At 41.8% G+C, this 72089-nt stretch overlaps 1 long non-coding RNA gene across 1 annotated transcript; it reads left to right on the top strand.

Moving 5' to 3' along the window:
• The first annotated feature begins 39836 nt into the window (after positions 1 to 39836).
• Positions 39837 to 71080, top strand: LOC144331389 (uncharacterized). The gene is made up of 4 exons (XR_013398492.1): positions 39837 to 39884; positions 46700 to 46791; positions 49349 to 49496; positions 70724 to 71080. It is a non-coding gene; the product is annotated as an uncharacterized LOC144331389 (long non-coding RNA).
• The last annotated feature ends 1009 nt before the right edge of the window (positions 71081 to 72089 follow it).

The raw sequence follows: 72089 nt of genomic DNA, 5'->3' as shown, positions 1-72089 counted from the left end.
GGCTGGTCTCGAACTCCTGGGCTCAATCATTGCTCCTGCCTTGGCCTCCCAAAGTGCTGGGATCACAGGCGTGAGTCACCACTCTCAGCTTGGCTACTTTTCTATTGGGTTTTCATCTCTTTGATTTTAACTTTGAATGTTTAAAAAATATATATTCTGACTATATAAGATATATTTTGTTGTGTATATGTGTTTCTTTCCCAATAGTGTCAAAAATTATCCAAAACACAGGAATCTATCTGACAAAAATGTGCAGTGCTTCTGTGCAGAAAACCATAATGCAGAATTGGTAAGAATTAAAGAAGGCCTAAGTAGGAGAGATACGAAGCATTCATGTGTTGGAAAAGTAATATTGCAAAGACGTAAATTCTTTTGCAAACTATTCCATAGATGCAAGACAATTCCAGCTAAAATATCAATAGTTTTCTTTCTAACAGAATTTGGCAAAGTGATTATAAAATGTATGTGGAGAAGTAGAAGGCAAAAAGCAGCTACGATACTCTTGAAGAGGCAAGAGGAGGACCAGGAGGAAGAGGAGGAAATAGAAGAGAACAGAGGAGTTGCTCTACGGGATATCAAAATTCATAGGAAACTATAGCAATAAGGCATGGTGGTATCAGTGCAGGGATAAACAGATCAGTGGGGCAAAACTGAAAATACAAAACAGACCCACAGGGAGACTCAATGTGACCCAGTAGAGCTATAAAGAAAGAACCATCATCTTAATAAACAGTGTTGGAACAAATCAATATATATATTGGAAAAAACGAGTTCCAAGTGGATTCTTGATCTAAGTGTAAATGCCAAAATGGTAGAGTTTTCAGAAGGTAATATGGGAGGAAATTTTCATGACCATGAGGTATGGAACTATTTTTTGAAAAGGACAGAAGAAGAACTAACTATAAAGAAAAGGATGAACAAATTGGACTACACTAAAATTAGTAATGTATCATAAAAGGATACCTGTAAGAGTGTGAAAAGCAAAGTCACAAAATAGAAAAAAACTTTAACTATTTTAATTGTAAATCTTCCTAGAATCCATGACACATTTTCCTGCTTTTTTAATAAAAAAGTAAAAATACAGGAATATAATATAAAGCAATAAAGTCTATTTTTTTTTAAGTAGCCTTCTATGAAAGGGGAGCTCATTGAGCAATTCATTTACTTTTCAGACACAAAAGAAACCTCTAAACCTCTAAGCATTTTTTGCAAGTGCTTTCCTCCTTGGAAGATTCTAGGAGATGCAAGTCATACCTTAATCCATGTTTCCTTCCTTTCCTAGGTTTACCTTTTTATCCTTTCCAGCAGAGTGAAAGTTGCAGAGGACTTTCAAGTCATTTGGCAGCCTTGAGCCTCCTTAGAGAGCCGCTGACATGCACACAGCCTTTGGCTTTCAGCAAAGAACCTGCCAGATTTTCCTGGCCTTCTCTTCTTATCAAGGTTGCAAGGTCTGGGTTTGGTTAGTCAGGAGAAGGAGAATTTCCTGACTTTTCCTTTGATCATGTGATTTTTATGAAAGCGAGCACACCTGATAGCTCATGAGACATCTAGGTCCCTGTTTTCACAAATTGGTGATTGGGCAAGACGCCTTCACCAGAATTTTGTTTTTAGAAAACCAAACTGCAAAGCCACCATCTTTTCTTTCTGCACATCTGCACATGATAAATTATTTCTATTCTCTTTAATCCATTTTTTATTATTCTTCAAAAGTTTCTCATGCTTTTTCTCCCCAGTGTCGCTGAAAATAAATCCCTGCCAAAACCCAGCTCTGTTGTCGGGAGGCCAGTATCACGTAGGATGGTCATTTCTGTGAGTTAATAAATTAGTATGTTAGCAAAGGTGATTTGAAATTAGATAACAGCCCAAACTTAAAAAATATATGTTTAGTTAATGAAGTCCATTAACTAAAAAAAAATGTATCGCCACCAATATCTTAACTCATTTTGTGCTTCTGGGCTTTAGTGCTGCTGACTGTGAGGGCTTCAGGGGAGGGGCTTGAACGTCTGGTTTTCTGCTTGTGCCAACCGTGAGTGTATCAGCAACAGGCCCATTTAGGTTCCTCAGATAACCTTCCACCTGGAGCTAATAGATTCTTATTTCATTTCCATGCTGGTGGTTATTATAGTAAAGGCTGCAGTAAATTCTCTGCTCTCCTGAAGTCAGTTTTTTACTCTCAAGTACCCTGAGGAATTAAGTGGCTGTGTGTAATTTTTCCCCATTATGGAGAAAGTTCTCAAATTGCATTACAAATAAGTAATATTGAATGCTGATACCAAAGCCTTCTCCAGTCACTCTCCAAGCCTTAATTAATTAGACCACACAACCACTCTGTCACTTTGTGTCTTAGTCCATTTGGGCTGCTATAACAAAATACTTCAACTGGGTGACTTATAAACAACAGATATTCATTTCCTGAAGTTTTGGAGGCTGAGAAGCCCAAGATCAAGGCGCCAGCAGATTTGGTGTTGGGTGAGGGTATGTTCCTTATAGATGATGTCTTCTACCTGTGTCCTCAAGTGGTGGAAGGGACAAACTCCCTTGGGTCTCTTTTATAAGGACTCCAATCACATCCATGAGGGTTCAACCCTCACGATTCAATCACCTCCAGACAGAGCCCACCTTTTAATACTATTAAGACTGGATTATTCCCTTAGCCTTGACCCCTTTCATGGGTGGGAACTGGAGTGGCTCATTTCACTCAGCCCACTGCTGGCCACTCCTTGAGAGAGGGAGTGTGTGAGCAAGCAAGTGCGGGAACTGGAGCGAATGAACATTGGAACCAGCTGGTCACTCCTCTCTGGCTGGAGCAGGCTCTGTGCGGGCCCCACAGCAATGTCAAATCCCCTGTCCTCTCAGCACTCAGGTTTTCTTTTGTATTTTTTTTTAAGTTATTTATTTATTTTTTGCTCTTGTTGTCCAGGCTGGAGTGCAATGGCATGATCTTAGCTCACTGCAGCCTTTGCCTCTTGGGTTCAAGCAATTCTCCTGCCTCAGCCTCCCGAGTAGCTGGGATTACAGGTACACACAACCATGCCAGGCTAATTGTTTGCATTTTTTTGTAGAGACAGGGTTTCACCATGTTGGCCAGGCTGGTCTTGAACTCCTGACCTCAGGTGATCCACCTGCCTCAGCTTCCCAAAGTGCTGGGATTACAGGTGTGAGCCACCAGGCCCAGTCTACAGCACCCAGGTTCTTGTCCTGTGTCCAGGAAGAATCAGGTCACATGAACAAATTGAAGGGTAGTGTACGTGGAGGATTTTATTGGGCGATAGAAGTGGAAATGGCTGTCAGTGGAATGGAGAGTTGGAAAGAGGATGGTGCAGGAAGAAGGTGATTTTTCCCTGATACTGTCCCATCTGAAGTTGACCACATCTTTCTGTAGTCTCCAATGGTCAGTTGCTTCCCTGCTTGCTGCTCAGCTGCTTGTATGCGCAATGCTCAACCGCTTGTATGGCTCTGCCAGCTGAAGTCTTTTTACAGGCATAGGATAGGGGCAGGGAAGGTCAAAAAAGCAATATTTGGGCAGAAAAACGGGGTCAGCTGTTTTCATCTAGGGCAGCAGTTCCAGGCTTAAGGGTGGGGTTTAGCCGGGAGCCCAGCCATTCTGTATCACTGTCACATGGGGTGTTAGGTTTCAACACAGGAAATGGGGCTGGGAGACACAAACATTCAGACCACTGCACCTTGGTCAATGAACCACCCTCATTTTAGTGAGTCGGTCCTGATTATTTAAAAGTTGAGGATGGTTCATTTGGGTGGAATGAGATCAATAATGCAATGTATTTTCAATGTGGTTAGAGAAGTGAAATGTTCAGCTTTTTGATATAAAAGGCTAGATGGTAAAATATTTGGGAGAGCTTAATTCTTCTCCAGGGACCACTGCCGACATGGTATAAGACATCTGATTAAGCAGAGTGATTGGCAGGTTTGTCTGTACTGTAACATGGGAACCCTTGCTTCCAGTAAAATGAGCTACAGCAGTTTCTACAGCAGAGACGCCATTTTCCCCCCCAGAAAATCAGTCTGTCCTTATGTCTAGAGCAACATTCTCTGGATTCCATACAACAATCATCCTCAAACTTTAGTGTGCAAATACATTTTCTGGAAAAGTTTCTATAAATCTAGATTCTGAGACTCCACCCACAGAGATTCTATTGAGGCAGTCCAGGTTTGAGTTCAGGAATTTGCATATTTTTTCAACTAATTTCCAGGTAAATCTAATACAAATTATCCCAGAAATGTTGCTAAAACTAAGCAAATGTGACTGTAGCTTGGAAAGTTTTTGGCAGAGATCTCCAGTCTTCTGTCTTTCTGATGAAGAACTAGAGCATTTATCCTGTGGTACATCTGATTTTGATCAGCACTGCCTACCAGCAGGTCTGTTCAAATGAATTAAACTACAAAATGTTCCCTCAGGTCACCTAAGCAAATTGATCTGCTAGATGGAGTTGTTTAGTACTTTGGAAAATGTCTGCCATAAACAGCAATTTCGGTTTAGCAGAAACGATATTAGGTTATCCTTTGTCCTCAATTCACTAAGCATAAAGATTTAGGCTCAGACCTGACAACACATCAGCTGGCTAGTTGATGATAGCCATGGATAGTTGTAACTCCAGATGCTATGCTTGGAGCTTGCAGTCTGGCTGGTGGCATAGAAGATGCATATTTGAAAAAGACATAAGGGACATTTCAAAAAAAATGTAAATGCAAAAGAGTGCATGTCCCACAAAACATACAGACAGATTTTGGTCTGAAACACTCCTTCTGACTTTCCTTTAGCAGAGACTCACATGGAAAGCCATAATGGAACAAAATGGCAGATCAAATCTGAGTTATTCTTGTTGGCACTGCTGTGGCATGCATACAGTGTCCCCCCTTATCCACAGGAGATACTTCCAAGACTCCCAGTGGAGGCCTGAAACCACGGAGAGTACCAAACCAATAAAGACTGTGCTTTTTTCTAAGCGTACATACCTATGGCAAAGTTTAATTTATAAATTAGGCACAGTAAGAGATTAACAGTAATAACTAGTAATAAAATAAAACAATTATAACAATATACTGTAATAACAGTTAATGAATGTAGCCCCCCTCTCTCCCTCTCTCTAATTATCTTACTGTACTGGACTCACCAATTTTTGGATAGTAGTTGACCATGAGTAACTGCAACTGTAGAAAGCAAAACCTTGAATAAGGGGGGACCACTGTACTTATTGTGCATACCTAGACTAAATGTTTCCAGCAAATTTGAATGTGAAAACATCCAAAGTGATGCTAGCGCGTACTTCTATCATTAAATGTGTGTTTGTGGGATGGGGATAGGGGCCTCGCCTATTCTTTCTGTGTATCACAAACAAGCCTTGCTTAATTCATGTTGAATATATGTTTTTTTCTGTAAACAGAGATTAGATTCTAAAGCTTGCTTGTTTTGTTGGTTTGAGTAGCATTATTAGTTTTAAAAGAGAACCAGTGAGTATAAAAAGTAGCCTGGTCAGTATGCATATACACCAAGTATCTAAGTCTCTTTCATGGAGATATATGAGATTGATATTGTTTTGTTTATTCTTCTGTATACGTTTATTGGAATCCTCTATTTCAGCGTTCAAAAATGTTTTCTACATGACATGTTACACAGCAATCAACCCCAAACTTTTTAAAAAATCAAAGATGACTTGGCAAATTATAATAAATTCTATTTTGCAGAATAAAATTGTTTGGCTGATTAGTTAGGAACTGCAGGTTTCTTATTTTTGCAATTTCTTGAAATGTTCCATTGCATTCAATCAACTGTAGAATCACTTTAAGTATCAATCTTAGAATTATCTCTCAGGTCCTCCTTACTTCTCTGAATCTAGACTGTTTTTTTTTTTTTTTAAAGCCTCCAAGAAAGGTAAGCTTGGATTATGTCATAAGTAAAGAAAGCCCTAGCTGATGTGCCAGAGAGGAGCTTTGAGTGGGCAAGAATTGCCTCCTTCTGCCACATTCATCTTGTGGGTCTTTCTTCCATGATGCACACATCGCCACTGTGGGGAAAGGAATCCTTCACCATGTTAGGTCTTCCTCTCTCACGTTTTTCCAGGCCTTTACCAGCTCCGAACCCATCTCCTTGGCTGAACAGGCACTTACCATTCCCCAAACACTCCTGGGTGCTTCTTCACACTTCTAGCCATGGTTCATGACTCCCTTCACCTAAATATCTTCCTCCTTTTCACCTCACATGCTGACTTGTCATTCAGATATGGTGCAAAAGTCATGAATTTGGTGAAGCTATCATCAAGCCTTCCCATGGTCTTTTTTCCTGGGTCTCACTCTGCTCAGACTGTCCCAGCACCTGTGACAGTTTGTACAGAGCTGCATCTCTTTTCTTGACATCCCGCTAGATCATAAGTCCCTTTAAAGAAAAGACGATTGGGGCCAGGCAGAGTGCCTCATGCCCATAATCCCAGCACTTTGGGAGGCTGAGGCTGGTGGATCCCCTTAGGTCAGGAATTTGAGACCAGCCTTGCCAACGTGGCGAAACCCCGTCTCTACTAAAAATACAAAAATTAGCTGGGCATGGTAGTGGGTGCCTGTAATCCCGCTACTCAGGAGGCTGAGACAGGAGAATCGTTTGAACTCTGGAGCCCAGCTCACTACTGAGATGGCGCCATTGTACTCCAGCCTGGGCGACAAGAGTGAAACTCCATCTAAAAAACAAACAAACAAACAAACAAAAAGAAAAGACAATTGGAGTCACCTTTGTATCTCCAGCACCAAGCATTTTCCGGTGCTCAATAGATGAGGGCTACATATTTGATGAATACATGAATGAATGAATTGGAGGTGAGGTATGTGTATGGAAGGTCATGCACGTCTCCTACAGACCAGAAGGAACAACATAATGTGATTTAATCATCTTGGATTATTTTTTATGAACATCGGTTGTGTACCAGGATAGAAAACTCTACTTTCAGTTACACTGTGTAGTGGCCTAGTGGGATTGCACAGTAGGCTCCTATTAAAGGTAGGCAAATTAAGGTGGGAAGACAGGATCATATCAAACTACTAGACACCTTTGCCACAGACCATAAAGCCAAGTGCCATACAGTACTTCCTATGGTTTTTCTACATTTTGAATTTCTGTACTGTTGTGTTTTGCACATAGTAAATGCTTAGTACATATTGTTGTAGGACAAATGAGTAAATAAATGAATAAGTAAAAAGAATTGATTCCATTTTTAAAACTTGGGCACTCATATTATTTTGATAATGTTTTAATTAAATTAAGATTCCTCATTTATTTGTATCTTTCAAAGGACCCATTCAATGTATAGTCTTCGTGGTTCTTTTTCTTTCTTTTTTTTGTTTTTTTTTTTTGTTTTTTGGGACGGAGTCTCTCTCTGTCACCCAAGCTGGAGTGCAGTGGCACAGTCTCAGCTCATGGCAAACTCCGCTTCTCAGGTTCACGCCATTCTCCTGCCTCAACCTCCCGAGTAGCTGGGACTACAGGCACCCACCACCACACCTGGGGTTTCTTAATTGATGGTGCTGATGTTGATATGAGAGCTTCCTCTATTGGCTCACCCCAAAAGTTTCTTGGCATTTCCCATTTTCATCCCCCTAGGAATACTGGTGGAAGCTATTTTTTTCATTTTACTTTTAATGTTAGGCAGAAAGCAGAGATGTGAGTTTAATAGCACATTATTTATTCCTGCACCTCAGGGGGAGGAGGATAGAAGGGAATGTGTTTATAAATGTAATATACTGTGGATTAAGGTATGAGGAGCTTTTTTATCATGGATAGTCTCATTACAGATGTTGCCAGCACCTGTTGAGGATAAACTGAATTAGAAAAGTGTCTCCTCAACCCACCCCATTTGGGGCTTCTTTTTGCTTTACGATTCTAAGCCCTGTCTCTCAAGGGTTTCTCCTTCACAGTTAAGCTTTGCTCTTTGTTGAAACTTGGCAAACAAAATCTCAGCTTGGGAACAGTCTCTTCTTTTTTGCAGCCACATCTCCCCCACCCTCTGTTTATTAATTTCTTCCCAGAACTGCCCAACTGCATTTAATTGGGTACACATTTTGCAAAACGAAAAATATGGCAATTAAACCTTAATCCTCCTCCTTTATTTTAGGCTGCTTCCAACTGCACAAATGTTTTGATGACTTCCTCCACTAACCCTTTAAAAGAGAAAGAAACTTTCAACTAAGTGGTGATATCCCAGATACTTGGGCATAAATTCTTCTTTGCAAGTTCAGAGTTGAGAGATGGTCAAATCCTATCCCTGGTGTCATGCAAAAGTCTTTTTCTTTCTTTCTTTTTTTAGGGATGAAAATCCAGATTGACATGGTTAAGCAGCTTCCAAGAATGTTCAGACCTTGCTTCCAAGTACAGTTCTGCTGCCCACAGTCCGCACACTCCACATGCAAGCCCAGGCACTGGGCCAGAAGGTCTTCTTGTCTCTCCTGGGCCTCCACTCTTAGGGAGCCGATGGTGCGGCATTGCCTCCTCTGAGGGCATGTTACTGGGGAGCTGCCATAGTGCACAGCCTCTGGCTGAAATTCCACCATCTGGAAGGTATTACAGCAGAGATAGTGCCTCCCCAACACACCTCAGTGCATCTATGCCCCGGGCTGCCTGTCTCCTCTTGTCTGAGTTCCTCTCCTGAGCAATTGGCTCCCTCATTCCCAGCGGTGACCGCTACTCTCAGCCACTGTGAAATTTTGTGGGCTCAGTGAAGGATCTCTAAGTGGTGTGAACCTGATGCCTTCTCTAGACTGCAGTGCCTTGGGAGGATCACACTGGGACCTCCTCCTCCTCCCCACCTTGATCTTCAGTGGTGCCATTCTTCACTCAGTCTTCATCTACAGTGTGAATCAGCTGATGAACCTAGATTAAAATAAACATGATTGAACCTGGGAGGCAGAGGTTGCAGTTTCTAGGAAAGACGTGTTAAATAGGAACTCAGAAACAGAAGTGATGTCTTGGGCAGCCATGAGAAGGTGGATTGCCACATCCAACCTCTAGAAGCAAGCTTTTAGGGTAACAAAGGTGCAGCTGGCCATGTCTCAGGATTTCCTATGAAACTCACGACCACTGGGGAGGTTAGATAAGCATCTTTGAGAGGGGTTATCCATGCTACAGGCATTGTTTCTTGATGAGGGCTTATCTAGGCTGTGGGTGTTGTTTAAAGGCCTTGTTGGAGAACACACTGGTTTGCAGGAGTCAAACATTGGTCATCATGGAGGTGATTTCCCTCCAAGATGGCATCACTGTTGCCATGCCACAGGATATTTTCCTGCACAATGAACTCTTTGCTCTTTCCCTTCTTTCATTCTTTTCTTCCTGCTTCACTGGAAGAGGCATCTTGATCTTGGCTCCTTCAGCTTCCCAAGGATTTCATTCCATTGTCTATATTTCAACGACTTCTTCTTTCGTCTCTGTGTTGATAGATATTTTCTCCATTGCCCTCATTTGCTTTCTCTTTCCTTCCCTGCCTAACCACAGTTCTTGGAAACAGTCTCTGTTCACTGGCTTCACGCTGTCACTGACCATTCAATATTCAGCTCACTGGCCCTCCAGCTTCTCCAGCACCCCACGACTCCACTGAAATATGTTCTCAACAAAGTCATCAGTAATAAAATAATATTTTATTTAATGTTTTTAAGTCATGACTGGATGTCTCCTGTGTGCTCCTTTAAATCTCTTCTCTCTACACCATGCTTTGTGTGCAGCAAAGCTGAACTCCACCAGTTGCATCAGTGGCGTCCTTGTCCTCCGGCTGCCAGTGAATTTGGCCAATGGAAAGTCCTAGAGATGATAGGAAAGAGAAAGAAGCATCAGAGATGGGCAGTTATTTTCCCCCCAGTGGACATACTAAGGGTAGGCTGCCTGCTACTCTTGACAGAAGTCACAGCTCCTGTTAGGGTATCCTTTCTAATCAGTTCTCTCTCTCTCACTCTTTCTCTTTCTCTTCCTCCCTCTCCTTCCCTCCCTCCCTCCCTCATTTTCTTCGGGTTCCAGTATTTCCTTCCTTCCTTCCTTCTTCTCTTTCTCTTTCTTTCTTTCTCTCTCTCTCTCTTTCTCTTTCTTTCTTTCTTTCTTTCTTCTTTTCTTTTCTTTTCTTTTCTTTTCTTTTCTTTTCTTTTCTTTTCTTTTCTTTTCTTTTCCTTTCTTTCTTTCTTTCTTTCTTTCCAGACAGGGCTTACTCTGTCACCCAGGCTGGAGTGCAGTAGCAGGATCTCCCTGAAGCCTCTACCTCCTGGGTTCAAGTGATCCTCCGACATCAGCCTCCTAAGTAGCTGGGATTACAAGCGTGCACCCCCACACTTGGCTATTGTTCTATTTTTAGTAGAGATGGGGTTTCACCATGTTGCCCAGGCTGGTCTTGAACTCCCGACCTCAGGTGATCCTCCCACCTTGGCCTCCCAAAATGCTGGAATTACAGGAATGAACCACTGCTTCCGGCCCTAGCATATACTTTCTCCTCTTAGCCATCCAGGCCAACAGGTGCTAACCTCACTCTCTACCCTCCACTGTTACCTGCCACTGTGTAGCCCATTATTATCTTTAACACTCTGGATTGCAGGAGTCAAGTAGCCTACACCTGACCATACCTTTGTAAAGAGTCCCTTTACTGAACTCTCTTCAAATTTCTCATTTTCGGGGATGCCATCTCTTTCCTGTTGGGACCATTACCTATGTAAGGTAACTTAACACTGCCAGCCTCTCAATCTCTCCCTGGTCTTATGATACAGTCTCTTGTTCTCCTAATTCTCTAGCTCTGCCTGTCAGTGCCCTGGGACAGCGGCAAAGTGAGAGCTTAAAGAAGTGGGTTCCGGAGTCAGGCTGCAGGGATGGCTCTGCCGCTGACCAGCTATGCAACCTTCAGGCATTCACCAAACCTCTCTATACCTCAGTCTCTTCATCTGTAAATAGCGGATACAGTGCTTCCCTATCTCAGAGTGTTGTAATGTAGATGAAATGGGTTAAAGCGAGCCTGTCTAAACCCCGGCTTGTGGGCTATATGTGTCCCAGGATGGCTTTGAATGCAGCCCATCACAAATTCATAAACTTTCTTAAAACATTATGAGATTTTTTAAGTGATATTCCTTTTTGTTTTTAGATAATCGGCTATTGTCAGCGTTAATGTATTTTATGTGAGGCTTAAGATGTGAGGCTTAATTCTTCTTCTTCCAATGCGCCCCAGGGAAGCCAAAAGATTGGACACCTCTGGGTTAAAACATGGGATGCCCTTAGAATAGTGCCTGGCACACAGTATACAAGCCATAAATGCTGGGCAATGTCATTATTGATTGGTTGTGTCCTTATCATTGTTGATTCTCTCCTCTCTTCCACCCATCTCCTAATTGTTGATGCTCCCCAAGTTTCTACCTGTAACCACTCTTCTGCTCACTATTTTAAAGGATCACTGGAATGATCTGAAGCTATTATTATGATAGCTAATATGTATTGCACTTTTTCTAGGTAACAGGCATTATACTATATGCCAAGTTTATGCATAACCCTCATATAGGTGGTGTGTTGGGCATGTATCTCTCTGGGCCTCAGTTTCCTCCTCTATAACATGAGAATAACACTAGTACCTAGCTGATAAAGGCTTTTTTAAATGAATTTGATAACTCGATACAAAAAGCCCTGTACCAGTATGGACAGGCACCGTGGCTCATGCCTGTAATCCCAGCACTTTGGGAGGCCATGCTGGGCGGATCGCTTGAGGTCAGGAGTTCCAGACCAGCCTGGCCAACATGGTGAAACCCCATCTCGACTAAAAATACACAAATTAGCCAGGTGTGGTGGTGCATGCCTGTAATCCCAGCTACTCAGGAGGCTGGGGCAGGAGAATTGCTTAAACCCAGGAGGCAGAGGTTGCAGTGAGTTGAGATCGTGCCACTGTGCTCCAGCCTGGGCAACATGGTGAAACCCCAGAGCGAGACTCTGTCTCAAAAAAACAAACAAAAAAAGAAAGGCAGTAGTATTTTCCCCAAGTTATATAGAAGAAGTGATAATGCACTTGGAGGTAAAGTCACTTCCCAAAGTCACAGAACAAGACAAAGCCATCATTCAAGTCCTTCCTGACTTACTCCAGGCTCACATCAGCACAAAGGAATAACTTAGTAGAGTCTGCTCCCCAAAGGCAGGAAAAACACCAAGGCATAGTAAATATGTGAGCATATAAAGCCAGCGCCACGATTTCTTCAACATGCTAATAAAATCATATTCACAGTCCTAATTGTTGAGTTCCTGAGCATCAACCCCAGACATATCTGCTCTGTTCACACAGGCAGGAAATCAAACTGGGCAGCATTTGACAGACAGCAAGACAGTTTCATCCTTTACAAAACCCAGTGAAATGAGAGAAAAAAAAAAATCAGTGGATACTCCTCAAGCATCCCTCTCCCCTTTGGGCAGGAGGTTCACAGTAACTTCAAAGGGAGTGTCTGCTGAACTGGAGTTAAGGAAAACGGTACCCAGAAGAGTTGGGCTTGAAGAGCATAAAGAATGACAAGGCATGGAGTCTGGGAAATTGGCTTGAATAATCTGCAGTGCTTTTTAGCAATATACAGGATTAAGTTTTCCGTGTAAAGTGTGATTTTCTTTTATCTCACAAGTGTCTCCTTAAACAATGTTTTTAATTAGGACTCTTGTTTTCTTCTACTTCTTTATTAGGGAAGCTTCACACTTAGCCTGACGTTAGAATGTTCTTAGAAATAAACAGTTTCCATAAAAGCAAAATTTCTTCATAAGATCATTACTATTATGTTGTGTGGGAAATGGAGTAGCACCTCTGGGAATTCAATGCCATCAAGAGTCAATTTCAGTAATATGTGACATTCTCCAGCAAGATCCACACTGTCTCTATTCTCTGATGCTTCTCAGGAAACTGGAGGGGAGAATCAACCCCTTGCCACTGATTAAAACCAAAGGCATTTTCTTACATGAATAAATAAATTATCTCTTAAAAACGGAGCCCATTTTTAACATCGGAATCCCCTGGTGCTTGTTGGTGAACCCTGTGGAAAAAATTCACCATCACAGCATAGGGAGCAACTGCTGTAGAGTGAAAACCACTCCTATTCTTTAAAATGTGATTTCAGCTTTTCTTTTTCTTCTTGCCTTCATTTGAGGATTGAGAAGAATGAGGAAAGAATCTGTCAAGATGAGATTCTTTCTCTAGTGCACAGAATTTCAAATCTCTCTGGTACTTGTAGAATTTCTCAGCTCACAGCTTTGCTGAAGACTGACCTTCAAGAAACCCATGACTCGAAGGATGGCCCAGCATGGCTGGAGCCCCTCCTGTTGCTCAGGCAGCCCCCTTCCCCACCTCCCTCAATGACTCATGTGTAATATAACATCTTAGTGTGAATGTAAGCATTTTAATATGAAAAGGATTGATTTTTGCCACTGACATGGGATTCTAATGATTGGAAACAATATATTGATTTCTTTTTTAATTAAAGCCATCTTCCCACTCATAATGGAAGGTCTTGCCCTTTGTGAAATTTATATCCATAGTCCTTGGGTGATGCCTGCAATTACAGCTCCCAGTGGCTAACACTACATTTGGGAAGGAGAAAGGACTAATAGGAGAGAAATTATTCTCTCTGTCTTCTTGGTAACGGGCTTTTAGTGTTGGTCAAAGGTGGCTGATGGAAGCGTGGATTAATGTTGAAGTGCACCCCACAGCACAGGCACAGACGGACAAATTCCCCAGGGCTTCAAGGCTGCTCCTAATTCATGCTCTCAGAATTCCCTTTATCCTTGTCTTGCTCCTTAAAGCATCCAGAAGAGGCCAATAAAGACACCACACTTTGAGAAAATGGTTTAAATTTAGTCCCGTTTGGTCAAACTGTCTCTTCTCATCACTGATGTCATTCAAGAACTATGACTGGGATCTTGTCCCAGGTCCTACAGCTCAGAGGTCAGTTCTACCCAGCTTGGCTTAAAGCAAATCATGAAATAGGTAACTGGTGAAGATTTGTTTGGGTTTCCATGTTATTCCTCCACCCCTCTCATCACCACCTCATATACACATGATTCAGCATCACAGCTCTTTGAGACCTTCCCAGGACATTCGAGATGATCTGAGTCTGGGCCTTTGTCTTGAGAGAGTCCAGTGAAGACACTGAGGTCAGAGATGTTGAGTCACGCATCCAAAGCCAGGCCAGGGCTGGTTCTCTTATCCCCAGTGCCATGTTCTCTTTCCTGTACCATATTCCTTCAAGTCCCAAATACGACAGGTTTTTGCCAAATTCTCTTGGTGACTTACATTTCAGTCTATGGCAGTCTTTCATGTGGATCCTAGCATGGACCTCGACTCCCTCCTTCATCTCTAGTTTATTCCTTCCATCATCCGGTTTCACTTCCCTCTCTCCTCCCCACCCTCCCATCACTGAAGATTCAGCACCCAGGATTCCTCCTTCTGATCCCATCACCTCCTCAGTGTCCCACTGAGACTTCCTCTCTTCCTCACACCCTCTTGCTCCTCTCTGTTTCCTTCTACCTCTATCCACACAAACGTGTAAGTGACATATAAGGAAGGGCATACGGAGTCAGGAGACGGGGTTCTGATCCTGACTTTGACACATACTAGCTGCTATGGACTAAACGGTGTCCCTCTGCAAACTCTGTATGTAGAAGCCTAAACCCCCATTGTGACTTTATTTGGGTATAGGGCATTTTGGGTATAGGGCATTTAGGAAGGTAATTATGGTTAAATTACCTTCCATAAGGGTGAGACCCTAATTTATAGAAATGGTGAATTTATAAAAAGAGGAAGAGACACCGGAGATCTCTCTCTCCCTCTTTCTCTCTCAATGTACACAAATAGAAGAAAGGTCATCACAAGAAGGTGGCTTTCTGCAGCCCAAAGAGAGAGCCCTCATCTAACACTAACCCTGCTGGTGCCTTGATCTGGGACTTCCAGTCTTCAGAACTGAAAGAAAATAAGTTTCTGTTATTTAAGCCACAGAAGCTGCAGCATTTTGTTGAGGCAGCCTGGGCTGCCTTTTGTTTTTTTACTTTTCTGAGTATTAGATTTCTTATCAGCAAAAAGGAATCAAATGTACTTGTCTCATAGGTTGTTGTGGAGATTGGCTAAAATAATGATTGTGAAAATGTATGTAAACTAAGAAAGAAACCCAAACATAAAAATTATTTTGAGTAGTCCCCTTTAGCCTTGCCAACTAATTTGAGCATTCTAGGCCAGCACAAATAGCTTACAGTTGTGGATCAGCATTTATCCCTCCTGAGTGACATATCTGCCTCCTGGCAGTATCTTCTTAAGGTAAATAACCGCCCAGTGGATGACCCTAGTGGAGGCATTGTAGGCACCAATGTGGACTTGAGGAGGAGACTGCTTCCTCCTCAAGTCAAGACATGCGACCTTTCTAACCTCTCTAGAAAGCCCCACCTGCGAGCACTCTCACTCTGCCATGCTTAAGGCAGGCATTTGACTTAAGGGAAACAAAAAGGGGAAAAGTCATAATATGGTTTGGATGTTTGTCTCCTCCAAATCTCATGTTGAAATTTGATCCTGTGTTGGAGGTGGGCCCTGGTGGGAGGTGTTTCGGTCATGGGGGTAGATCCCTCGTGAATGACTTAGTGCCATCCTCACAGTGATGAATGAGCTCTTGCTCTATTAGTTCCTGCAAGAAGTGATTGTTAACAAGACAGGCACCTTCCTCCACTCTCTCTTACTTCCCACCATGTGATCGCTACACACCTGCTCCTCTTCACCTTCTACCATGGGTGGAGCTTCCTAAAGCCTTCGCCAGAAGCAGACGCTGGCACCATGTTTTTTGTGCGGCCTGTAGAACCATGAGCCAAATAAGCCTCTGTTTCTTATACATGACCCAGCCTCAGGTATTCCATTGCAGAAACACAAAAGGACTAAGACAAGGCCTTAACCTGAAATTCACATTCCAGAAAACAGGAGGGCTTCCTTAAAATAGAGGTGTAGCCACTGTAAAGAGCAAAGGCAGGGGCTCAGCCACACAACCCTCCAGATCTGGGGCCAGGTGTCTTCTTCATCTCCAAGCTTAGCAACTGCAGGGGGCTGACAATGGAGTTTCTCAGTCTGATTTGTTGCCTCAAACACAGACTTTGAGCTAGTCAAGAACATGACCGAGCCACCAACAGGCCCTTAGAACATCAGAAATACATCTGAGAATTAATCACTTGTCAGATATTCTTTCCTTGGAATGGCCGGGCTTGTTATGTTGTATCTTTACGTGGTTTGGTATGAGATATGGGTAGAGACAGCACTGGGTCTTTGGCAAAAACCAAGGATACACCAAGCTGCTGATTGCCTTTCACGTAAGGCAGGCTCCAAACCTCTGCATGAAGAGTGGGGAAGGAAAAGCAGTGAGTGAGGTGAGCAAGCTGCCCTCTCTGGCTCTTCAGCAGCTCAGGTCAACTCTGGAAGCTTCCTGGAAATGAGCTCCCCAATCCCTCACTCACAGGACCCCCAGGTGAACAGTTGAGCCAATGAGGGTCTTCAGAGATTAAATTAGTTAAGTTCACAGGTTAATTTGTGATGGTGGCAAACATGCCATTCAGGACCACTCGGCAGGTAGTGGACACTTTCTAGGAGGCAGGCTCTGTCTATCCCTGCTGTCCACTGTTCACACTATCCTCCCATAAATTCATTTTATGTCCAGTGTGCAAATTCCCTAGCAAATCACACCCCAGTTCCACTCCTCGTGGCTACAAAAGCATCAAAACCCTATGGTTTCTTCCTCTTTACTATTCCTGTATCTCCGAGTGTCTTGCTGACTGAGACATGTATTTTTTGCTGACAGAAACATGTTTTACCTAATTTTACTTATTCAATACATTCTATTTCTACTAGCAAAGCACGTGAACCACAACAGGAACTCTAAGGACACAGACAGAATCTCTTTCAAAGCACACTTTCCATTCATATTGTTTTACCAATTGTATTTCCCTACTTTGGAAAATTTTCCTTCAGATCTTCAGATTAACGGTCTCCTCCCCACCTACCACGCTACCTGTGCCTTTGTGCACTTCTTATCTGTTTATGAAAGCGCTCACTTCAGTGTTTTATCTACATTCTTCCCTCTTCTCAACAGTTGCCGTCATTGCAAATGGTGGGTTCACACTCTCACCCAGAGTTACAACGTCTGTGTATTTTCTCACTGTTGTTGGGTGATCTCTTAAAATGCCAAGAAATCATCTCTGGACTTCCAGACACAGAACAATTGAAGATATCTGTTCACAACGGCCAATGGGACATTTTAGTAAGAGGTGAAATGTGTTTCCTCTGTTATCTACAGAAGGCAGTTCATCTTGGCAGCAGATGTGGTCAAGCGGTCGGGGAGACAACCGGCAACCCAGCGGGAACCTAATAATGGGGTAAAACGGTTCTCTGCCTTCCATCTTCCCCAACCACGTGGGAGACCCATGGCGTCAATTGCAAGTGAGTCATGCGACCTGAATATCAGCAAGATTGGTTTAAAATGAAATTTCATGGTAAGATTTGTTTTACATCAGAATGTAGTGAATTTGGATTCATTTTCAAAGGGAAGTCTTAGAATTATTCTGGGTTTTAAACTGATAGGCAAATCCCCTGTGAGAGTTTGAAGTTCCCTTGAAACATTGCCAGATCTCACACAAGATAGAGTGGTAATAGACTCACAGGAAGCAGTGGCTAATGTTTCTTACAAGTGTTAAAAAAACAACCCACGTTATCACTTTCTTTCAATGCACCATGATGCTTTGTGCAGTGCTTGGGTCCCGCCGATCTGTACGTGGCTTGACAGGCACCCACGTTTTTGATATAATAATTATAGGCGAATATGGAGAAACCAGATAATTGTTCCAGAATTGAGAGTAATTTTTTTAAAACTTGGTTACTGTTTTGAAAATTGTATGTAATGAGAAATTTGGATTCTGATCCATCTTCATTCAAAAAAGTGCTCATGCAAAGACACAACGTATAGTTTGCAAAGGGTTACAATTGAAATGTGATTTGTGTACTACAGGAGTCCAGCAAAGGGGTGAAGGTCCGTAATCATGTGATGGAGGCTGTTTTTGTACCTTCTGATCACGGTGACCTCGATGGAAAGTTAGACACTTCTGAAGGCCATCTTTTCGTGTCTACTCTGTCCCTGCTAAAGACAGACAGGGGATAAGTAATCCGTGGATGTCTAATTCAAGCCTCTACCAGTGAGTATTCTCGCATATCTGAAAATGGTGTATGGCAGTGGTTTGAAACAGTCACTTGGGTGGGCGACTTCACCCATGGGTGGTGACATACATATCAGGCCAAACAAGAAAAACTTGGAGTACAGTGCTTTGAAAGGGATATCCCTTTGATTAGGTTTTCAAACTACTGAGGCCATGTCTTGGTTAAATTCATGACTCTCTTCCTAATAGCACCTTGAGTTTATGAATTAGAAATGCTGTTACTAGGGGTCAGTGTTTGATCATCTCTGATTGTGGGAAAAACTCATTTCTCTGTGAATGGACTAAAAGAGGCAAACAAAAAGTGTCAGTTGAAGGAGAAAAATGGTTCTGTGTTTGGGGCATGTTTTCTGAGGCTTTCAGAATGCGTTGAAACATATTTTGTAATCTCTGCCAGGGCCTTGTCCTCCTAGTATAGGGAGGAGATTTCAATGAATAACACACTGATGGTTTGAAGTTCTGGGTTCTAATCCTTGCATTAGATATGAGGTACTCAGTTTCCTAATACAAAAATGTCAAACTTGAATTAGATTGTCACAGTTCAAATAGATGGATGGATAGATGGATAGACAGATAGATAGATAGATAGATAGATAGATAGATAGATAGATAGATAGATGGATAGATTTTTCTATCATTGGTAAGAATGAAGGAGGCATGCTTTGAAATTTGCTCAATCTTTCTGAACTCCCAAATCCACGATGAATCTCTTGCTTAGAAATATTGAAGGGAGTGAGCAGCTGAGTCTTTTATTTTGGCTGAAACAAGCCTTGAAAGAGAAGGATACTTGGGAAAAGGAACAACACCATGGGATCTGGGGCTTTATTTCTGTGTTGAGCGTTTTTGTATTCTAGTCATTCTAAAATTAGCTTTCTCTCAAAAGGTGGTTTCTTAAAGAAGGCATCTTATTTGAATGTGGGATGACACTGGATAACAATTTAGTGATCAAAATTTGGCAGCGGTTCCTCTTCAGCTTCTGGCGGGCTGATATTCAAGTGAGAGCCACCCCCATCTGCTGTGCTGAGTAACAGGAACACAGGCAAGAAACTAGTAAAAACCTCCCCACGTAGGCAAAACCACTATGGGCTCACCTACCCTCTATATATATATATGGAGAATGTAGCTACAGAGTTCCAAAAAGAGGAAGAATGGCAAGTTCCTGGCATGTGTGTCATTTCAACTGGCACTTCTTCTGCAAAAAGATTCCAAGAATCTTAGAAAGCAATGGACTTGGAAACTCCATTTTCTCACTTCTCTTTTCAGTGTGATCAGTAAATTCAAATATGTAAAAGCGACACGTTTGGAAGGATGTCGTACTCATGTAACCAGTGTAGTCTAGGCTAATGTTGTTCACAGCTCAGAAGTAGACACTATTCTTGCCTGGTAGAGTTATGATCTAAGCTGACAAGACAGAATCCCGGAGATATGTAAGAAAATAGTCTTCCATGTGGCTCCAGGGAGCTTCTATTCAAGCCAGGATTAATGCGCTAAATGTAAAATGAATTAGCAACCTTGTTCTTTCTTGCTTGTGAGCTGGTTTCACAGTCCTATTTCAGCCTCACCTCTATTGTTTTTGCAATTCCCTTCTGAGCTCTGCTTTGGGACTTCTGTTTTCTAGATTTTTGACCAGCTATGTTAATGCCCAGTCTTTACTTCCAAGCTAGACTATAGAAGGCTTGAGGAAGATTGCTCTTTACCTTCTATCACACCTTAAATAAAGTAGTGCAGGGCTAATAAGCACGTGGAATACAGGTTTAAATAACAACTAACTTAGTAGTAGTTAACTTAATTACTTAATCAGCAAAGCCTGCCTTACCCTGTTATCTTTCTCTAGGCCGGTTGTTCTAAGATGTCAGTCACCAGAGCAGGACCATTCAAATCAGACTTTCCACTGATCTTCAGTGAAATGAGAAAAATAAGGACAATGAAGATAGCTTTTCATAACAGCAAATTTATTCAAATTAAAGAACTAATGTTTATTCTAAACTCAGGTATTGCTTCAACTTTGGTATTGAAATGGCCTTTTTCTAAATTAAAATACTCGTGGCAGTAGATGGTAATTACCTGTTTGTTATTTAATATTCTTAGTTGACAACGTAAACATTTTAGCAAGCCTATGTTTCACTCTACCTTCCTTATTTCTTCTTAAATATTGTTGGTCCACTGATATGGTTTGGCTGTGTACCCATCCAAATCTCACCTTGAATGATCATAATCCCCACGTGCCAAGGGTGAAGCCAAGTGGAGATAATTGAATCGTGGGGGCAATTTCACCCATACTGTGCTCATGATAGTGAATAAGTCTCACAAGACCTGATGGTTTTATAAATGGGAGTTCCCCTGCACAAATCGTCTTGCCTGCTGCCATGTAAGACATGACTTTGCTCTTCATTCACCTTCTGCCATGATTGTGAGGCCTCCCTAGCCATGTGGAGCTGTGAGTCAATTAAACCTCTTTCTTTTATAAATTACCCACTCTCAGGTATGTCTCACACTATCTCAGCAGCATGAGAACAGACTAATACATCCAAATAACTCAGAAGTCTAGGAAGCATCACTTCAGAGGGCAGGACTCTTGGTTTTTGTTTCTGTTTTTAAAGCCATGTATTATAATAGGTAACTTGGGTTGATTTTTTCAGTAATGGTCCACATTGCTGCTGCCTGAGTTCTTCCTTCTGAGCATTAGCTGAACTTTACAAGTGGAAATGCACAAGCATCTACACTTTTGGGTGAACCCCTCTGGACAGTGAGTCTGGGCTGGGCCATGTGATTTGCTTGAACCAATGGTACAACAACAAATCTGACACAAGCGGATATCTGAAAAGAGCTTGCAGGTTGGGTTTGCCCTCTGTATTAGTCCACTTTCACATTGCTATGAAGATACCACCTGAAACTCAGGTAATTTATAAGGGAAAGAGGTTTAATCGACTCACAGTTCTGCATGGCTGGAGAGGCCTCAGGAAACTTACAATCATGGCAGAAAGGGAAGCAGACACTCTCTTCACAAGGCAGCAGGAGAGAGAAGAGTGAGAAGCAAAGGGACAAAAACCATCAGAGTTCATGAGAATTAACTCACTATCATGAGAATGGCACGGAGAAAACTGTCCCCATGATCCAATCACCTCCCACTGGGCTTCTCCCTCAACATGTGGGGATTATGAGGACTACAATTTGAGATGATATTTGGGTGGGGACACAGAGCCAAACCATAATACCCTCCAAGTATTCCTGGAACACTGCCTCTGTCATGTCAAGGAGCCCTGGCCACCCTGGTGGATGATGAGAAGAGCATGGTCCAGTCACCCACTTGCCCCAGCCAACAGCCAGCCAAGCACCAGCCATGTGAGTGAGGCCACCAGGACCAGCCAGCATCCTGCCAGTTTACCAGATCAGCACAGACACAGGACCAAGACCAGCAGAGACCCTCAGGGCTCATGCAAGAACTGCCCAGGAGAATAATGAGCTAAAAGAGTGGTTGTTGCTTTGAGTGGCCATGTTTTGGGGTGATTTGTTACACAGCTGTAGATGACCAATACAGTGACATAATTTCTGGTCTCCAAAATATTGTGAAGAATGTGTAAGGTTATCTACCATCCATAGCAAATGGTTATGATATAACAAAATCCATTCACTCGAAGTGAATTTGAACTCTCGGGTTCTTTAAGGCTTACCCCCATGCCCTCTTAAAAGTGTTTCCAGAGCAGGAACCTATTACAAGGCCTGGTTTATAGGAGCCTCTCAATCACCATCTTTTGAACCAGTCTAATTAACCTGTGATCAGGGTTGGCCTTGTGGCTGGAATGGCCTGCTGACTGTGACTTGAAGATTGTAGGAAAAGCTTCCTCTCTCCACACATCCCCTTGATTAATACTTAAAATGTTCACATCAGCAATTTGTTTTCTGTGCTGAAGTTGTGTTTCCCGTGGGGCCTTTTAAAAAATGCAAACGTTCCTGGCTTAGTTAGCACACTGTCATCTCTTTCCTGTCGATGGACTTATCAGATGTCCTGGTCACCAAGGGGTCAAAGTTGGGGTAAGAGAAACAGCAAAAAGGAGAAGTAATGCTGAAAGGGGTGAAAAGCGCCCCTGCGACCACACAGGGTGCTGAACATGCTTCCCAGTGTTGCTGAATCGGCTCTGCTTCCCAAGAGCCCAACTAAAGGCTGAATTGCCCACTCCAAGGAGAGAAGAAATGGAATCTGCCTGCTCTGTGGATTCCTGCCCTGGGGGCGTATGTGGGCGGGTGTAGGGGAGGATTCATCACCTCCAAGTATTAGCATTTCTCTCGGAAAGCCTTACGTTCTCCCTTGTACCCCAAACCAGCGTTTTGTAGATAACTTCAGAGGGTGCACATTGAGCCTCTGCTCTTAGCTACATTTTCTATTATCACACCCTGGATGTCTCTGTCCACTTTTTTCTTAAAAACTCTTTGGATGTGAATTGGGTTTGCCAACATACAGAACCACAGTGATGAAAGCCACAGAGGCGACAGGCCGGCGGGATGCATGGCTCACTGCTGCCAGATTCTGTCTTTCTGGGCATTATCCGAGTTTAATGAGTTGAAACTCACAAGTATAATTAGCAGGAGGCTTAAGATACTACTCTCTGTAGGTAATTGAATTTAATTTACAGCTTGAACAATTGCATTTACATTTTCAACCAAATGTTTGTCTTTGTTGGTTCTAAAAGTCTCCATCTACATTTATCTAGGAAGCCTTAGCGAGGCCAAGGGTCACTTGTAAAGAGTGAGGGTGTTTGAGTATATCTGTACTTGGATTGGAAAGCGAGTTTGTGAAATGCAATCCTTGGAAATTGCTTAATAGACTTTAGGCTTTCTGGCATGAGACATGTTATCAGTTTTCTAAATGTATAGTCTTAAGCCTTAAAAGAGTGCTGTTGTGTTGCTTAATTCAGCAACCTGAAGCTTCCTAGGTTGAAAAGTACTTAGCATAATGAAACTACTGACTGTTCTTGAAGAGGGAAGGTGGGTTTTGTTTTCAGATTACAGGTGGCATTTCCAAGCAGCTCTGAGTCGGGGACATCTTGACAGTATAGGCTATCTTGCATTCTGCCATCCTTGAATTGCAGGCAGAGCAAACTAAAAGTGCTTGTAAGAGACAGTGTAATTCCATACACATGTTCTCTAGGGTACCCCCAGACACAGATGAAAGTATCTATTCCCTCCCTCCCCCACCCCCTTCTTTAGTGAGCTAAAGCAGAGGCTGAACAACACAGTGTTTGCAAAGCAGAGCTCTTCCTTCCTGGGCATTTGGAGCAAAGACTCTGAAGACCTATGATCTCATCCTCAAACCTCACAGGCATCCTAGAGGAACTGCAAGGCTTGGCCCAGTGCAATTGCTGTCATCCGACTTCAGCTGAGACTTCTCTGTTGTTTGGCTTCCTTTGTATGAGGGTTTCTCAAAATAGAATAATGTATAGATATAACCTCTTCCCAGGAAATAATCCACAGATTACAGTGTTGAATTACAATGTTACTTAAATTTTACAAACGTAAAAACACTTACAGCTTCAAAAAAACTAAACGCATTCACAAATAACATGGAAACAAGCCTATAAAGCCAGTGACGTTCAAATTAGCACCATTAATTTAAAGAGATGCTTGATCTTGTTTTGCAGAAATTCACCTATGCATTGGTAACAGCCGCTGCCACACGTGTTCTGGTCAGTCGACCCTGTCTCGGCTAACACAGGAGCATGTGGTGCCTCAGTTCTTGCCTCACTTTTCTGTGTCAGAATCAAAGTGAATTTTTAGGTCTAAAGCACACTGAGCCATTGGTCTTTCAGAACGTCCACGTCCATTTCTGTATAAAGTCTGCCTCTGTTTTCCTGCACTAACCTGTGGCAGTTAATGTCATGATGCTTTGGGAGAGAGGGAGCTGGGGAAACAGAGAACAGTAGTGGGAGAAGCTGTTGGTTGCCCAGGCAAGGGGACCATGCCCAGATAGTAGACCTGCCTATGTGAATGAGCTCCAGGTCCCAGAGTCTGGGGGCTCCGTGCCATTGTAACCATCCAATGGGTTCTTCTTGGCCTCTGCCTAGATAAAGCCGGTTTATCAAGGGAGGGAATTGCTAAAGAGTGTTATACATGTAGAGCCAGCTAAACAAGAGATCAGAATTTTATTTGTACTCAAATCAGCCTCCCTGAAAATTCAGAGGCTAGGGTTTTCCAAAGACAGTTTGGAGGAAGAGGAGGGGTAGCTAGGCAATGGGAGCTTGCTGCTGATTGGTTGGGGTGCAGTCATAAGGGTGTAGGAAATGGTTCTCATGTGTGCCGGATCACTTCTGTGTGGGGCCACAGGAGCGGCGGGTGGGTCCAGGTGAAGTCATCGTTGTCAGACATGCAAAAAACCTGAAAAGACATCGCAAAAGGCCAATCTCAGATTCTACAATAGTGATGTTACCTGCAGAAGTAATTGGGGGAAATTGTATTTTTTTTTTTTTTGAGACGGAGTCTTGCTCTGTCACCCAGGCTGGAGTGCAGTGGCCAGATCTCGGCTCACTGCAAGCTCTGCCTCCCGGGTTCACGCCATTCTCCTGCCTCAGGCTCCCGAGTAGCTGGGACTACCTCGCCCGGCTAGTTTTTTGTTTTTTAGTAGAGACGGGGTTTCACCGTGTTAGCCAGGATGGTCTCGATCTCCTGACCTTGTGATCCACCCGTCTCGGCCTCCCAAAGTGCTGGGATTACAGGCTTGAGCCACCGCGCCCGGCCGGAAATTGCATATCTTTGAGGACTAAGCTCTGATGTTTTTATCTTGCCCAAATTCCTGTCTAAGGGATCTGGGGAGTCATCCCCCACAAAACATAAATTCTCATCAGATGGGTTTTACTTAACCCTATACATCATGACTTATTTTCAAAATGGCCTCTGGCATAACATTACAAGGCAAGGAAGAAAATCAAACTCTTTTACCCCAAAACATGTTTATTTGCCATATCTTGAAATGGTCCTGCAAGCCATCCTTTCTGGGAGAAAATTTGCATCTGTACAGAATCTCTATTAACGTAGCTAGATCTTTTTCTTCCAGGTCCTTCCAATCCTAAAAAGATTACCTAAGAATCTAGCACCTTTTATAGACCCGAATAGGAAACATTTGTCAACTATTGTCTCTAAGGGCAGCCACCATAAGACTTCAAAGGAGCCTTGGTCTCCAGTCTTTTATCTTAACCTGAACATTTCCTTTCTATCAATCCCAGGTCTTTAGACAAACTCAACCAATTGTCAATCAGAAAATGTTTAAATTTACCTATAGCCTGGAAGCACCCGTCCCCACAACATCAAGTAGTCCCGCCTTTCTGAAACAAATCAATGTATTCCTTAAATGTATTTGATTGATGTCTCATGCCTCCCTAAAAGGTATAAAACCAAGCTGCACCCCGACCACCCTGGACACACATTCTCAGGACCTCCTGAGGTCTGTGTCAGGGGCCATGGTCACTCATATATGGTTCAGAATAAATCTCTTAAAATATTGTACAGAGTTTGACTGTTTTTATCAACATTTTGTAACCTCTGGAATAATGGCTGGCAATTGTTTATGTGTACACCTTAACAGAATTCAGACTCCTTTCATCCTCCTAGCCTGGTGGCCTCTTATTAGCTTTACAAAGGCAGCTTAGTTTTGGGGAAGGGCTATTGCCATTTAAACTATAAACTAAATGTCCCCCAAATTTAGCCTGGCCCAGACCCAGGAATGATTAAGGACAGTTTGAAGGCTAAAGGCAAGAAGGGGATTCATTTAATCAGATGTCTTTCACTGCCATAATTTTCTCACTGTTAAAAGTTTTGCAAAGACAGTCTCACCACCTTCAGAAGGAGTTGTGTGGACGGAGAGTGTGGTGGCAGACATGCTTCCTCTTGGTCAGGTAAACGGTCACCAGCACACATCTAAAAACAGCCCATTGTCTCAAAAGAGGTTGGTCTATGCCCCGCGACAGCAGGGGGCAGATGACAGTAGCAGGAGCAGCTTCTCTTCACAGCAGAAGACATCAGGCTTCCCTTCTGAGAATTCCTATTGTCTATGGCCCTCTTAAAAAGATGGTGCTCATTGGCCCATGCTTCACAGACCTGAGCCTTGAGAGATGGTGTAGACTTCATCCTTCTGGAGGCCCAATGCCACTTCCAAATCTATACCAGTCCTTGCTCCTGCTCCTTGGAAGGTCATGCCCCATGTTGGCCGACATTCACTTACTCTCTCTATTGCTGTCACTCACCCATGCCCTGGTCAGGGTCTCTCATTCATACACTTGGAAATCGACTTCGTTGTCTTCATTGACACCTCTAATCCTGTTGACATTTTTTTCTGATTTCATTTGGGCTGCAAATTCAGCCTCTGGACTTTGCTGCTCTTTGACTGACTTCCCCAGCTTCGATGACTTTTCACTAGCTCTTCACTGCAGCCCTCTACTCAGGTGGCTGCTACATTCACCTTGCCATCGCTTAGAACTCTTCCACCTCTGAAAACTTAACTTTCCACATCTTACTCTCTGGCCACACATATCTCCCTTTCCTCTCATCCCAGTTCTTTGACCTCATCCAAATATCTCTGATTGCTCTAATTTATTCCATCCTATCACTGTATCCTAACTTTACATCCTTATAGCCTAGACTTCATTAGCTATTGCTTTATTTGCTCATTTGCCAAACTCCTCAGTTCCTTGGATCTGTTGTCCTTCTGTTACATGTGCCCCATAAAACCCTAACTCCAGATCAGCTGTTTGATTTCTGTGTTTTCTTATATTGCAAACATCTCTGACTGGTGAGACTGAGATTGGACCCAAAGTTGCTCTGTAATTCTTTTATATTTGTCTTTTTTGTTCCCCACAGAGTTTATTTCAAACATCATTTCGTCTCAAATCTTCTACCCCTGCATGCTTTCTCGTGTGTTTACCAGGGAACTAAATTTCTATTTACAAATGAAGTCCATTCTATGGAAACCATGTCCATTGTAATCCCAGCACTTTGGGAGGCTGAGGCAGGCGGATCACCTGAGATCAGGAGTTTGAGACCAGCCTGACCAACACGATGAAACCCCGTTTCTACTAAAAAAATATAAAATAGCTGGGCATGGTGGTGCATGCCTATAATCCCTGCTACTCAGGAGGCTGAGGCAGGAGAATTGCTTGAACCTGGTAGGCGGAGGTTTCTGTAAGCTGAGATCGCACCACTGCACTCCAGCCTGGGTGACAGAGAAAGACTCTGTCTCAAAAAAAAAAAAAAAAAAAAAAAACAACAACAACAAGAAAGAAACCACCTTCATTGTCTGCTCCCTAAAACTTAGCTACACAGGCATTCATTCTTTCTTCCTGATTAAATAGAAGACAAGAATTTTAGGACTCACTCTGAATTCTTTCTTATGTGAGGTCTAAGAACCATCTCTTGGGGTCTGGATTGGGGCCCGTTTCCTGTAACATATTCACTGAAAGAGTTTTTCACTCACATTGTGTTCACTTAATCAATCACCTCCCACTTGCTCCTTATTCCATGGCCTGCTGGCTGCTGTACCCATCCTTGCACCTAACCACCTCTTGAACCTTGTCTACCTGTCACGAAATCCAACGCAAGCTTTCTTCTTTATCTTATATCCTCTTTATAACAACTGACATCGTAGACCACTCCCAGCTAGTCAACACTTAAACTTAGCTTCCATTACACTGCACTCTTTTGGTTTTCTTCCTACTCCTTTGCCTGTTGTTTGTTGATCTAACCTTCATCTCTGTATCTTTAACTTTAGAGGTTCTTGAGATTCTCTCTTGGGCACTCTTCTCTTCTTACTTTTTGTATACTTACTGAGAAGTCTCAATACTTACCATGGCTTCAAGCTGTTGAAGAGCTATAGAAACAACTTGGATGAATTTGAATTCCAGACAAGGGATGCCATTCAGAGGTGAATAATCCTCCCCAGTAGTTTCATCACTGGGAACATTTTCAGACTCTGGGCCTGAACTGAAGGTTATATTCAGTAACTAACTCAGAGGCACGCTACTAAAGGAAAGTGAAACTAACAAGGCTTTCAATGATTGTGAAAGACTGAAATGACATGTCAGAATCTTAAGGAGACCCAAAAGTGTGGCCTGTTTTTCTCATAGAACATTTATTGAACTTTGGGATGGCATGTGTGTGCTGAATTAACACACACATTTCTTCCTTTGAGAGTTGAGATTTATGTCCCTCATCCTTGAATCTAGGCAGGCTCAGTGACTGCTTTGAGAAATAAAATACTACAGAAGTGATGCTGAAACAAATTCTAAGCCCAGGCTTTAAAAGATTGGCAGCTTCCATTTCCTGCCTCTTAGAACCCAAACGTCATGCTGTGAGAATATCCAAACAGCTACATGGACCTGCCCATGTGGAGAGGAATCTTAGCCAGTAGCCTCAGCTAAACTCCCAGCCAACAGCCAGTACCAACTTGCCAGACATGTGAGTAAGCCATCATAGAACTGGATTCTTCCAAACCCAGTTGAACCACTCCAGCCAATGCTCCACGGCAAAGAAGTGAGGCATCCCCATCAAAACTTTCCCAAATTGCAGATTCATGATCAAAATAAATGGCTATTATTGCTTTAAGCAACTGAGTTTCAGGGTAGTTTGTTAGGCATCACTAGATAACTAAAAAGCATAGAAGGCTTTAAAAACATCAAATGCTTCTCAAAGGCTCAGTAAAATCTTCCATAATCTTAGGAGGCTTAGGAGAAACAGTTGTAGCAGAGGAAGTTAGCCTGATTCAAACACCCAACTTGCCTCCTCTTCAAGAAATTTACTAATGAACTAGATTTCAGAACTGGTGGGGAGAGTTGAAGAGGTGAGTTATTGCAGGGGATGCAAGAGGCAAAAGAGTTAAATCCAAAACTTCTGAAGTACAGAATTGAATTCCCTGCAGTGTCCCAAGGATGAGGAAAGAGAAATCCATCTGGTACTTGAGAAAAATGCCCAGAAGGGCCACTCACCCTATCCCCCAAAATAAGGGTTGTATAAAGGACGAAGTTTGTCATACTAAGACTCCTAACTAGTCTTGTTTTGGCTTAATCTATGAATAGGTTGAGGTGATTAGACAATTGCCTTATCTACCTAGCAGGAAAGCAAGAGAAAATAGTTACTGGTGAAAAATATCATCCAGAGCTTTTATGACTTTTTTTTGGACACTGTCTAGCATATTATCAAAACTTACCATACTACTGAAAATGCAAGAATATGCAATCTATATTCAGGCAAAAATATAAAGCAATAGAAACAGACCCACAGAAAATAAGACATGGGCATAGAGACAAGAGCTTCAAAGTAATTTTGGTTAATATGTTAAAGAGAACATAGGAAAGATGTGCAAAAATGAGTAAAAATAAAGTATTTCAACAGAGGACTGTAATCTATAAAAGAGAATCAAATGAATGGTCTAGAGACATTAAACACAGTGTTCAAAATTAACATATCATTTTATGGGCTTAAAATAAGACCAGAAACATCAAAAGACAAAATTAATGAACTCAAAGATAGATCACTAAGAAGTAAAGTTAAGCACAGAGAAAAAGGAAAAAGAATGAAGAAAACAGATGAAGTATAAAATAAAATGAAAGACAGACAAAGATCTAACATGTCTGAATGGAATTCCAGAAAGAGGTAGAGAACAGGTTCAAAAAATAATTGAAGTGATAATTGCTGAGGTTGTCTAGGATGATTAAAGGCACAAACCAACAGAGTCACGAAACTCAGTGGGCCCTTGATAGAAAAAAGAAAAAAGAAACCACCCCTAGGCACATCACACTAAAACTTTTAAATCCAAAAAAAAAAAAAAAAAAAAAAACCAACCAAACAAAAAAACATCTTTAGAGATGAGCCTGAGAAAGAAGAAATATTATCTTCAAAGTAGGAACTTAAAATAAGACTGATGGTTGACATCAACAGAAACTGTAAAAGCCAGAAGACAATAGAATGGCACCTTGAAAGTGCTGAAAGTAAACAAAACAAACAAACAAACAAAAAACCCAGTTAAAATTACGTGAGAAAATGGCATAAAATAAAGATCAAAATTGAAGCAAAGACAAAGGCATATTCAGGCAACCAAAGGTTGAGAACCTTTTTCTCCAGACAGCTAAAAGTATAAAGAACATTTTAAAAAGATCTTTGAGCTGAAGGAAAATAATTTAAGATAGAAGCACAGAACTGGAAGAAGAATGAAAAACACTAGAAACTGAATATGGGAGTAAATATCAAATAATATTGATGGTTTATAAGAAAATTAAGAATATCTTGTTGGTTAATGACAAGCAAAGTAAATGGAAATGAATTGTACAATTCTTGCATTATTTGAGACATAATACAATGATTAATTTTTAATATTTAGTTAAGGCTGCAGATTATATAATAATACTACACTAAATAATTAGAAAGGAGAAAACTTTAAAAATGTATTTGGTTAATCTAAAAGAATGAACAAAAGAAGGAATAAAAGAATTCAAACAGAGGGTACAAATTGTGGAGAAATACAATTGATTCATCCCCAGAAAATTCACACTTAAGCCATTAAATCAAGCCCTTTGATTAAACCATTGAATACCTGTCAGATGAACTTGGTGGCCTACTTAGTTGTACCCACAGAGTGAAAACTGATAGATGCCCATTTGAATTTACTGGGCAAGGACCAGGAAATATGAACTGCACTAACTTCAGCTGCACCCCAATAAGCTGCATGCACAGCACCCTACCCTGCCTAGTTGGATCTCCCAAGACTGCCTGAAATAGACCTCCTCTAGCATCTTTTAAAAATCCCACTGTGAGGGTCTTGTTCTAGAAGTATTTGTCCCCCAGACTGTATGCTCTCTCTCTCTTTCCCTCAGTCAGTCTTCAGAGATCTCTGTTGCTGCTGGACTCCATTCTTTGCTCAAGGAAACACCTTTGCTTTGCACAGACCTAAGTAAATAATAGACATTTAGATTACCACGACTGCTCTCTTTGGTATGGTATGCATTGACATTCAACACCTTAAAAGCGGGAGGGAGTAGCACACCCAGCAAGCAGTCAGAGTGATATCACAACACAAATTTTTTTTACAAAGGTAAACTGAAGTCCAACTTTATCAGTAATTATATTAAAGACTGCCAAGCAGAATAAGAAAAGCAACTATGTGCTCTTTGTAACACAACACTTTACAGACAGTCCCTCAACTTCCAATGGTTTGCTTTACAGCTTTTTGACTTTAGGATGGGTGCAAAAGTGAGGCACATTTGGTAGAAATCTTACTTCAATTTAGAATTTCAATTTTTTTCTGGGCTAGAAGTAGGTGATAAGATGCTCTCTTGTGATGCTGGGCAGGTAGCAAGCCACAGCTCCCGGTTAGCTATGCAATAGCAAGGGGTAAACAAAGAATACTTTACAGTGTACTGTGTTTCCAGGATTTCTTTTTGATATTGTGTTTTATATTTTTGCATCCCTTCGTTACAAGAGAGGGGTCCTGATCCAGACCGCAGGGGAGGGTTCTTGGATCTCATGCAAGAAAGAATTCAGGGCGAGCCCATAGAGTAAAGGGAAAGTAAGTTTATTAATAAAGTAAAGGAAGAAAAGAATGGCTACTCCATAGACAGAGCAGTGCTGAGGGCTGCTGATTGCCCATTTTTATGGTTATTTCTTGATAATAGGCTATACAAGGGTTGGATTTTTTTATGCCTCCTCTTTTTAGACCATAACTTCCTGATATTGCCATGTGACTTGTAAACTCTCATGGCACTGGTGGGAGTGTAGCAGTGAGCATGACTGGAGGTCACTCTCATGGCCATCTTGGTTTTGATGGGTTTTAGTCAGCTTCTTTACTGCAACCTGTTTTATCAGTAAGGTCTTTATGACCTCTATCTTGTGCTGACCTCGTGTCTCATCCTATGACTTAGAATGCCTTAACTGTCTGGAATTGCAGCCCAGTAAGTCTCAGCCTTATTTTACCCAGTTGCTATTTAAGATGGAGTTGCTCTGGTTCACATACCTCTGACACCTTCATGTCTACAAAATGCCCATCTGTGTATAGTATCCACCATAGTAGGCTTTGTGTTACACAATTTTGCCATATTCTACATTTACCTCCCTCTAGAACAAGGTAAGTGTTTGGAGCCCATCTAAGATAGGCTAAGTTAGGCTATGATGTTTGTTAGGATAGATGTACTCAATGCATTTTCAACATGGAATATTTTCAAACTACAATGAATTTATTGGGAGGTAACCCTATTGTAAGTTGAAGAGCTTGTATAAATATAAAGACATAGAAAGGTTAAAAGTAAAAAAAAAGATAGGTAAAAGATATACTGTACTGATATCAACCAGATGAACCTATACCTATATTCATATCAGAAACTTGTACCTATATTCATGTCAGATAAGGCATAAGACAAGATATTTTATTTGAGGTACTGATTAAAAGATAATTCAAGAGGAAAATAGAACAATTATTTTTTCCCCAAAAACAAAACTTCAAAACATATAAAGCTAATAGCAATAGAATTATTTTTTAAGTAGACCAATTCTCAGTCATGGTGTTTGAAGATTTTAACACTCTTTTTTTTTTTCTAAATAACTCATGGGCAATGAAGAAATCATGATGGAAATTAGAAAGTATCTTGAACTGAATGCTAATGAGCTAATAAAACATGAAAACTTGTAGGATGCAGCTAAAGAGGTGCTCAGAGAAGATTTTTGAGTTCTAAACTTACTTGCTGGAAATGAAGAAAGTTTAAAAATCTAAATTTCTATACCAACAAGCTACAAAAAGACTTGTGTATTATATCCAAAGAAAATAGATACGAGTAGAAGCTTTAAAAATAGTTATTTGAAAACATTGATAGAATCAACAATTTAGAAGATGGCTGGAAAACTCCACAAATTTGTAATATTAAGACAGAAAAGAGGGACAAAAATACATCTTCTAGAGACATTAGGAATAATATAGGGATATTATGAATAATTTTATGTCAAAGCTTTAAAAAATTAGATAGAACACATTATTCCTAAGAAAATGCATCAAAAGTGACAGAAGAAGAAATGTAAAAAAGCAGAATAGTCTCATATTGAGTCTGTAATTAGAAACCTTCACACAAAGAAAACTCCAGGTCAGGTTGTTTCACTGATCAAATTTTACAAATATTAAAAAAAGAAGCCATACCAAATTTAAACAAACATATCCAGAGAATAGAAAAAAAACCTACTGATATGATTTAGATCTGTGTCTTCATCCAAACCTCATGTAGAATTGTAATCCCCACATGTCAGGGGACGGACCTGTTGGGAGGTGATTGGATCATGGGGGCAGATTTCCTGCAAGCTATTCTCATGATAGCGAGTGAGTTTTCACGAGATCTCATGGTTTAAAAGTGTAGCACTTCCCCTTGGTCTCCCTCTCTCTCCTTCTCCACCATGGTAAGATGCACTTATTTCTCCTTCACTTTCCACCATGATTGTAAGTTTCCTCAGGCCTCCTAGCCATGCTTCCTGTTAAGCCTGCAGAAGTGTGAGTCAAGTAAACCTCTTTCCTTCAAAAATTACTCAGTCTGAGGTACTTCTTTATGACAGTATGAAAACAGACTAATACAATTACCAAACATTTATATTAGGTCAGCATAGCCTCGATATTAAAACCTAATGATGCAAAAAAGAAAGAGAGAATGAGAGAAGGAAGGAAGGAAGGAGGAAGGAAGGAAGGAAGGAAGGAAGGAAGGAAGGAAGGAAGGAAGGAAGGAAGGAAGGAAGGAAGGAAGGTGAGGGTATAGGCCAATATCCCTCATGACCATAGATGCAAAAATCTTAAACAAAAACATAGTAAATAGAATAAATCAATGTGCTATATATATTTTAGAATTTATTTGAAGAATGCAAAGTCAATTTGCTTTTAGAAATCAAACAAACAAACAACATTATTGACTACATTAATGGTAAGGATGTCTACTATCATTATTTCAATTCAACATTGCACTAGATATTCTAGTTCAACTCACTAGATATTCTAGTGAGTCAGTAGGGCAGAAAAATACACACAAAAATTAAAGATTATAAAGAAAGAAGTAAATTATCTTCTATAAAGATGACATGTTTTGTGTGTCATCTTCTATAAAGATGACATGTTTGGAAAATTCCAAAAGCATCCTTATTCTACTTAAAGACTGAATTTATTATATCCCTGGATATAATGTCGATATGTAAAAATCTGTTTTATTGCTATATATTAACAATCAACAATTTGAAATCGAAAGTAAATGATAGCACTTAAAATAGCACTAACAAATCCGTCAAATAACCAGAAATAAATTCTCCCAAAAAAGATACAAGGCGTCTACACTTTTTAATTTTTACTACAAAACGTTGCTGAGAGACGTTAAAGACCTAAATAGAGAGGTTTACCATCTTTACGAATTGGAAGACTCAGTGTTTTGAAGATGTTATTTCTGCCCAGTTTGATCTAAAGATTCAATGATATCCAAATCAAAGCCCTAGGAAGCTTTTTAATTTTAGTAATTGGCAAGATATCTAAATTTTATCTGGAAATGCAAAGTACTTAGAATAGCCATGACAGAAGAAAAACAAAGTTGGGGGATTTACACCAGCAAGTTTATGAATTACTACAAAGCTGTAGTAATTAAGATATAGTATGAGCCAGGAGTGGTGGCTCATTCCTATAATCCCAACACTCTGGGAGATTGAGGTGGGAGGACTACTTGAACCCAGGAACTTGAGACCAGCCTGGGCAACATTGTGAGACCTTGTCTCTACAAACAAATGCAAAAAATTAATTGAATGTGGTAGCACATGCCTGTTGTCCCAGCTAACTCAGGAGGCTGAGGTGGGAGGATTGCTTGAGCCCAGGAGTTTGAGGTTGCAGTGAGCCATGACCATGCCACTGCGTTCCAGTCTGGGTGATAGAGTGAGACTCTGTCTAAACAAAAAAAAACAAAAAAAAACCACGCATGGTATGGCCCAAGGGTACATAAATACATCAATGGAAGGGGGCCCAGAAACATACCACTTTTTATATGGCTACCTGATTAATTTTACACAGCTACAATTCTGTAAGGGGAAGAATGGTCTTTTCCAATAAGCAGTGATAGGCCCATTGGATATCTGTCCAGGAGAAAAAAATGAAATCTGACCTCTACTCATAACATACACCAAAACAAATTAGAGGTGGATTTGTAGACTTATATATAAATGATTAAATAATGAATCTTCTGGAAGAAAACGTAAGAGAATATCTTCTTTTTAGAAAATCACTTTATTGAAATATGATTGACAGGTTGAAAGCTATACGTGTTTAATGTATACAAGTTGACAAGTTTGGAGATAAGTATACACTCCTGAAACCATTACTACCATAAAGTTCATAAATATATTCATCAATCTGTTAATTCATGAAGTTCCTGCCCACTCCCTTTATTATTATTTTATGTGTGTGTGTGTGTGTGTGTGTGTGTGTGTGTGTGTTGTGTGGTATGAACATTTAATATAAGATCTACTCTCTCAGTAAGTTTTAAGTACAAAATACAGTATTGTTAGTTACAAGCACTATACTGCATAGTAGATCTCTAGAACTTATTTATCCTGTATAACATTGTATCCTTTAGCCATAACCTCCCATTTCTCATTCCCCACTCTCCTGGTAACCAGCATTCCCTCTCTGCTTCTCAAAGTTTGACTATTTTAGATTCCACATATAAATGAATAAATGAGATCATACAGAATTTGCCTTTCTGTGTCTGGCTTATTTCACTTAGCATATTGTTCCCCATGTCCATCCATGTTGCTAAAAATGACAAGATTTCCTTCTTTGCAAAGGTTAAATAGTGTGCCATGCATATGTACATCACACTTTCTTTATCCATTTGCATGTTAGTGGACATCTGAGTTGTTTCCAAATCTTTGCTGTTATGAATAACGCTGCAGTGAACACGGTGGTGCAGCTATGACTTCAAGATATTGATTTCAATTCTTTTGGATAAATATCTAGAAGTGGGATTGCTGGATCACATGGTGGTTCCACTTTCAATTTTTTTAGGAACCTTTATTGTATTCCTTAATGACTGTAACAATTTACATTCCCACCAACAGTGTACCAAGGTTCCTCTTCCCCATATTCTCCCAAACACTTGTTATATTTTGCTTTTCTAATAATAAGGACCCTAACAAGTATGAGGTTATATCTCATTGTGATTTTGATTTATGTATCCCTAATAATTCGTGATGTTGAGTACTTTTTCAGTTACCTGTGGGCCATTTGTATGTCTTCTCTTGAGAAATGTCTATTCCACTCTTTGCCCATTTTAAAAATTGGATGATGATGATTAGTATTATTGCTATTGACTGGCTGGAGTTCCCTGTATACTTTGGATTTTTTTTGTTGCTTTTTTTTAAATTAATTAATTAATTTTTTTGAGACGGAGCCTCACGCTGTCGCCCAGGCTAGAGTAGTGCAGTGGCTCCATCTTGGTTCACTGTAACCTCCACCTCCCGTGTTCAAGCAATTCTCCTGGCTCAGCCTCCCTGAGTAGCTGGGATTACAGGCACACACCACCACGCCCGGCTAATTTTTGTATTTGTAGTAGAGACTGGGTTTCATCATGTTTGCAAGGCTGGTCTCAACTCCTGACCTCAGGTGATCTGCCCGCCTCGGCCTCCCAAAATGCTGGGATTACAGGTGTGAGCCACCCACCCAGCCTATACTTCAGATATTAACCCCTTATTAGATATGAGGTTTGCAAACATTTTCTCCCTTTCTATAGGTTTCCGTTTAACTTTATTGCTTGTTCCCTTTGGTATGCAGAAGTTTTTTAGCTTCATCTGATCTGCTTTTGGAATTAGTTAACATATTAATTATTAGGATTGAAATCTTATTACTTTTTACAGATTATGTTTATGCCTTTTAATTTCATTAATCAGATAATATTTTTCAGGTATTACCTTAGAAGTGAGGGTGTGTTTATCTTCTTACATTTGGTAGAATTTAATTCCTTTGTGTAAGCAGAGTTTCTTTTTTTAAATAGTAGTATAAACATATTATGTATTTATTTTAAGCAGTCTTTCTTGGTTTTATTAGTACTATAAGCGTATGTATTTATTTTAAAGTCTTTTTTAACCAGACCACTCATATAATTTTGTTGAAAAAATATATTTTACAGTACTCTTGGAAATCATTAGAGCTGTTGGATATTGGAATGCTTGTTTGAGAAAGGAAGCTTTATGTTTAACCCTGTTGGGGCTCAGAAACATACCCCAAAATATGGCACTTTGACGTGATGCACTGAAGAAGCCTCAAGGTCTCTCGGACCTTCCTCCTTCTCCTGCCTCTCATTTCTTCAACTCTGTCAAAGCAAAGGATGAAGTTGCTCTGTGAAGTTCCCTTATCTGCCAGAAGTTTGGACCCATTCAAGAAAAAAACAATGACCTCTGCTCCCTTTCTTAAGTTTTCATGAACTGAACTCACATGGCGGAAAGAAAGACTGAAGTCTGTCAACACACCTGGACAGACTTTTCTCACAAACCATTATGTCTGCTCTGTGGGCCCAACAGACTTTTTTCTAGGCCATTGTATGTTCTTCAAGCCCATTGAATTCCCCTAAAAATCATTTACTGCTCCTTCTAAATCATCCACACTTCCCTATCTCCCTGTCCTCTAAGCAGAAGGGTATAGAGCCATCTGTACCTCACTGCACTTCGTGATTTCCCTCTCTTTGCACATAGATACATTTGTATGCCTTTTCTCTTATGAATCTGCATTTGTCAGTTCATTTTCAGTGAACCTTCAGAGGACAAAGGGAAAGTTTTCCCTTGGTCCCTACAGTAGGTTGTATGTTTCTAGAAATTTATCAATTTCTTCTAGGTTATTCAATTTGTCGTCATATAATTGTTCATGGTAGTCTTTTATGATCCTTTGCATTTTGTGACATCAGGTGTAATATCTCCTTTTTCATTTACACTTTTATTTATTTGAGTCTTTTCTATCTCTTTAAGTTAGTTTAGCTAAGAGAGTCAATTTCTTGTATCTTTTCAAAAAAACAGCTGTTAATTTTATTGATCTTTTCTATTGTTTTTCTAGTCCCCATTTTATTTATTTATGCTCTGATCTTTATTATTTCCTTCCTCCTGCTAACTTTGGGCTTAGTTTATTGTTCTTTTTCTACTTCCTTGTAAAGTTAAGTTTTTTATTTGCCATATTTCTTTTCTCTTAATGGAGGCATTTATTGCTATAAACTTCCCTCTTAGAACTGTTTTTACTGTCTCCCATAAATCTTGGTATGCTGTATTTCCATTTTTGTTTACCTCAAGGTATTTTTGTATTTCCCTTTTGATTTTTTCTTTGACTAATTAATTAGTTGTTCAAGAGTGTGTTGTTTCATTTCCACATATTTGTGAATTTTTCAATCTTCACTCTGTTATTGATTTCTAGTTTCATACCATTGTGGTTGGAAAGGATACCTGATATGTCTTCAATCTTCTTCAATTTGTTAAGACTGGTTTTGTGGCCTAACATATGTTCTATTTTGGAATATATTCTGTGTGCTCTTTAGAAGAATGTGTACTCTGTTGTTGTTGGATAGAATGTTCTATATATGTCTTTCAGATCCATTTGGTCTAATGTATTGTTCAAGTCCACTGTTGCCTTATTGATTTTCTTTTTGAATGATCTAGTCATTGTTGAAAGTGTGGTATTAAAGTGCCCTGCTAGTACTGTGTTGCTGTCTATTTCTCTCTTCAGTTCTCTTAGTGTTTGTCTTATATATTTAGATGCTCTGAAGTTGGGTGCATCTATTTTTACAACCATTGTATCCTCTTGATGAACTGACCCTTTGATCATTATATGATGACTTTATCTCTTTTACAGTTTTCGACTTAAAGTCTCATTTGTCTGATATATGCATAGCCACCTCTGCTCTCTTTTGGTTACAATTTGCATAGAATGTATTTTTCTATTCCTGTGCTTTCAGCCTATGTGTATTCTAAAAGCTAAAGTGAATCCTTTGTAGTCAATATATTGTGAATTTTGTTTCTTAAATCTCTTCAGTCTTTCTATGTTTTATGATTGGATAATTTAATCTATTTATATTTAAAGTAATTATCGATAGGTAAGGCCTTATCATTGCCATTTTGTTGATTGTTTTCTGCTTGTTTTGTAGTTTGTTTGTTCCATTGTTTCTCTCTAGTTCTCCTTTATGATTTAATTTTTTGTTTTTTTTTTCTGTTTGTTTGTTTTGCTTTTTTGAGACAGAATCCTGCTTTGTCACCAGGCTGGAGTGCAGTGGTGTAATCTCAGCTCACTGCAATGTCCGCCTCCCAGGTTCAAGCGATTCTCCTGCCTCAGCCTCCCGAGTAGCTAGGATTATAGGCTGTTGGAAATGCTTGTTCCCTGGTGCTGTAAAGAAATAGCACTTGAACATAAATTTAATTTCCTCAGCAAGGCCATTTTTACTTTCTGCAGAAAGAGTATACATGTCAGTGGTTTTGCCACGAAGAATACACCAAAGGAGACAGGATCATGTGTTACCTACTTCCACCCTACTGCTGTGTTCAGTTTCCGTTGGCTGGAATGGGACCTCACATTCTGTATTTGTCCCGATTGGCTAGCAACTTAGAACTTTTTGAAAGAGGCAAAGGCAGAGGAGAACAAAGGAAGGAGCAAGTAACTTGTGGAATGCTGAGAAAGGTAAAAACACCTTCAAATAAGAGGAACAGGCTATGACCTAATGCTTGCTTGAACCAGTATAAGCATGCCAGGGCAAATATTTAGGCTAAATTGTGGAGAGCTAAGAACATAAAGTACATTGATTTCTTTATTACGGCTAGCAGATATTTAAGAATGTTAGCACAGGTCTTTGAATAAATTTTGCTTCTAAGAGAAGTTACTATTTATTCCTAATTAGATGGGGAGGAAAGTCTCTTTGAAGAGGAACCTCTACTTTACTTTTTGCACAGGTGCCCACCACCGTGCCCAGCTAATTTTTGTATTTTTAGTAGAGATGGGGTTTCATCATCTTGGCCAGGCTGGTCTCAAACTTCCTGATCTCATGATCCACCCACCTTGGCCTCCCAAAGTGCTAGGATTAGAGGCGTGAGCCACCATGCCTGGCCTGATTATTATTTTTTTGTATAGTGGTATGCTTAGATTCCTTTCTCTTTATCTTTTGTTTTTCTACTAGAGATTTTTGCTTTCTGATTACCATGAGTCTTAAATAACAATCTTATAACAGTTTGTTTTAAGCTGATAACCACTTAACTTTGATCACATGCAAAAACTACTGTTTTCATTCCCCCTTACATTTTATGTCATTGATGTCGTAATTGACATCTTTTTTATATTGCACATCTATTACAAGTTATTGTAGTTACATTTATTGCAATATATACTCATAGAGCTGTGTCTCCTTTGTAGCACTTACCTCATATGCAATTTTATATTCTCTTATGCCATATTTGATTAGACTATGAGTTTCATGCTTCATGAAAGCACAGAATGTGACATTTTTGTTAACTATTAAATTTCCAGCACCAAGCATAGTACTTACTACAGAGTAGTTGCTTAATATATAATTATTGAATCAGAAAATCAATAGTAATTGCATTTGTGTGTTAATTGGCTGTTTAATGTCCATTTTATCTCCATAAGGGCAGGAAAATCTGGCTTTTTCAACAATGCATCTTTGGGGCATAATGCTAAGTAAATGATCCTCAATATAAACGTGCTGAATAAATGAATGGATTAATGGATGAATGAATAAAAGTGAATTGTGACTACTTAGGAACTATGAAAAAGATAAAAAGAGAGTTCAGGCAGTTGGCTTAAGGTGAGATGCAGCTTTGGCATTTAACAACTAAAGGCCAGAGCACTCCCCTGGCAGTGACCCACTCTCAGCTTTCACCTATACTTCAACAGGGCATCCGGTGCTTCAGTCCAAAGCAGTCAGTCAGTCCATCATTTAGGGATTCCAAGGAGACCAAGGAAAAGATATATCTGAGAATGGCAGTGATATAGTTTGGCTGTGTCCCCACCCAAATCTCATCCTGAATTGTAATAATCCCTACATGTCAAGGGTGAGGCCAGGTGGAGATCATTGAATCATGGGGTTGTTTCCCCCATGCTTTTCTCGTGATAGTGAGTGAGTTCTCACAAGATCTGATAGTCTTATAAGGGGCTCTTCCCCCTTTGCTCAGCACCTCTCCTTCCTGCCAGCTTGTGAAGAAGGTGCCTTGCTTTCCCTTCACCTTCTGCTGTGATTGTAAGTTTTCTGAGGCCTCCCCAGCCATGCTGAACTGTGAGTCAATTAAACCTCTTTTTTTTTTTTTTTTTTAAATAAATTACCCAGTCTTGGGCAGTTCTTTATAGCAGTATAAACATGGACTAATATAGGTTGGGACCTTTTCCTTCTGCCTTCAAGTCATACACTTTCTAGGCAGCCACTTTGTCTACCCAGCCATAAGTTCAGTCTTAACTAGAGAAAGTCTGGTGCAGATCACACTGTAGCTCCTCTCTACACAACATTTGTAACAGGTTCCATTGTCTGGAAAGGAAAAATAAAAAGAGAAACATTGAGAAAGAGTAAAGAAAATATTGATCAAGAGGGAGTTTGGGGGAATGTGAGAAGCACAACCCCAAATTCATATCTGGTTATTGTTGGATAATAAGCTTTAAGATCTCACTGCAAATGGATTTCTGTTTCTTTTTTTAAATTGGCTTTTCTTGTTATTGCTTTGCTTTTATTTTTTAGCAAAAGAGCTCTTTCCTTGTCTTGATGTAGGAAAGTAAAGGTAGCCCTTTGGGGATAGAGCAGTGTTTCCCAAAGTTTTTGTTCCTGTTGTTTTGTAAACACATGTACGCATTTGGGATAACTATAATCTCTCCACTCTGGTAGATACTCATTCTACCAGAAGTTTGTATCTCCCTGGGTAGCTACTTTACATGTTCTGTGTGTTGGAATGTTTTTAGGCTTCATATATGGTATCCATATATTACGAATATTTGTTTTCTTCACTTAGCATAGTCGTGCCTTCTTCAACTACATAAAGGCGAGCCAAAAGAAAGTTTTTGTGCCTGTGCTGAAGGCACTAGTTACAGGGTAAGGAACAACAGGAGGAAGATATAACCTTGAAGGGAAGGTGACATTTCTGTGGACAGTCAGGGCTCCTTAACAAGCAACTCACCACCACGCCCCATCTAGTGATTCTTCCTCCAAGTATTTGTATTTTAATACGGTAAGAGCTGACATAACAGGGCATGGTGGCTCACACCTGTAATCCCAGCACTTTGGGAGGCCAAGACAGGAGGATTGCTTGAGCCCAGTGGTTCAAGGCTAGCCTGGACAACATGGTGAAACTGTGTCTCTACAAAAAATACAAACATTAAACAGGCATGGTGGCACATGCCTGTGGTCCCAACTAGTAGGGAGGCTGAGGTGGGAGGATCATTTGAGCCCGGGAGGTCGAAGCTGCAGTGAGCCAAGGTCACACTACTGCACTCCAACCTGAGAACCAGAGTGAGATACTATCTGTCTTTTAAAAAAAGTGACATACATTATGAATAGAAGCACATATTTTTCAGATGCAAGGTTTTTGCTGTTGTGTTGTTAACCACAAGAGAAACAAATTGAGGTGGGAGTGATACAAAACTGACATATAAGAAGCTCCAGGATTTTTTTTAACAGTTACAGTCCTCTTGGGGTCTGTACTTCCATTTAAATGAGTTTATCAGAATAGTTTTAGTCTCCTGATGGGTTGTAACTCGTTATTGGTCAGCTTTTGTAGAAAAGGTGTAGGAACTTGAAGGAATAACATAGGTGATGTTTCCCAAACCAAGGGAAAGACCCATGGTACAGGTGCTCGATGATTATGGAATGACTGTGTGTGAAATGACACTAGACTACTCAGTGTGCAGCTAGTCATTTCAGTTATCTTTCAATCCTTTTAATTAATCAAGGAGAAATTTGCACTTGGTTTCTAGAGGGTCCCAACATTGCTGTAATCCTGGCATCCCCTTTAAACAGAGAGAGGTGTATTAGTCAGTTCCCTCACTACTCTAAAGAAATACTTGAGACTGGGTAATTTATAAAGAAAAGGGTTTTAATTGGCTCATGGTTCTGCAAGCTGTACAGGAAGCATAGCAGATTCCGCTTCTGGAGAGGCCCCAGGAAATTTACAATCATGGTGGAAAGTGAAGGGGGAGCGAGTAGTTCACATGGCGGGATCAGGAGGAAGACAGAGATGGGGGAGGTGCTACACAATCTTAAACAACCAGATCTCATGAGAACTCACACACTTGCATAAGAACAGCACCAAGGGGATGTTGCTAAACTATTCGTGAAAGACCACCCTCATGATCCAGTCACCTCCCACCAGGCCTCCCCTCCAACACCGGGAATTACAATTTGACATGAGATTTGGAGGGGGGGTGGGGGACAAAGATCCAAACCGTAAGAAGAGGTGAGTCTTAGGTTTGGGGTCAATTACTGTATTATTAGTATTCTTTCATTTTTTATATCTATTATTCATGTTACCAGGTATTAGTAGCCAGTGATACTAATTTTCCTCTTAGTCATTAAACCAGAGTAGGATACCTGCTTTGTGCTAGGCTCAGTTCAATGTGCTAGGGATTCAGTGCTTAACAAAGCACAGTTCTTCCTTTCGTGGAGTGTATGTAAAGTGATAAAACATTTTCTCTCAAATTACATTTAAGTTTTTAAAAGTGAGCTGTTAATTAAAGCAAAATAATTAAGCAAATGCTATTACAACAGGTGGTTCACAAATATGACAAAAACAATGAAAATGGCATTTATATGATTAAAATTGAAGAGCTATAGGAAAGTTGTAGAATCAACATTAATTTCTTTCCTTTCTTCTTTAGATAAAAGGACATTTATTCTGTGTCCCCTGATTTTCCTGATACCAAAGACAGCCAGAAGAAAGATATATTTGCTATTCTGAAAGCACTCACAAATAGAGGGGAAAAGGTCAACATTTGCCATCCGGCATGAACACCCCGGAGGCCACTCATTCCTGCTGGTGAATGTCCCATGGCAGTTTCCTGGTGGTGGAGACCACAGAGTGGGTGTGGGCAGATGTTGGGGAGAGGGGAGCAGAGCAGGATGCTCCAGGCATGGGAAATGGCATGGGGAAGTCACACTAAGGCACACCATCCAGAGCCATGAATGCCATCCTAAGGACACTGAATCTTTTCCTGAAGGTATCAGGACACCACTGTGGGATTATACACAGAGGAATAGCATGACCAGATGTGCTCTTAGGAATATGACTCTGGCTGCTTCTCTTTGAAATTTTCATTTTTAGAAGACTAAATTGACCAAAGCGTGCTGAAATTGCTGGGAACAAAAACAAGAACAAAATCTCTTTTCCCCACCCTCTCACTACTCTCCAATAAAGTTAAGCTTTCTACCTTCCTTTATTTCCCACTTTTAAATATGTTAAATATTTCCCACTTTTAAAGAGTGTGCCCAGAAAGATTTTCCAAAATTAATGAGAATACTGAAAAATCATAGTTGCTTGGGTGCAACTTGAGGTTACCTTAGAGCTATGTTCATCCTTTTAAAAAAGTTTTTAAAATTCAATGAAGTGTTTTGTTTGTTTGTTTGTTTGTTTAGAGACAAGGTATTTCTATGTCACCTTGGCTGGAGTGCAGTCGTGTGATCATAACTCAATGCAGCCTCAAACTCCTGGCTCAAATGATCCTCCCACCTCAGCCCTTGAGTAGCTGAGATTACAGGCACACTCCACCACACCCGGCTATAATTTTTAAAATTTCTTTAGAGATGAGATCTCGCTATGGTGCCCAGGCTGGTCTCAAAGTCCTTGCCTCAAGCAATCCTCCCACCTCACCCTCCCAAAATGCTGGGATCACAGGCGTGAGCCACTGCACCCAGGCAATTTTTTTAAGAGAGAGATGAGGTATCTCTATATTGCCCAGGCTATGTATAGCCCAGTAGCTATTCACAGGCGTGATTATCACACACTGCAGTGTCAAACTCCTGGGCCCAGTAGAGCCTCCCATAGGTGGGGCTGCAGGCAGACACCACTGCACCTGGCTCTCTTCACTCTTTGCAAAGACAACTCCTAATCTTGATCTCTTAGGATTGTTGGGACAATCCTCTGGGATGGCCGAGGCAGGCTTCACTATTCTCACTCATTCTCTAAATGGGGAAACAGAATGCCCCAAGGCGGTGGAGCTGGGACTCAACCTGATAGACTTTCATTGTGGTTGATCCCTACACCACAGGGCCAGGAAATATAAAGGAATGATTTCGCACCTGGTTTTCTGGGCTTTTCCGAGTCTTTGTTCACAGTAGGTCTTCCACACCATCACATGACAGGCATCTCACTGCCCTTTGGGCGCACCCTCTATTTGTCTCCCTTAATGACTGTACTGCATCCTTCCACTCTATGTCCACATTGAATACTACATTTTAAAAAGACTACTTTCATTTCACTTTTATACTCAAATGATTTTTGAAAGTGATTTTTTTTCCTAACCCTTTCCAGAAGGGTTCGGCAATCATGTCAAAACTTGCTTCTAATAGACCCACTTTGGTTGGGGAGTGCTTTTCTCTCAGCATCTTTATGTTTTATTACCTACCTGGCATTGTAGGGTAGATGCTCTTTGCTAAATTTTTTCATCTTTATTTCCCCTCCTCTGAGAAGCAGATTTTACTCTACTAAATGCCTTGAGCAAAACTTAATTCATTCCACCGATTCACATCTGTAGAACAAGCACTGATGGGAAGGGCTGTTTGAAATGAAATCAGAACTGAAGCTTACACAGTTAAAAAAAAAAAAAAAAAAAAAGAAGAAGAAAGAGAAAGGAAAAGAAATGGGCTGACATCCGCCTCTCAGTGTGACGGGATTAAGACGATTTTAATTATCTCACCTGGCTTTTGTTATTGCACTAATTCTTGCTTCCTCCGCCTAGCTAATATGATAGCGTAAGATCTGGTACTCTTATCTGGATTTCCCCACTTTAGGAAAGTTGAAGAGCCCCCAGGTTAAAGAGTAAAAATCACAGTTCAAAATGCTCAGAAATGTGTGATGGCAAGAGCAGAGAATTCAGTGACTATGCTTGGTCATGTGCAAATGCTGATAATAACTGGAGGCTCAGGGCTGAATATGTTATACTTTTATGAATAAAGTAAATGGGTTTCCAGTGCAATCTGGATGTGAAAAGAAGACTTGGTTATTGAAGGTACTGGTGAAATATCACGGAATGCAATCTCAGACATGTCCTCCAGTGGGGGCCAGCCGCATAAACACGAGTGAGGTGTTTGAGGGCATGGCTGTTTCTTTCATTCCACTAAAATACATGCATGCACAAACACAAAAAATCACTCCTATTTCTTGGCCTTTATTCTAAGAAGATGACTGCCATCAGTTTCACATTTGCTGTTTTTCTTCTCTCAAGAACTCTGTGTGACCTGACTGGGAGCAGGGAAAGGAGCGTTCAATAGGTCTTTTTTTTTTCTTCAGTTGCTGAACACCTGAAAATTCTCCTGTGATAAAGACCCAGCCAGCATCCTTAGGCGTGGACCACATTAAGGGAAAGCTTAAAGGAAAAGAGAGTGAGTCATATACTGCAAAGCAGAGCCAATCCAGAGAACTAGAAATTATTATTCTGATCCCAGGAGGCAGAGGAGTAAAGTGAGACAAGGGGAATGGAGAAACTTGCGTCTGCCTCGGGTTTGGGGTTGGTGGAAAAAGAGAGGAGCGCTTCCAGCCATTAGGGATAAGTCTGCTCGGCAGGAACCATGCAGACTGCCTGGTGGGAGAAGGCCAGGGTGGACGGGCCTGCTGTCCTGCTCTAAGTCGCTTCTGCTGGATGAGAGCTTCTGAGCTGCCGCTTTTGTTCAGGATCAATAAGCAGAGTGAGAAAAGGTGACAAATGAAAGGTGGAAGGGGTATCAGCTTCCCATAGCAAACTAGGGAAGTGGTGATGGGCATTGCATCCCTGTCTCAGCCCCAGATATCCAAGGACAGCCTTCCGGATGTTTCTTCTTGAGACGACTTTGCTGAGAGGTAAGCCTCGTGATTTGTGGCTGAGACATGCCTCAAAAACCTGGGAATGCAGAGCTTCCTGGTGGACCAGCCAAATGACTGGGGGTGGAAAATAGGATCTCCTGCATCAGGCCATCACAGGACTCTCCGCAGTGTCAGGGAGTACGCAGAGGGATACAGAGAATCTTCCCTCCCTTTGGAAACGTCAAAGGGAAATCCAAGAAATTACTTTCCATCTGATCCTTATAACCGCATGCCCCACTGACCAGAATAAGCATGGGACAAACACATTAGTGCCCACATAAAATGACTTTTGGAAAAGTCAGATATGATCCACTGAGCCGAATGATCATTACAAGCTGTAATCAGCAAAACCAAATTTCACAGTAAATGGGACATTGGGTATCTCGGAAGAAAAAAAAAAAAAAAATTCTACCCTGCAAAAATGCTGCCCCTGAATTGACTGAGACAGTTCTCCATCTCTTTCTGTGCAGCCTCCAGGACAGTTTGATTTTGTTTTAGGAGGCATTGTTCATCTTTGCGGTCCTGCTAGTCAGGCTGAGCCAAATGAACTGATTTATGGAATCTTGGCAGTAGCCTTGGCTTCCAGCTAAAGTCAGGGATTTGCAGATTTGGCTGGCTGCAGAGAGGCAGTCTGAATATATCTCTGTTATTAGGGTGAACACAGATAAACAATGTAAATCAATAAAATGCAAATAAAGGGCTGGGTGTGGTGGGTAACGCCTGTAATCCCAGCAGTTTGGGAGGCTGAGGTGGGTGGATCACTTGAGGAAAGGAGTTTGAGACAAGCCTGGCCAACATGGCGAAACTTCATCCCTACTAAAAATACAAAATTTAGCCAGGCGAGGTGGTGCATGCCTGTAATCCCAGCTGCTCGGGAGCGCTAAGGCAGAATTGCTTGAACCTGGGTGGCAGAGGTTGCAGTGAGCCGAGATGGTGCCTCTTGCCTGGGCAACTGAGTGACTCTGTCTAAAAAAAAAAATAGTAAACAAAGGGTGTGGTCTTGATCCGGTTAACATTCCAGAGTCAATTTCCAGCAAATGCAAGTCTGCTAAATTCCAATGGTGAAGATCTTATGAATTCTCTGGGCTCTGTCCAGAGGAAAGAAACAAATAGTTGCTAGTAACCTGTGGAAACAAGGAAGGGACTTTGTAAAATTAGACTCTGCAGTTTAACAACTCTCAATGTGCTTCTGAAAGACAGAGCACTATTTCGCTCTGAATCTTTCATGAAATTACAAAAATGTTCAACCAGAGCAAAAGGAACCTCCCATTTTTCAATAGAATCCCCTTGACTATGATTTCTAAATGTTGACATCTAGGAAGGAAAACAGAGCACACGTAGTAAAAAGTCCAGTAGAGCAAGCTTGCCACATTCTAGGCATACAGGAGCTTGATGGATGTCCAACTCCTGTACTGGCTGAGTTGTAATGAAGCAGGAACCCTTGGTAGACTTATTGAGTAATAGCATATCCCATCACTGAGGGTGCCTCCCAGGACAGAAGCTCCCACCACTGTCCATAGTGACCATCAGCCCAACTGTGACAGCTCAAGTCATTAGAAAGTCCCTCCTTTTGTTAAGCTCTGATCAGCTAGCTCTGCCCCTAACCCCTTCTCAAAGCAGACATGAATTTTAAAATGTCTTTGCCCTGGAGCAAAAAGAACTCAGATATAAATTCTGGATTTGTCAAATTGAGATAAAAGGTTGATATGTATTCTCGACTGGCAATGGAAACAAATGTGCCCCATATATTCATGTTCATAAAAACATAGCTTCAGCCAACCTGAGCATTACGTCAAGTTGAGCCATATGAAATTGCCAATTTTGTCAGTCACACATGATTGACAATTGGCTACTTTACATGATCCAACCTCCAACATGACAGTTAAGAGCACAGACTTTGGAGTCAGCTCCGCCACTTACCAGCCACTGTCCTGGGCAAGTTACTGACTATTCTATCTTCATTTCCTCACCTAATAGGATTTACCTCATAGTATTAATCTTATTCTCACAACATTTGTAAAAAGTGAATGAGTTAATACAAGTAATGCATTTAAAAGCGTTCTTGGCATATAGAAATAATTATTCATTCCTTTTTCATAGGACTTTACTGACCCCAATTAAATAGGTAACCCTAGAAGAATAGAACCTATTGGGGGTGGGATGAGTGACTGCAAGAGGGACATCTGCTGAGGGCATCATGCTCAAAAGGGGCTTCAAATGTAGTCTTTTGACTTATCTCCAAATGAAAGTAAATATACAGTAGATCTATGGGTTATTGATTCATAATAAGTTATTAATTATTAACACTTTAATTTATCACAATATTTAGTGACTTGTTGTGGCATATCTTCCTTATTTAATACACTTGAATCTCAAAAAAAATACAAGTGACTCAAGGCTTCTCAATCTCTGAAAGGCAGTGGGAATGGAACTGCTAAAAGCCATTAACTTCTCTATATTTCTCCTATTGAAAATACAAAAGGAGAATGAATGGTAAAGGATAAATCTAGCTGACTCCTCCCTTGTTAGAGACCTTGACTTCCACAAATAGGTTATTTCTACCTCCAGCTCAATGATCAGTTCAAGATTTTAGGCATCTGTAGTCATGCACACCACTGAGTAGTTTATAGCATTGCCCATGCCAAGAAACGCAACCATGAGCTAATTCCCAAAATGTTTGTCAAAAGCCTTATTGAGAAAATTAATATTTAGCAAAAAATAATTGGAGATCATACAGTATGCCATGTCCTCAGATGTTCTAAAATCTAACCATGGATTATGGCATCTTGGTAAAGAACTGCTGATTTACGTAGAATTGTAATGACTATCCCCAAATAGCTTCACTGAATTATGGACCTGCGTAATGTAGGAGAGACAGTCCAGTGAAAGTCTTTGTTGGGTCTACTATGACAGTGCTGTTGTTGTTTCAATGATATCCACTTTATGCACAGAAGAAAATTCCTACTTCATCCTGGAATTGAGAACAGTCAATTTTGTAAATTATTAGACTTCTGTTTTCAAGATAGCACTTAGAAACCTGAGAAACAAATGCACAGTCCATTAAATAGAAGTCAATTTTAAATAAAATTAGTTAATAATCTTAAGATTATTACCACAGGTTCCATTTTATGTCTCCACCATTATTTTATTTTCTTTTACTTAAAAAAATTAGCCTATTGATGTATAATTTATATACAACAAAATTCACCACTTTGAAGTGTAAAATTCAATGAATTTTGACAAAGTGCATGAAGTTGGGTAACTACCACCTGTCAGAGCAGGAGCATTGCCATCTTGGACAAACACCACCATTTAAGTTTCACCTTGATCAAAAACCACCTAAATCCAAAGGGCATCAGCCTAATGGCTAAGATCAGCATGACTATAAACCACAAATAGCATCCCCTACCAAAGACATGCCAGCCCCGAGATAACCTGCCTTCCAGCTGGAAAGATGCCAGCCCCAAGATAACCTTCCCTCCACCCAGAGACATTCCAACTCTGTCATAAACTTCCCCTGGACACAGAAACATTCCAAGCTTGTGATAAGCCCCCTCACCCTAAAACCAATATATACTTTTAGTCTGTAAGAGATAGAAATCGGCCAGAAGCCCCTCTCAGATTTATTCCCCAAAATAAACCTGTCTTTGACTGTTGAGCTGCTTTCTGTGTTCTTTCCTCTTTCTTTAACTCCTACACCACCAACCTCGTGATATACAGAACATTTCCATCATCCTCACAACATTTCCCAGTGCTCACATGTCAACAGTCTCCTTTCCCCAGCTCCAGGCCTGGGAACCACTGATCTGCTACTCTAGTTTTGTCCTTTCTAGAATTTCACATAAATAAAATCATATAGTCTTTTGTGTCTGAACTCTTTCAGTTAGAATAATTGTTGTGAGATTTATCTACGTTGTTGGGTATATTGGTAGTTCATTCCTTTTTATTGCTGAGAAATAATTCCATTGTGTGAATATGCAGATATGCCAAAATTTAGGTTGATTCTAATTTGGGGCTATTATGAATAAAATTGCTATGAACATGAATTCACTAGTCTGTGTGAATGTATATTTTCCTTTATTTTGGGTAAATGCCTAGGTGTGAGATTGTTGGATTAAATGGTACCTGTATGTTTAACTTTATATGAAATAGGCAAATTGTTTTCCAAAGTGGTTGCACCATTTTGCATTTACCAGCAATGCACAAGAATTCCAGTGGCTTCACATCCTTGGCAATACTTGGTATTGTTAGACTTTTTAATTTTAGATATTCCAGTGCATATGTAGTAGGATATTATTGTAGTTCTACTTAGTATTTCCCAATGGCTATTAATATCAAACATATTTTCATGTTATTTGCCATTCAAATATTTTCTTTGGTGAAATATCAGTTCAAAATTTAAAAAAAAAATGAAATTGGGCTGTGGTCTTCATATTATTGATTTGTAAGAGTTCTTTATCTATTCTGCATATATTCTGGACATATGTTTTGCAAATATTTTCTCCCTGTCTGCGAATTTTCTTTTCATTGTCTTCACAGTGTATTTTCAAAAGCAAAAGTTTTAAATCTCTTTCTTTCTTTCTTTTTTCCTTTTCTTTTTCTTATTTCTTTTTTTTTTTTTTTTTTTTTTTTTTTGAGACAGGGTCTGGCTGTGTCACCCAGGTTGGAGTGCAGCAGTGCAATCTTGGCTTACTGCAAATTCTGCCTCCTGGGCTCAAGTGATCCTCCCACCTCAGCCTCCCAAGTAGCTAGGACTAAAGGCCAGCTAATTTTTAAAAATTTTTTTGTAAAGATAAGCTTTCACCATGTTGCCCAGGCTGCTCTTAAACTCTTGAGCTCAAGCAATCTGCCAGCCTCAGCCTCCCAAAGTGTTCGTATTACAGGCATGAGTCACTGTGCCCAGCTGCTTAAATTTCAATAAAGTTTATCAAATTTTTCCTTCATGATTTTTATGTTCTTAGAAATCTTTGCCTAACCCAAGGTAACAAAGATGGCCTCATATCCTCTTGTGGAAATTTTATAGTTTCAATTTGTTATTTAGATCTATGATCCATTTTGAGTTAATTTTTATATGTAGTGTGAGGTAAGAACCAAAGTTCATTTTTTGCCCCTCAATATCCAATTGTTTCAGCATCTTTTTTTGAAAGGAATATCTCTCCCTATTGAGTAATCTTTGCACTGTTTTGAAAACCAACTGATCACACTTGTTCAAGCCATGGCCATGGGCTGCATGCAGCCCAGGTTGGCTTTGAATGTAGCCCAATAAAAATTCATAAACATTGTATGATTTTTTGTGAATTTTTTTAGCTCATCAGTTATCATTAGAGTCAGTCTATCTTATGTGTGACCCAAGACAATTCTGCCACATTCTGCCAATGTGGCCCTGGGAAGCCAAAAGTTTGGACACCTCTGCAACAGATCATGTAGACAGGGGTCTATTTCTGGACTCTGTACTGTCAGACTGATTTCATTAATTTATGTGTACAGTTATGCACTGTATGACATTTTGGCCAATGACAGACTGCATACTGGATGGTGGTCCCATAATACTATATTTTTACTATACTTTCTTCTATGTTTAGGTATGTGTAGATAAACAAATACTTACCATTGTGTTCCAGTTGCCTAGAGTATCCAGTAGAGTAACATGATGAACAAGTTTGTAGTCTAGGAGCAATAAGCTAGATCATATATCCCAGATATATAAGAGGCTCTACTATCTAGGTTTGATAAGTGCACTCTATGATGTTCACACACAAAACAACAACAACAAAATCACCTACGCTTTTCTGAATGTGTCCTCATCATTAAGCAACACATGACCCTATATGTGATTGCTGTAGCCTTAAAATTAGGTTGTCTAAGTTCTTCAGCTTTGTTCCCTTTCCAAATCGTTTTAGGTGTGCTAGGTCCTTCACTTTTCTGTTTACATTTCAGAATTAGTTTGTCAATTAAAAAAAAACCACATAGGACTTTGATTGAACTTACATTGACTTTCTATGGTAGCCATGAAATTGTGGCTTGCAGAGCTCCCACTATAAGGAGTGCAACCAGAGCCCCAGATGCTATGCTTTGAAATACATTGCTTTATTTTGGCTGGGGCCACACCTTACTTGGACAAGACTGCTCCCTTGTCAGGGACTGAGCGTGGTGGGGCTACCAAAGCAGATTCATTTCTGGGAGACATTAAGCTCCTCTTTTGGCCATGTAAACTCAAGGAATCCCTGCTGGCTTTGTTGAAGCTTCTTTAGACTGCATGACAGTCTAGGACAGTTTCACCCAACATTCTCTCCCTCTCACTTTCACTTAGATTCACACTTGCCTCCTAGCCTGACATCTTTCCCAGCCTTCTCCAGTTCTTGCTCTCATTTTCTTTTCACAAGCATCTTCCTTAATAAAATCCTTGCATATTACTCCTGTCAATATCAGCTTCTCAGAGGATCTGCGTTAACACAAGTGGTACCAAGAGTGGTTTGAAAGAACAGACAGCAAGGTGGAGTTGTAAAATTAACTCACCTACTTGGCAGATCAGAAGCACACATATGGTTCTGGGAACAAAGTGCAGTCCAACTGCTAATATTTCACTGGTAGAGGCCCTCGAAAATGTTCCTGTCAGGGCAAATGCTGCGATGGGTGTGATGATATCTGCATTTGGAAATACAAGGGAAACTTCTTACAAGTATAGCACAATTGGGTCAGGTACAGTGGCTCACACCTGTAATCCCAGCACTTTGGGAGCTCAAGGTGGGTGGATTATGAGGTCAGGAGATTGAGACCATCCTGGCCAACATGGTGAAGCCCCATCTCTACTAATACACAAAAAAAATTAGCCAGTGTGGTGGTGTGCACCTGTAGTCTCAGCTACTCAGGAAGCTGAGGCAGGGGAATCGCTTGAGCCCAGGAGTCAGAGATTGCAGCCTGAGCTGAGATCACACCACTGCACTCTAGCCTGGCAACTGAGCAAGACTCTATCTCAAATATATATATGTGTGTGTGTGTGTATATATATATATGTGTGTGTGTATATATATGTTTATAGCACAATTGGCTGGCTAAGGCTAAGTGCATTGACTGCATGTTAGTGGGGAATGAGAGACTGAGAGCCATTAATACACACTTACTAGTTAAGTGTGGGAACCATAGAGCCTCCAGTGGTAATAGTGGTTGCATATAAAGAAGTCTTTACTGCCTATAACTGAAGGGCAGGCACAATCAAAAGGTAAGCTCAAGCCCTAATTATGAGGATCTCAGGGCACCAGAGACATTAAACACTCCTTTAGGCAGGAAATCTGGAGAGATATACTTAGTGATGTTGACTCTACAACATTCCCACCCCCATCCTCTGGGCGTGGATGGGTGGCCCATCTTTCCCTAGTAAGAGCTAGTACTTTGGCCATGCTGAAAGATGCTGCAGAATCTTCCTCACCAAAAGACACAGACACAGCCCTTGAGACCTGTCTCCATCTCCATTCCTCCTCTCAGACTGATAGAGTGAAATTCCAAGATAACACAGATATAGTCAGGGTGTGCCCTGTAAGGCAAGAAAGAGATCTACGCAGAAAGAAACAAGATGTAATGGGGCATGGTGGCTCATGCCTGTAATTGCAGCAATTTGGGAGGCTGAGGCAGGAGGATCCCTTGAGCTCAGGAGTTTGAGATAATCCTGGGCAACATAGGGAGACGTAGTCTCTACTAAAATACAAAAAAATTAGCTGGGCAAGATGGTGCAAGTACTTGGGGGTTGAAGCAGGAGGATCATTTGAGCCTGGGAAGTGTAAGAGTTAAAGAAAGAGGAAAGAAACACAGAATGCAGCTTAAGAGTCAAAGACAGGTTTATTTTAGAGAAAAACCCGAGAGGGGCTTCCAGCCAATTTTGGTCAGGAGTGCTTTCTTTTACAGAGGAAGAGTATATATTGGTTTTAGGGTGAGGGGCTTATTACAAGCTTGGAATGTTTCTGTGTGGGAGGACGTTTATGGTGAGGTTGGAACGTCTCTGGGTGGAGAGGAGGTTATCTTGGGGCTGACATCTTTCCAGCAGGAAGGGAGTTATCTCAGGGCTGGCATCTTCCCGACTGGAAGTGGGTTACCTTAGGGCTAGTATGTTTCTGGTTGGGGAGGAGTTTGGAATGTTTCTGGTCGGAGATGTTATTTGTGATTTATGGTCATGCTGACCTTAGCAATTAGGCTGAAGCCCTTTGGATTTAGGCGGTTATTGATTCAGGTGAATTTAAAAGTGACAGTGCTTGCCCAAGATGGTGATACTCCTGCTCTGTCAGGAATTAGAGGCTGCAGTAAGTCCTGATCATGCCACTGCACTCCAGCCTGGGCAACAGAGTGACACCCTGTTGAAAAAGAAAAAAGAAAGAAGACAACTATCTGGTATGTACTGGCAGTACATTGGAAATACTCCTGGGGTTTGACTTGAGGGATTTTGGTCAAGGAGGCTAGAATGTTAAGCTGGATAACCAAGAATTCATTGATTTGGGGCATTTTCTCAGGATACAGTTTTTATCACCCTAGCAAAGCCCCAGGGGAGAGGACAAACTAATTTGACGGCAGTGGCTCCTAAAAGCCAGGAAAAGATGATGGGCAAGCCTCAGCAAAGGAGAGATGTCTAAGCTTCCCTCATAGATGGCAAGGGAAAGAATGAAGAGCCTAATAAGCATGAATGTGTTCCAATAAAACTTCATTCACAAAAACTCATGATGGGCTGGATCTGACTATAGTTTGCTGAATACTGCCCTTGACAGCAGCTAACCAAGGTGCCACTTAATATCTCTAATTTAAAAAGACAAACAGGAGAATGCTTAGGACTCTAACAAAGTTAGAATGGAGGCATCAAAGTCTGAAAACAGTTGCCCCAATAACAAGTTACCATTTGGTGGCTGATGCTCACACTGGAGCCAATTTTCAGAGCTGGAGCCCTTTGACCTAAGAGATAGCTGGGTCCTACAGGATCCTATTGAGAGGTGAAGCTGGCTGGGCTTCTGGGTCTGGTGGGGACTTGGAGAACTATTCTGTCTAGCTAAAAGATTGGAAATGCACCAATCAGCCCTCTGTGTCTAGCTAAAGGTTTGTAAATGCACCAATCAGCACTCTGTAAAAACGGACCAATCGGTTCTCTGTAAAATGGCCCAATCAGCAGTATGTGGGTGGGGCCAAATATGGGAATAAAAGCAGGCCACCCGAGACAGCAGCAGCACCCCACTTGGGTCCCCTTCCATACTGTGGCAGCTTTATTCTTTCGCTCTTTGCAATAAATCTTGCTGCTGCTCACTCTTTGGGTCCACACTACCTTTATGAGCTGTAACACTCACCACGAAGGTCTGCAGCTTCACTCCTGAAGCCAGTGAGGCCACGAACCCACCAGGAGAAACAAACAACTCTGGACGTGTCACCTTTAAGAGCTGTAACACTCACTGCAAAGGTCTACAGCTTCACTCCTGAAGTCAGCAAGACCACGAAGCCATCAGAAGGAATAAACTCTGGACACATCTGAACATCTGAAGGAACAAACTCTGGACACACTATATTTAAGAACTGTAACACTCACCGGAGGGGTCTGCAGCTTCATTCGTGAAGTCACCAAGACCAAGAACCCACTGGAAGGGAACCAATTCCAGAGACATTTCAGCAACAACCAAGGGACACTCGACTGTCGCCAAATGGTGAGTACCATAGGACCCCTTTCACTTACTATTCTGTCCTATTTTCCTTAGAATTTGGGGGTTAAATACTGGGCACCTGACGGCCAGTTAAAAACACCTAGCACAGCTGCCACACTAAAGACATGGGCGTCAGGCTTTCTGGGAAGGGGCTCTCTAACAACCCCCAACTCTTCAGAGTTGGGAGTGTTGGTTTGCCTGAAGCTTCTGGTCTTCTGTACTTCCGGGCTGAGTCAAGGGTCGACAGAGAGGAAAGCCATTCTGCTCCGGGGTACTGACAACAAGTTGGTTGACCCTGCGGCCATGAGCAGAACTCTCAAAGTCATGTTGCCCAAGCGAAACTCACCCATCTATCCTATCTATCCTGACCCTTGCCTCCTGGATCCTAATGCCTGCCAGACAAACTTCCTCTCGCCTCTCTTCTTTGAGGCTAGTCCTGCTTTGAAAAACCACTCCCTGTCTCTGGTGCTTTTCTAGTTTCTCCTACAAGAATGATTTCTAGTATAACCTCCAGGACTCTGTTACCTTCTTTAGGCACCCAGGCTCACCAATCAGAAAGACATAATTTTTGCCCAAAGCCCCACTGTAGGGGGTACTATCTGGAATTTTAGGATCCCTCCTGAGACAAGCAGGCCTAACAAAAGCTATTCCTGAAGCAAGGAGATGGGGAGCCTCAGAAATTGTATCCTTCCTATTCATATAAATGAGGACAAAAGGCATCACTCTTCCAACTCTGGAGATCCCTTTCTTCCCTCAGGGTATGGCCCTCCACTTCATTTTTGGGGCATAATGTCTTTATAGGACATGGGTAAGGTCCCAGTACTAACAGGAGAATGCTTAGGACTCTAACCGGTTTTCAAGAATGCATCGGTAAGGGCCAGCAAATCTGATTTTTCTCAGTCCTCTTTGTGGTATAGGAGGACAGGCAAGGGTGCAGGTTTTCGAGAATGTGTTGGTAAGGGCCACTAAATCCGACCTTCCTTGGTCCTCCTTGTGGTCTAGGAGGAAAGCTAGTGTTTCTGTTGCTGCACTGGTGAGTACAACTATTCTGATCAGCAGGGTCCAGGGACCATTGTGAGTTCTTGGGCAAGAGAGGTTTCTGCTGCTGCATCAGTGAGCATAACTATTCCAATGAGCAGGGTCCAGGGACTGTTGCAGTTTCTTGGACAGGGGGAGAAACAAACAAACCAAAACCATGGGTGGTTTTGCCTTTCAGATGGGAAACACTCAGGCATCAACAGGCTCACCCTTGAAATGCATACTAAGCCATTGGAACCAATTTGACCTGCAAACCCTGAAAAAGTGGTGGCTCATTTTTTTCTGCACTCTGGCCCCAATATTCTCTCTCTGATGGGGAGAAATGGCCACCTGAGGGAAGTATACATTACAATACTATCCTGCAATTTGAACTTTTCTGTAAGAGAGAAGGCAAATGGAGTGAAATATCTTATGTCCAAGCTTTCTTTCAGTGAAGGAGCATACAAAACTATGCAAAGATTGCAATTTACATCCCACAAGAGGACCTCTCAGCTTATCCCCACATCCTAGCCTCCCTATAGCTCCCCTTCCTATTAATGATAAGCCTTCTCTAATCTCCCACACCCAGAAGGAAATCAGAGAAATATCCAAAAGACCACAACCCCCACCCCGGGCTATCGGTTATGTCCCCTTCAAGCTGTAGAGGGAGGGGAATTTGGCCCAACCTGGGTACATGTCCCCTTCTCCCTCTCTAATTTAAAGCAGATCAAGGCAGACCTGTGGAAGTTTTCAGATGATTCTGATAGGTACATAGACGACCTACAGCGTCCAGGGCAAACCTTTGATCTCACTTGGAGAGATGTCATTCTATTGTTATATCAAACACTGGCCTTTAATGAAAATAATGGGGCTTTAGCTGCAGCCCAAGAGTTTGGAGATACCTGGTATCTTAGTCAAGTAAATGATAGAATGACAGCTGAAGAAAGGGACAAATTCCCTGCTGGTCAGCAAGCCGTCCCCAATATGGATCCCCACTGGGACCTCGACTCAGATCATGGGGACTGGAGTCATAAACATCTGTTGACCTGTGTTCTAGAAGGACTAAGGAGAATTAGGAAAAAGCCCATGAATTATTCAATGATGTCTACCATAACTCAGGGAAAGGAAAAAATCCTTCTGCCTTCCTTGAGTGACTATGGGAGGCCTTAAGGAAATATTCTCCCCCGTCACCTGACTCATGAGAGGGTCAATTGATTCTAAAAGATAAATTTATTACTCAGTCAGCTGCAGACATCAGGAGAAAGCTCCAAAAGTGAACCCTGGGCCCTGAACAAAATTTGGAGGCATTATTAAACCTGGGCAACCTCGGTGTTCCATAATAGGGACCAAGAAAAACAGGCCCAAAATGAAAAACAAGATCAGAGAAAGGCCGCAGCCTAAGTCATGGCCCTCAGAAAAACAAACGAACCGTGGTGGTTCAGACGGGAGAGAAAATGGAGCAGGCCAATCACCTGGTAGGGCTTGTTATCAGTGTGGTTTACAAGGACACTTTAAAAAAGATTGTCCAACGAGAAACATGCTGCCCCTTCATCCATGTCTGCTACGCTGAGGCAATCACTGGAAGGTACACATGCACCAGAGGACAAAGTTTCTCTGGGTCTGAAGCCCATGACCAGGTGATACAACAACAGAACTGAGGGTGCCCGGGACAAGCACCAGCTCATATCACCACCCTCACTGAGCCCCGGGTACGTTTAACCATTGAGGGCCAGGAAGTTGACTTCCTCCTGGACACTGACGTGGCCTTCTCAGTATTAAGCTCCTGTCCTGGATGACTGTCCTCAAGGTCGGTTACCATCCAAGGAATCCTTGGACAGCCTGTAATCAGGTATTTCTCCCACCTCCTCAGTTGTAATTGGGAGACTTTGCTGTTTTCACATGCCTTTCTTGTTAAGCCTGAAAGTCCCACACCCTTATTAGGGAGAGATATATTAGCCAAAGCTGGAGCTATTATCTATATGAATATGGGGAACAAGTTACCAATTTGTTTTCCCCTACTTGAGAAGGGAATAAAACCTGAAGTCTGGGCATTGGAAGGACAATTTGGAAGGGCAAAAAATGCCTGCCCAGTCCAAATCAGGCTAAAAGACCCCACCACTTTTCCTTATGAAAAGCAATATCCCTTAAGGACTGAAGCTCATAAAATTTACAGGATATTGTTAAACATTTAAAAGTTCAAGGCTTAGTAAGGAAATGCAACAGTCCCTGCAACACCCCAATTCTAGGAGTACAAAACCGAACAGTCAGTGGAGACTAGTCAAGATCTTAGACTCATCAACGAGGCAGGAATTCCTCTATATCCAGTTGTACCCAACCCCTATACCCTGCTCTCTCAAATACCAGAAGAAGCAGAATGATTCACTGTTCTGGACCTCAATGATGCTTTCTTCTGTATTCCCCTGCACTCTGGCTCCCAGTTTCTCTTTGCCTTTGAGGATCCCACAGACCACATGTCCCAACTTACATGGATGGTCTTGCCTCAAGGGTTTACGGATAGCCCTCAACTGTTTGGTCAGGCACTGGCCCAAGATCTAGGCCACTTCTCAAGTCCAGGCCCTCTGATCCTTCAGTATGTGGATGACTTGCGTTTGTCTACCAGTTCAGAAGCCTCATGCCAGCAGACTACTTTAGATCTCTTGAACTTTCTAGCTAATTAAGGGTACAAGGTGTCTAGGTCGAAGGCCCAGTTTTGCCTACAGCAGGTCAAATATCCAGGCCTAATCTTAGCCAGAGGGACCAGGGCCCTCAGCAAGGAACGAATACAGCCTATACTGGCTTATCCTCGCCCTAAGACATTAAAACAGTTACGGGGGTCCCTTGGAATCACTGGCTTTTGCCGACCATGGATCTCTGGATACAGCAAGATAGCCAGGCTGCTCTATACTCTAGTCAAGGAGACCCAGAGGGCAAATACTCATCTAGTAGAATGGGAACCAGGGGCAGAAACAGCCTTCAAAATCTTAAAGCAGGCCCTAGTACAAGCTCCAGCTTTAAGCCTTCCCACAGGACAAAACTTCTCTTTATACGTCACAGAAAGAGCAGCGATAGCTCTTGGAGTCCTTATTCAGACTCATGGGACAACCCTACAACCAGTGGCATACCTAAGTAAGGAAACTGATGTAGTAGCAAAAGGCTGGCCTCACTGCTTATGGGTAGTTGTGGTGGTGGCTGTCTTAGTGTCAGAGGCTATCAAAATAATACAAGGAAAGGATCTCACTGTCTGGACAACTCATGACGTAAATGGCATACTAGGTGCCAAAGGAAGCTTATGACTATCAGACAACCACTTACTTAGATACCAGGCACTACTCCTTGGGGACTGGTGCTTCAAATATGTACGTGCGTGGCCCTCAACCCTGCCACTTTTCTCCTAGATGATGGGGAACCAATCGAGCAAGACTGCTAATAAATTACAGTCCAGACTTATGCCACCTGAGATGATCACTTAGAAGTCCCCCTGGCTAATTCTGACCTTAACCTATATACCAATGGAAGTTCATTTGTGGAGAATGGGATACAAAGGACAGGTTATGCCATAGTTAGTGATATAACCGTACTTGAAAATAAGCCTCTTCCCCCAGGGACCAGCGCCCAGTTAGCAGAACTAGTGGCATTTACCCAAGCCTTAGAACTGGGAAAAGGAAAAAGAATAAATGGGTATATAGATAGCAAGTATGTTTATCTAATCCTACATGCCCATGCTGCAATATGGAAAGAAAGGGAGTTCCTAACCTCTAGGGGAACCCCCATGAAATGCCACAAGGAAATTATGGAGTTATTGCATGCAGTGCAAAAACCCAAGGAGGTGGCAGTCTTACACTGCCAAGGCCATCAGAAAGGTGAAGGAGAAAAGGCAGAAGGAAATCGCTGGGCAGATAGTGAGGCCAAAATTGCTGCCAGGTGGGACCTCCCATTAGAAATACCTATGGAAGGAACCTTGGTATGGAACAATTCCCTCCAAGAGATTAAGCCCCCATATTCCACAACTGAAACAGTTCACAGGGGCATAGTTTTCTCCCCTCGGGGTGGTTAATGACAGAAGAAGGAAAGGCACTTATACCTGAAGCCAGCCAATGGAAAATACTTAAAACCCTCCACCAAATTTTTCATATGGGTATTGAAAACACTCATCAAATGACCAAATGCCTATAAACAGGGCCAAATCTCCTCCAGACCATCCGACAGGTAGTCAAAGCCTGTGAGGTGTGCCAAAGGAATAATCCCTTGGTCCATCGTAAGGCCCCTTTGGGGGAACAAATAATAGGTCACTATCCTGGAGAAGACTGGCAGTTAAACTTCACCCATATGTCTAAGTCAAAGGGATTTCAATACTTGTTGATCTGTGTTGATACCTTTACAAATTGGATAGAAGCTTTCCCCGCAAGACAGAAAAGGTTCAGGAAGTGATTAAGGTCCTAATTCATGAAATAATTCCTAGATTTGGCCTTCCCCAAAGCTTACAGAGCGACAATGGTCCGGCTTTTAAAGCCACGATAACTCAGGGAATTTCCAGGGCGCCAGGGATACAATATCATCTTCACTGCACCTGGAGGCCACAATCCTCAGGGAAAGTTGAGAAGGCAAATGAAACACTCAAGAGGCACTTAAGGGAATGAACACAAGAAACTCATCCCCCATGGTCTACTCTTTTGCCCATGGCCTTGTTGAGAATCCGAAATTCTCACAAAATGGGGCTCAGTCCATATGAAATGCTGTATGGATGACCGTTTCTCACAAATGACATCCTACTTGATCAGGAAACAGCCAACTTGGTCAAAGATATAACTTTTTTAGCAAAATATCAACAAAACCCTAAAACCTACCTGAACGATGTCACAGAGAAAAGGGAACAGAGTTGTTTCAACCAGGAGATCCAGTGTTGGTCACATCTCTTCCCCTCTACCTCCTTCTACCTCCTCATCTATGGACTCTTTGTGGGAAGGACTATACTCGGTAATCCTCTCTACACCCACTGCAGTTAAGGTGGCAGGAGTGGAATCTTGGATTCACCACACCCGAGTTAAATTTTGGACACCCCCGGAGGAACCTGTGGGATCGTCAGCTCAGGAGTCCCAAGATCTGCCAGACCAGCCTCGATACACCTGTGAACCGTTGAAGGATTTGCACCTCCTATTTCGGAAGGAAACATCCCATACTAAAAAGGTTCCTACCACTGATCCTGAAGAAAAACCCCTTCCTCCTTAAAAAAGTTAAGTGAAAACCTACATAATCTTTAACACCTCTCCTTGCCCCTTTAATGGAATCCTTTTACTATTTCATCATATTATTAAGCAGCATATTAACCATACTCTTTGCGATAGGACTATATACTGCAGCTCCTGCTGGGAAGAAAACCCTAATCACATCAACCTTCTTTCTATCTTCCTTCCTTCTGACAGCAATTTACTCCCATCTTTAACTCAGCCTGGATAAAATGATCTCGTCTTCTAGAGCACCCTCTTTACCTTCCTATTTACTGTTTGCCTATCTATCTCTTCTACTTCCTTGGATACCTCATACAATCACCCCTCCCCTTCCACTAGCCAGCTCCTAATTACCTCTACAAGACTCTCAACTTAACCCATTCTCTGTTAAACCAGTCCATCCTTCCCTGGCAATTGACTGTTGGTTTTGTATCTCTCTATCAACCTCTGCTTACGTTGCCACTCCCATTCCCACAAAAAACTAGGTCTTTACCAACTTAACCTACCACCCTCCTTAAGAAGGAAAAGACCCTTTCCAACTTCTAAATATGCAATCATTAGCCTGCTTCCCCATCTCTGATAGGACCAAGTGTACCCTAACAGGACATGCAATCCAACTATGAATATCATTTTAACTTTCCAAGCCCCTTTATGCATCCAAGGAAACCTGTCATCAGGCCTGCCCCTGGGGCATCTACTACCCCATCAGTGTAATTACACCCTACAACTTCAAGCCCCAGCTGATCATAGTAACTTCTGAGTCACCCAAACAGCTCCATTCAGAAGGCTTGTCCACTTCTCAGGGCCCCCAAAAATCATCACCTCCTCCCAGCTTAACAAACAGTCCAGGTTTCATAATGGCAAACATACTCCCTGCATGACCTTTCACCCCTGGACCCCCTGCAGCAGTGTCCCCACCACTAGTGAATGCCTTCTCATCCTCTCTTTCAATCACTCTCTCGAATGGTTCCTAGTAGATACAAAACGGTTTTTTCTCCAATGGGAAAATAAAACACAGGGAGCCACCCAGTTTGCTTCCAACACCCCTTTCCAACACCCCTTTCCAGCCACTCACTGGAACTACCTTGGCAAGTACTCTAGAAGTATGGGAAAATGAAAACAACAAACTCACACACCTTTTCAACACACACAACCAGTTCCGTCTACCCAGCCAAAATATATTCTTCTCATGTGGAACGTCGACCTATATCTGCCTCCCCACTAACTGGACAGGCACCTGCACCTTAGTCTTTCTAGTCCCAACATTAACATTACCCCAGGAAATCAGACCCTATCAGTACACCTTAAAACTCAAGTCTCTCAGTGCAGAGTCATACAACAAATACCCCTACTTATAGGGTTAGGAATGGCTACTGCTACAGGAACCAGAATAGCCAGTTTACTTCATTATTCTACTACCACACACTCTCAAAGGATTTCTCAGACAATTTGCAAGAAATAACGAAATCTATCCTTACTTTACAATCCCAAATAGACTCTTTGGCAGCAGTGACTCTCCAAAACCTCCTTTCTCACTGCTGAGAAAGGAAGACTTTGCACCTTCTTAGGGGAAGAGTGTTGTTTTCACACTAACCAGCCAGGGATAGTACGAGATGCCACCCGGCATTTACAGGAAAAGGCTTCTGAAATCAGACAACACCTTTCAAACTCTTATACCAACCTCTGGAGTTGGGCAACATGGCTCCTCCCCTTTCCAGGTCCCTTGGCAACCATCTTGCTCTTACTCACCTTTGGACCCTGTATTTTTAACCTTCTTGTCAAATTTGTTTCCTCTAAAATCGAGGCCATCAAGCTACAGATGGTCTTACAAATGGAACGCCAAATGAGTTCAACTAACAACTTCTACTGAGGACCCCGGACCAATCCGCTGGCCCTTCCACTGGCCTAAAGAGTTCCCCTCTGGAGGACACTACAACTGCAGGGCCCCTTCTTCACCCCATCCAGCAAGAAGTAGCTAGAGTGGTCATCAGCCAAATTCCCAAGAGCAGCTGGCCTGTCCTGTTTAGAGGGAGGATTGAGAGGTCAAGCTGGCTGGGCTTCTGGGTCTGGTGGAAACTTGGAGAACTTTTCTGTCAAGCTAAAGGATTGTAAATGCACCAATCAGCGTTCTGTGTCTAGTTAAAGCTTTGTAAACACACCAATCAGCACTCTGTTAAAATGGACCAATCAGCTCTCTGTAAAATGGACCAATCAGCTCTCTGTAAAATGGACCAATCAACAGGATGTGGGTGGGGCCAAATAAAGGAATAAAAGCAGGGCACCTGAGCCAGCAGCGTAACCCGCTGGGGACCGTTTCCCTGCTGTGGTAGATTTGTTCTTTCGCTCTTTGCAATAAATCTTGCTGCTGCTCACTCTTTGTATCCACTCTACCTTTATGAGCTGTGACACTTACCACGAAGGTCTGCAGCTTCACTCCTGAAGCCAGCGAGGCCACGAACCCAGCAGGAGAAACAAACAACTCCGGATGCGCCACCTTTAAGAGCCGTAACACTCACTGCGAAGGTCTACAGCGTCACTCCTGAAGTCAGCAAGACCACGAACCCACCAGAAGGAAGAAACTCCAGATACATCTGAACATCTGAAGGAACAAACTCTGTATCTTTGAGAACTGTAACGCTCACCGGGAGGGTCTGCGGCTTCTTTCTTGAAGTCAGTGAGACTAAGAACCCACTGGAAGTAACCAATTCTGGACACACTGTAACATCATGACAAGTAGATCCTGTGATACTTCTCTAGTTCTTCCACAAAGTGACCTATTGCCAGTTATTTAGGTGACCACACCCTGTGGAAAGGGAGAAAAAAGGTATTTCTCAGATATTTCAAGAACTAATTGGCTACAGAGTCTGAGTTGACATTGATACTCAGAGACCTAAGGCAGCATCGTGGCTCTTGGTCAGCATGGGACCTGCAGGAACTAGGTAGCAATAACCACAGTCCTGTCTAAAGTTCAACTCGCAGTGGGCCCCTAGGTCCACAGACTTGCCTGTTGTCGTTTTCCAATTCCTAAGCATGTAAGTGGAATCGATGCATTTGACTATTGGAGTAATCCCACACTGTGTCCCTGGTCTGTAGAGTAAGATTTTTTTATAATTAAGAAGGCCACAGGCCAGGCACGGTGGCTTACGCCTGTAATCCCTGCACTTTGGGAGGCTGAGGTGGGTGGATCCGGAGATCAGGAGATCAAGACCATCCTGGCTAGCATGGTGAAACTCCGTCTTTACCAAAAATACAAAAAAATTAGCTGGGCATGGTGGTGGGCACCTGTAGTCCCAGCTACTTGGGAGGCTGAAGGAGGAGAATGGCATGAACCTGGGAGGTGGAGCTTGCAGTGAGCCGAGATCATGCCACTGCACTCCAGACTGGGCAGCAGAGCGAGACACCATCTCAAAAAGAAAGAAAGAAAAAAAGAAGGCCAAATAGAATTCTCTGATAGTGTGAGCAGATGATGGAGATTAGTGACCTGAAAGATGCGGGGTTGTTGGTCTCTGTCATTTCTCAGTTTAATTTGCCAGGCTGGTCGCTGGAGAAACCATATTGGTCTTGGGGAATGACTTAAGAGTACCACAGGCTTAACAAAACGGTAGCCATCTGAGAAATTGCTTGCCAATTCTGGTGTTACTGAAAGAGCAGATTAGTCTCAGTTACATGGGATAGAGTCATCAGTTTGCAAAATGTGTTCTTCTTCCCTTCAATTAGGAAAAAGGACAGAGGTGGGTGCAGTGGTTCATGCTTGTGATCCCAACACTTTGGGAGGTTGAGTTGGGAGGATTGCTGGAGCCCAGGAGTTCGAGACCAGCGTGAGCAACATAGTGCGACCCTGTCTGTACAAAAAATTTACAAAAAAATAGCCGGGAGTTGTGGCACCCACCTGTAGTCCCAGCTACTCGGGAGGCTGAGGTAAGAGGATCGCTTGAGTCCGGGAGGTTGAGGCTGCAGTGAACTATGATTGAGCCACTGCACTCCAGAGTGACACCCTGTCACAAAAAAAAAAAAAAAAAAAAAAGAAGAAGGAGAAGGAGAAGAAGGAGAAGGAGAAGGAGAAGAAGAAAATAAGAGAAAAAGGATGAGAAACACTTCATGTTCATGTGAAAAGGACAATGTTCACTTATAGTTTTTCCGGGGGGCTGTATTAGTCCTCCTGCTCTGTTATAACACAGTGTGAAGAGGTATGGACCATTCCCCAGTCACACCAACCATCTCATCAACATCACGCTGCTTGGACGGGATGAGCAAGAAACAGCAGTGCCCTGGAGGCCTTGGAAAGTCACCTGTGCTCTAGAGGGTGGGAGAGAAACCCTATGAAGATCACTGGACAACTCAGTGAAGTTTTTAGGGGGCCATCTGGTCAGGGCCATGCTGGGATATCCTTTTCAAAGAAAAATGCATTTTGACATCTTGAATTCTTCACACAGGAAAAGAAGCATGGTACCTAGTGAGCCACTTTAGAATCTGGTGGCCGCATATTCGACCCTGGGAAAACTGCTCCAGCCCAGGTACCAGGTAACAAAGAAGGCTGCCAGTTTGCACAGCACCCAGAGCGGGAAAGAGCACTGCTTCAGGTGCGGGCCGTGAAGCAACCAGTCCTGCTGCTGGGATCATTGATCAGGCAGAGCCTATGGTTTGGGAAGTGACAGTGGGGAAGGCGTGACGTAGTATGAAACTTATGACAAGCTCAGGTAGGAGAATCACAACACAGGCCCCTGTGATTCTGGAGTGAAGCCAGGTCATCCTCAGCAGAGAGTGGCACGCCTTCAGAAACAGTCCCTGTGCATCACTGGGCCCTGATAGAATTGGAACACTTAGCTATGGGACAGCGAGTGACCATGTGTTCAGATCTTCCATTTATGAACTGCGTTCCATTGAACCTTCCAAGTCCTAAAGCCAATGAGCTCAGAAAGCCCAGTCTAAGATGAAAATGGGGCATCTGGGATCAAATTAGAGCATGGCCAGCAGGCACATGTCAGTTGCACGAGCAGGTAGCCCAACCCCCCCCACCCCCCGTGCCACTCACTGCAGTTGCACTAGTGCACTTACTCCCTATGACCAGCTCAAGGAGGAGGAAAATGTTTAAACGTTCAAGGTTGATGACCAGCCTGGGCAACATAGCAAGACCCGATCTCTAAAAAAAAAAAAAAATTGTTTTAATTAACTAGGCATGGTGGTGCATATCTAATCTACAGTCCGAGCTACTCAGGAGGCTGAGGAGGAAAGATTGCCTGAGCCCAGGAGCTGGAGGTTGCAGTGATCTATGATTACACTTCTGCACTTTAGCCTGGGAGACAGAGAGATACTCTGTCTCTTAAGAGAAAGTTTCAGCTGGGCGCGGTGGCTCATGCCTGTAATCCCAGGACTTTGGGAGGCTGAGGCAGGCAGATCACGAGGTCAAGCGATGGAGACAATCCTGGCCAACATGGTGAAACCCTGTCTCTACTAAAAATACAAAAATTAGCTGGGCATGGTGGCATGCACCTGCAGTCCCAGCTACTTGGGAAGCTGAGTCAGGAGAATCACTTGAACCCGGGAGGCAGAGGTTGCGGTAAGCTGAGATCGTGCCACTGCACTGCAGCCTGGAGACAGAGTGATACTCCATCAAAAAAAAAAAAAAAAGTAAGAAAATTTCAAAGCTGGTCTATAGATGACTTGGTTCAGTATGTGGGGGCAAGTCAAAAATGAACAGGAGTTGCATTATAGCCACATTCATGGGTGACTGGATGGTGGAAAAAAATGTTTTCCCAATGGGCAAAGCTTTAAGCAGCACACCTGAAGTTGCCAGAGGTGAGAATACATTCGTATGTCTGCACCGTGGCATAGAAGGAAGTGGGCTAAATGATTGGGACAAGGGGTTCTGGAGGAGGGACACGTGCATGAGAAAATGGGAGTGGGCACAAAGCATGAAGATGTTGGTATAGTATATGAATGCCTAGAAAGCATCCACCCACCATGGAAACAGCACCGAGTAACCATGTAGATAAAACGACTTGACTGATTGACGTTCGTCAGCTTTGTCACCAGCCACCCAGAACTGCCATGATAGGCCTTTGAGCATCATGGCCTTGGTGGCAAAGACAGAGGTTACCAATGAGCCCAGCAGCATGCGCTTCACTCACCAAGGTCTGTTTCACTGCTGCTGTTTTGGAGGGAATGCTCAGCTTGTTGGCAACAGATACCAGCATTGAGCCCTTACCATGGCACCGTTCCCCAAGGGGACCAACAGATGCTGTAGCAGTGAGTTGACTCTATTGGCTCTTCCGGTCTTGGAGGGGCTGGAGGTTTGTCCTCATAGAGATGGGCTCCTCCTCTGGGTATGCGATCACCTCTCCCGCTTGCACAGCCTCAGCTGTCCGGGGAGCTCTAGAAAGTTCATGCTGGCTGTTGAATGGAAACTGGGCTGTATTGAGCCAGGTTGAAGACCAGGAGGCCATGGAGGGAGCTACTGCAATAGCCCAGTTAAGAATTGATAAGAAGTGATGGCTGGGTGACAGTAGAGATGGTGAAATAATAGGATTCAAATTTAAAATAAATAACGAAAAGGTAAACAGTGTGTTATGATAAAAGCGAGCTTTCTTCTAAGGCATCTTAGGCCCACCTCTCTACATTTTAATGGACAATATGTTCTCTCTGATTTTCCTCTGATCCAATGAATCCTTTGATAAGAATGCAAACAATGTTTCAGGGTCTTGCAGTCACAAAGAAAGAAGGGTGAGTATCTAGTGGCATTGTGCCCAGAAAGGGTGTTACTTTTGGCAAAATGAACCAGAGCAGTTTCCAAAGTAGTATTTATTCTTATTAAAATTATGCACACAACAAATGTCTGGGTGAGCCGACTTCTCTAACCCATGTACTAATGTGTGGGTAGGCTTATAATTTGGGGCACTCACTCAGGAAATTCTGAAATTAAGGTTCTTTCAGAAGTGTTGACTCATTCCCTCCACACTTTCTGAATATATCCATTTAACACACTAATTAGTAATTCTAAATTGCATTCTAAATTCTGCAGGTGATTTTCTGATGAAATGTTGCCTTGCTAATTCTGGTGGGTGTTGTTTAGAATTTGCTTCTGCATTGAAAATAGCTTTTATTTTGCTTTTGATAAAAATGGAAACTATTAGAAAAGGTCCATCCAACTGGATATGACATTGTGACTCCATCACAGTCTACTAGTCTATGAGGTTTGCATTCAAATACGGCACTCATGCATGTATTTTTCACCTTTGAAGAAAGCAAGTCCTTGGTATAGAAGAGTTTATGAGAGAATCATTGTTTTTAACTATCTATGTACAATGCCCAAGAAGCATGCGTATAATGTACTAGACAGTACACAGGGTATACTCTGTAGAATGTATGTGTTTAATCCACCATTGAGTAGTTTCCTGAGAACGATCAATTTTCTGCCATCAATGCCTACTGCTTGATGTCAAACATTAATTCTAATTTAAAACTAACGATTTCAAAACTTAAACAAAAGTAGATATTCCTCACTAGGAGGCATTTACATAGCTCTTTAAGTGATGCACGAAGAAAGAGTAGGGTTTCTTATATTTTTTCAGATTTGTATGTTGGATGCATGTAGAAAACTTTCATTCTGAAGCGGAGTTTTCAGTGAAGTTGGAAAAAGAAGAACAAAGATGAAGATATCCACTTAGCAACTCTCATCATTTGTGTGTCACCATGGCTTGGGAGAGAGGGATACACATTTAGTATGAAAAGAAGGCTAGGAGGTTAGTGGAGAGTTGGTGGTGATATAGAGGAAGAAGACCTTTTCAAAGTTTGCTTTCCAGAAGAGCACTAGCTTCCCTGGCTTGGCCAATGGGGTGTTTGCTGTTCAGTAGCTATAACTTAAAGTGCTTAAAAACAAAGATTTACTGCTCTTAAATGTACTGAATAAGGTTATTCAGTATGCATGCACCTTTGTTTACAGTTCTTCAGTGTTGAGGTTATAAAACAATATGGACCCTCAAATCTCATGGAAAAACCAGTCTAATGTTGTGTTAGAGAAAAAAGAGAGTGGAGGCAAATGGTTAAATTAGGGACTCTTGAGGGACCAAGTGTCCTATCACACATGTATGAATTTATGCCGTCTATTACTCTCATTGTTTCTCAACTAGAACCTCCCTTTCAGAAGTTTATGAAAGAGGCATTTAAGATTCAACTTTAGAGTAAGATTACATGACTCTTAAGATCCATTTCAGGGCTGGGTGCGGTGGCTCATGCCTGTAATCCCAGCACTTTGGGAGGCTGAGGTGGGTGGATCATGAGGTCATGCATTTGAGACCAGACTGACCAACATGGTGAAACCCCATCTCTACTAAAAATACAAAAATTAGCCAGGCGTGGTGGCACACGCCTATAATTTCAACTACTCAGGAGGCTGAGGCAGGAGAATCGCTTGAACCTGGGAGGTGGAGGTTGCAGTGAGCTGAGATCACGCCACTGCACTCCAGTCTGGGGAACAGAGCAAGGCTTCATCCACATTACCCGCCCCCCCAAAAAAAGATCTGTTTCAAAGTCAGGGTTCTATGAAGCCTTAAAAATATTGCATGTGGCCACATTTTGGTTATACTTCTTGCTGCCATAGTCCTTTTATGCCCCTCTCACTTTTTCACAGAAAAAGAAAAAAGGTTTATAAAAGATTTAGATATTTTATTTTCTCCATTAATATTTATTACCTACAAGTTATGTGACACCAAATAGTTTGTAGCTCCTTATCCAGGACCCATATTCCCAAACCTGCAGAGTCAGGACATGTGTTTTGCATGCTGGTATCAATATGATAGTGTATTTGAAATTTCAACATATGGCTAAGAAATCTCTCAAGTCTTCCTTCTCTCCTAAATCTCTCCTTTGCTGGGTCTCCTTGCCTTATTCCCCATCTGTACCTATTTCCATAAAACCCTCCCAGCAGCAGTTTCTTCT

The sequence above is a fragment of the Macaca mulatta genome, chromosome 9 (assembly GCF_049350105.2).
Source record: "Macaca mulatta isolate MMU2019108-1 chromosome 9, T2T-MMU8v2.0, whole genome shotgun sequence".
Taxonomy (NCBI): domain Eukaryota; kingdom Metazoa; phylum Chordata; class Mammalia; order Primates; family Cercopithecidae; genus Macaca; species Macaca mulatta.
Note: the sequence above shows the minus strand (reverse complement) of the source record. Positions and strands in the feature narration are given on the sequence as shown.